At 44.6% G+C, this 72,089-nt stretch overlaps 2 protein-coding genes and 2 long non-coding RNA genes across 11 annotated transcripts; 3 read left to right on the top strand and 1 right to left on the bottom strand.

The window, feature by feature from the left end:
• The first annotated feature begins 22,819 nt into the window (after positions 1 to 22,819).
• Positions 22,820 to 27,527, top strand: LOC136477228 (uncharacterized). 7 transcript variants are annotated; one of them, XR_010763952.1, is made up of 4 exons: positions 22,820 to 25,323; positions 25,893 to 25,948; positions 26,246 to 26,332; positions 27,394 to 27,527. It is a non-coding gene; the product is annotated as an uncharacterized lncRNA (long non-coding RNA). The 7 variants fall into 7 exon arrangements; XR_010763951.1 differs by having other exon boundaries at positions 27,304 to 27,441; XR_010763950.1 differs by having other exon boundaries at positions 27,291 to 27,425.
• LOC136477226 (MYB-like transcription factor ODO1) lies at positions 27,219 to 28,704 on the bottom strand. 2 transcript variants are annotated; one of them, XM_066475329.1, is made up of 3 exons: positions 28,443 to 28,701; positions 28,208 to 28,337; positions 27,219 to 28,087 (listed from the first exon to the last, which is right to left on the bottom strand). In XM_066475329.1, the coding sequence occupies exons 1-3, from the start codon at positions 28,573 to 28,575 to the stop codon at positions 27,325 to 27,327; spliced, it is 1,026 nt and encodes a 341-aa protein (XP_066331426.1). In that variant the 5' UTR covers positions 28,576 to 28,701; the 3' UTR covers positions 27,219 to 27,324. The 2 variants fall into 2 exon arrangements, with proteins under 2 accessions (XP_066331426.1, XP_066331425.1); XM_066475328.1 differs by having other exon boundaries at positions 28,208 to 28,704.
• A 7,521-nt stretch (positions 28,705 to 36,225) lies between these two features.
• LOC136469814 (uncharacterized) lies at positions 36,226 to 36,960 on the top strand. Its single transcript, XM_066467868.1, has one exon. It carries the CDS (start codon positions 36,226 to 36,228, stop codon positions 36,958 to 36,960), a length of 735 nt encoding a protein of 244 aa, XP_066323965.1.
• Positions 36,961 to 40,448: 3,488 nt separating this feature from the next.
• On the top strand, positions 40,449 to 41,874 carry LOC136473408 (uncharacterized). The gene is made up of 3 exons (XR_010762608.1): positions 40,449 to 40,979; positions 41,590 to 41,665; positions 41,759 to 41,874. It is a non-coding gene; the product is annotated as an uncharacterized lncRNA (long non-coding RNA).
• The last annotated feature ends 30,215 nt before the right edge of the window (positions 41,875 to 72,089 follow it).

Genomic DNA, 72,089 nt, shown 5'->3' with positions numbered 1-72,089 from the left:
AAGGCGAAAGGCTAGAATTTATATAGAACTAGGATTTGTTAAAGGTTGGTCTTAAGTTGATCCTAGGTAGGTGAACGATAGTGAAGGATGGGTGTCAACTACCTAAACTAACTACTAAATACAATCTAACTAGAGATAGCTAGGTGGGAGAGCAAGCGATATATCTTTCTAGTAACTAAGGGTATACAAATAACTAGGAGAAATGCGATAGTACTTCAGGGCACAGCCCGCCTACCAACTAGGAGAGTTAAATAGACAAGGTCTGCCATGAGCCATAAAATTTAATAACTAGACCTATCGTGGTGGAATATAGAGGATGGACAAGGCTTTCACCACTTGCCACCTACCACAATATATCTAGAGGCCTAGCCATATCCACAAGTAATCTATAGCCTAAGCACCACGCTTAATCTATAAACTTACTACTTCGATCCAAGCTCCAATGAAATGAGATCAAAGCATCCTAACTTGATAGTGGAACCGGTACTAACGAAAGACTACTAATAATAAGATAACCTATGCTACTAATGTCAAACAATAAGCACCTAAGCTCACTAATGACGAACACTAATGACTAAGTACTTAAAGTAAAGCAAGCAATACTAGAATAAAGTACTAAAATAAATACTAAATAAAGTAATGCAGAAATGAAAGAATTACAAAGAAGCTATACTAGACCTAGAAGACTCTTCCAGACTCTGAGAAGCTCTGCTCTTGCTCTACTCCACTACTAGACTACTACTCTATAGCTAATGCTAAGCTAGAAAGCTAAGAGAAGCTAGGAGAGCTTGGAAATGAATGGGGCACTTTTCCACCGAGCTCCACACCCTCTATTTATAGTGTAGAGTGAGGGGAGGGGTATATAGTTGTAGGCAGCTGGGAGGTCAGGTGGCCATAGGGGGGCAGGCGGGCGGACGGCTAGGGGCGTAGCCCAGCCCTTAGATGCACCTGCCTTTGCATCCAAGGGCGCTGGTTGCTCCTCCAAGGCGGTTGTGAAGACATCACGTGGTGAAACTTGGTCGATAAATCGATTGGTGAAGCACCAAGTCTATGACAATGGGCCCATGGATCCATGGCCTCTACATCATGACCATCGGTTGAAACCAACTTAGATCAACGCTTCCTATTGGCTGTGGAAGAGCTCCCACAGATCGGTGATGTGGCAACGTGCCAAGTTGGCACCAGGTGGGGCTGGGCGATGCCTAGGTGGTGTTGGGTGGTGCTGGCCTATGGGCCCAGGTGGCCCTGCCACGTCCACTTGCTTTCCTTGGTCCATGTTTGTCACCATTTTGGCCAAAATTTGCCATATTTCCTGCATATAGATAATTCTAGAAGCACAAGTGGAACTAGGTGAAATTTAAACATAATTCTTCACATGTGATGATGATTTACCTCACTTTACCATGCTTTTGGGTGGAATGTTGATGGTCAAAATAGGTGTTAGTGACCGTCAACAACTACACAATCCTGTTTAGCAAGTTTTTGTGAACATTACTCGTTTATTTCTTGTTTGGAACCTCGTAGGGTGGAAGGTGCACTTGATGATCCGGATTGGATGATAGCCATGCAAGAGGAGTTGAACAACTTCACTAGGAATGAAATATGGTCCTTGGTGGAAAGGCCCAAACAAAATGCTGATTGGAACCAAATGGGTATTCCGCAATAAGCAAGATGAGCATGGACGTGCTGACAAGTGTAACACCCTAAATATTGCATTATTTTGAAATAGGTGAATTTGATTTAATTATGCATTTTGTGAGCATTTAAATTTAGAAAATGATAACTTATTTAAAATTTAAAATCAAATATAAGGTCTACAACCTCCCAGTGCGCCTTCCACCTGGACTCTGCTTTCGTCGCCGCCTGACTCCGACTCTACGCTGCCACGCCTCCTCCCTTGCCGTGCCTCCCAAGTCTCCTGGCCATAAATACCAAGCCGCACCACGCCACCTCTCCCCATCCCATTCTAAGCTACAGCCGCCTTCACCGAGATGTCGCACCATGCAAACCAGAATGGAAGAGAACAAACGTCGACATATGGAAGAGAAGAAGAGAAAGCGTGACCTTCAACACCAGTTAAGAAACACTCGTCTCCATTTTGCTACACAACCACAATGTCAGTCACACCCTATGAATCTGCTGGGAGTCCAATCTTCAACATACCTAGGACAAGTAGGCATTGATGACATAGGAATGAGATATCTGATAACTATAGATGGTTTTATGGAGTCTTAGGAAATCCCAATGATATACTAAGCATGACAAGAAAGTTTGGATTGAAGAAAGTTAATGATGTGATAGGAACCTACTCAAGGATGTGAGAGAAAAACTCAGAGTTTTCAATGATGAGATTTGATTAGAGGTTCAAGGAAGGTTTAACCAAGATCATCAAGATATTGACTAATGCTACAGGAGAAGGTTTTAAGTTCATTTGGATCAAGAAACCTCAGCTAAATATATGAAGGAGTTAAAAAAGGTTGAAGTAAAACCTATGTATTAGCTTTACTAGATTAGGACAAGAGCTTTATATCTACTATGATGCACTCTGTCAAGGTTGGGATGTGTCTTTATACAAGAAGAAAAAGTAGTAGCTTGTTCATTAAGTCAACTAAGGAAGTGTGAGTTGGACTACCCAACATTTTATGTGGGGTTATCCATTGTAAAGCATGGAAGTACTATCTTCTTGGATGTAAAAGTGATATCTAGGTGGGTCATAAGAATCTAAGGACATTTTCACTAAGATGGTTTTGAGCTTGTGACATCATTGTTGGATTGAAGCAATCAAGGTTTTATGACTTGCAAAAGTGCAATCACTTGGAGAAGCAAAGTCATGGCCGATGCCCTTAGCAAAGAAGAGTTATGCTAAGAAGATTCGGATGACACCATGGACTTAGAATTGTGCTTGAGAGTTGAGCAGCTTAACCTGAGCATATATAGTCATTAAAGTTTTAAAGTTGGTGGCAAAGCCTACTTTGGACCAAGAAAGTGAAAAGGCTCTGTTGGAAGGTGAACATATGAAGAAAGAGGTCTAATAATTATGGACTTAAAAGGAAAGGTGGCCTAGTGATTGGAGTTACCTGAGTATTGTTTGGAGTATCTGTTAGAATCTTGGAATCAGTTTGGCAAGGTACTTGGAGTAAGGTTAACAGGTATGCAAAGTAAAGTGGGATCCTTATCAAGACGATGGAACTACATGAGGAAGTAAAGAAGAATCCCAAGATAGAGTGTCCCTATCTCCTAGTCGACGTCTTCCGATTCTCGAGGACGAGATTCATTTTAATGGGGTAGAATTGTAACACCCAAAAAATTGCATTATTTTGAAATAAGTGAATTTGATTTAATTATGCATTTTGTGAGCATTTAAATTTAGAAAAATGATAACTTCTTTAAAATTTAAAATCAAATATAAGGTCTACATACATGAATGTGCATACATGCTGCTACATATTCTTTTTGATGCTTTGGTTTGATCAAAATTTGCAAAAAGGATTTAAGTTTGAATTTAAATTGAATTTGAAAATGTGTTAAGAAAATAGAAAAGGAATTTTATTTTCTTCTTCTCCCTTTCTCAGCTTTTGGCCCGAGTAGCCCACTTCTCCTCTGTGGCCCACCTGCTCTCTCCCCTCACCGGCCCAACGTGCGCCCTGCTCCCCCACTTGGCCTTTCCTCTCCGCCGTAGGCTGTTCTCGCCCCTCTATCTAGTAGGCCAGCCCAGTTCCTGCCGCAGCAGCCCAGCAGGCCGGCCTAGCATAGCCGCGCCATTCTTCTCTCCTCCCGCCTTATCTAGCTACCACCCCGGCCCCATCTATTAGTGGGGTCTTAAACCTCTTGCGTGTCTTCCACCCGGACTCTGCTCCGCCACTGCCCGACTCCGACTCCGCACTGCCCACGCCTCCTCCCTTGCCGTGCCTCCCAAGTCTCCTGGCATAAATACTGAGCCGCGCCACGCAACATCTCCCCATCCCATTCTAAGCTGTAGCCGCCTCGCCGAGACACCGCACCATGCAAACCCTAGCACCGCCGCCATCACCGCCTGCTTTGTCGTGCACCATGCCGCCCTCCATTGCTCCGTACCACGGTAAGCTACCTAGCCGTGATCTCTGTTCCCTCCTCTATCTCCTGGTATCCTCGGCTCCTGAATCCATAGCCTATAGGCACTTCTCCAAGAGCTCCGACGAGCTTTCCAATCTTCGGCCATGGCACCGCTGCTGTCTGCGTCGCCGTCGACAGTCGTTCCCTCCTGATCAAATCTGTGCCATCCAAGTTAGATCCAACGGCCATGATCGCACCGTACTGGTTCGCCCCATAGTTTTGCAAAAGAGCCCCTGACCTTTTCTAGTATAGAACCCATAGTCCATAGCATATTTCCAGAATACGTCTTTTTCTTTGGAAAGAGTAGTTTCCTTCTGTTAGATTCAAAATACGTTTTCATCTATTCACAGTTTTGCCACTAGCCTTGTTTAGGCCATAACTTCTCCATTTTAACTCTGATTTGATCCGTTTAAGTTGCGTTAGATTCATAATTGTGTAATCTACATGTTTATCTTACTATTAAACATGTTTTCAACTTTTGAAATTCAAGGTTAGATTTAATCTATTATTTTATTAAAGGAAATCTTGTTTAATTCATAACTTTTTTCGTTATAGCTCTGATTAGAGTGCTTTTCACGTCTGTGTTCATAGTAACATGTAGAACATCTTTAAAACCTTTGTACTTGCTATTTATTATGTTTGCTCCATGTATGATTGCATGGATGCTTGTGTGGTGTTCTATGATCATGTCCAGTTGGTGAGCTATACATGGTGAATCCAGAAGCAATTCATTGAGGGTTTGGACTAGAAGAATGATCTAAGTTTAAGGCAAGTATAGCATGGGATCTTCCTTGTTGTCCTATACACCTTTAAACATTTAATTCATATGTATGTGTCTACCTTGGCAGCCATAGTAATTTTCCTAGCTATTTGATATCTTGCATTCCTTGATTCCTATGGGTTTATGCATTGGGCAGTATGATGCTAGTGTTCAACCAAAGCCATGATCTTGTAACTTGACTAATGGATTATGCAATAAACACTAAAAGTTGCTTTTTAGCAACATGGAACAAGGGGGCTAGAGCATTGGGCTATTTTATGGTGCTCTAGATTCCTCTCCCTAAGGACTTATTTATAAGCGAACATCCGGGACTTATAGTACAACTATAAGGGCTACATGGCTCTAACTTTAGCTCAGTATGGAGACCTTTTCTAGCTTGTTAGAGGTTACCTTTATGGAGTAAGAATGGCTTGATGAATCAGGTATAGGATAGCCTCTACTCTTATGTGTATAGCCATGATGGAATTGTGCCATTCGACAAGGGGGTTTCCTATATCTATTTGCCGAGTGAATCTAATGACCCTAACTTGTTGGACGAACCTTTGAAAGCCTTCATAGTGAACCCTGCCAACCTTCCTTGGTAGTGGGTCAAGAGGTTGGCCACCTTGGGCGAAAGGGTAAATCACAACTCACAGTGAAAGTGTACAACCTCTATAGAGTGTAAAACTGGTATATCAGCCGTGCTCACAGTCACGAGTGACCTTGGACCCTTACGGAATAGATGATGAACACTGATGATTAAGATGCTCACTAAAGATTACTATTTATGCTATTTATTATTCATGTTTACTTGATCATGTGTTTATGTGGGCTTGTGGATAAACTTGTTGCCACCTAATTGCTAAAACATGACTCATTAAAAGCTAATTGCAGTTAAACCAGTGTCAACCTTTTGAGCCTCGTGAACCCCATGTTATATTTGTTGAGTACGACATGTACTTACGCTTGCTTTATTTTTTTAAATCTTTGGAAAATCCTAGATGGGTACCAGATTGCTAGAGTTTGGAGGAATTAGGCTTGTGATCAACCAGTTAGTTGTCCCTATGGAATTGGAGTCTTCACCCAAAGATCAGAGTTATCTTTCCGCTATTTGTCGTTGAAGGTTATATCCTTTATACTAAGTACAGTATATATTGAGCATTATCTTTTGATATTACCCTTATTTGTAGCTATATGTGAGATTTGACTTCCTAGGCTCACATATGGTGTGTATCTAGTTTTATTCTTAAAACCAGGTGCTACAACAAGAAACAAGGCACGGTTGGTGGCTCAAGGGTTCCCTCAAATTGAAGGCTTGGATTTTGGAGAAACTTATGCACCGGTGGCAAGGCTAGAATCAATTTATATTCTACTTGCCTGTGCCGCTCATCATGATTTCAAGCTATATCAAATGGATGCGATGAGTGCATTTCTCAACGGCCCACTATCCAAGTTGGTGTATGTAGAGCAACCACCGGGCTTTGAAGACCCCAAGTTTCCCAACCACGTCTACAAGCTCGACAAGGCACTCTATGGGCTCAAACAAGCCCCTAGAGCTTGGTATGATTGTTTGAAGGATTTCCTACTTAAACAAGGATTTGAGATAGGAAAAGTCGATGCTATTTTAATTACTTACAAAGTCAATAATGATATCTTCGTTTGCCAAATATATGTTGATGACATAATATTTGGTAGTACTAATATAATTTTTGTGAGGAGTTTTAGTAGGATCATGATGAATAGGTTCAAGATGTCCATGATGGGAGAGTTGAAGTTCTCTCTTGGATTTCAAATCAAGCAACTCAAGGATGGCACGTTCATAAGTCAAACCAAGTACACCAATGACATGTTGAAGAAATTTGACATGGACAAACCAAAGCCCATCAAAACACCTATGCCAACTATTGATGGCCGTTAACTCCAATTATAAACATTCAACATAACCTACATATATACTTAATTTCATCACCAAACATAGTTATAGTGTTTGATTCTAACAAGTTCCACGAGTTTTGGTGCTCTCACTTGTCTCGCAGGATATTTAATTTTTCATAGAACAAAATTATCTCAAATGGTGAATTGGAGTGCACCATTGTGAATAGCTCATTCGAGCTGATCAAAACGGATATATTATTTGCTATATTTGGAGCTCGGAATGAAAAGATATAAATTTCACAAATAAAAGAAAAACTCTACATCATGAGCTTTGGGGTTAATTGGGTCCAATTCAGAATTTGGCCCATAAAGGCCATGTGCATTTTAATGAGATATGGTAGAAAGTTTAGTACCAATGAGGATAACTAAGAGGGGGAGTGATGATGACATCACTACTTCATCGCATACAAGTTGTGGGGGTATTAACCCCTATACCCTTACGGCTAAGCTTGGACCGACCCGGATCGATGGGTCCAGTCCACCAAAAGACGACGTGCGGCCCAGCCAACCTGATCGGAGTCCCGCACAAGGAGTCAAGGCAGATTTGGCGATCAAGCAAGATCCTGGTCGGTTAGAATAGGAATCCTTATCCGGCCACATATGGCAATTGTAACTGGCTAGGATTAGTTTCCAGATCTGTAACCCTGCCCCCCAGACTATATAAGGCGGGCAGGGGATCCCTCTAAAAAACATCTCTCATTGACATACAGCAATACAAATCAGACGCAGGACGTAGGTATTACGCCTTCTGGGCGGCCGAACCTGGATAAAACCTTGTGTCTGTCTTGCGTCACCGTCTTGTTTGTGGCTTGCGCATCTGTCTGCCGACAATCTACTACCTTGGGCATACCCCTAGGTAGATTGCCGACCATATTTCGTCGACACAAGCCAAGTAGAGGAGGAGGTCCAGCATGGGTGTCCAATTCATCTTTTTCATGGTGGAAGCCCAGTCCAACTCAAGTTTGAGTCCGGTTCGGGCTCTAGGACTAGTCTGCCTTAAACTGGTCACCTAGGACGCATCTAGACTCTGTTTTCGACGATCCATATATGGTTGGAAAGCTAATTTGATAAGGAAGCCAATCCAAGTGGTTTCACATCAAAAGACCTTCGGAATAAATAGGAATCGTCAAAATAAGTCAGCATCCAGAATCTAGCAGGGTGCTGCGACACCATCTTTTGGTCTGTTGGACCGTGTAACGTGTTTGGGCCCATTAGGGGGCGCGTCTAGGGGGGTGATGCCCAAGACTCTATAAATAGCAGCCGTCGCTCTCCTTAGGGTTTGGGTTTTGTTTAGTTCTTGATTTCCTCGTGAAACAGACATCGTTTTGCTGCAACTGTCGCCGCCAAGGCCGCTTGCTGTGAACCAGGGCCCCAGTTCTTGATCTTGTTCGCCTGTTGTGATTAGTCCTTTCGAATAAAGACTTGAACTCCTTCTTGATTTCATAAGCCTCATATTTATTTGCAATTTTAGATTGCGTTCATCCCGTTCTTTCTTGTGTTCTCGATTCGCTTGTAGGAAAGCCTTCTCGGTGAGGTCAATCGAGTTCGCGTGGTTGATAACCAACAAAGCAGTGGTGTAACGGTTGTGGGGGTCCAAATCAATCTTGGTTCGAAGCCTAGATCGTGAACATCGAGTCTCCACCAATCGACGCTAGTAAAACTATTGAGGAATATTATCAGGAGCTTTTAATTGGTCTAGCACGTAGTAACATACAAGAGGATGATATGGATAAGTATTCTAGATTTTTTGGAGGTTTACGTCATGAAATACAGGATGTTCTTGACTATAAAGAATGGAGTAGATTTTCCCAATTATATCATTATGCTATTAAAGCTGAAAGGGAAGTACAGGGACGACAACCTAGGCGATCCACGACTCCATCCGCGACTCCATCCATTCCTTCACGTCCAACCAAGGTGAGTAAATTTTCTAATGTGCAGACACCACCCGCGCCTGTAAAGAAGAATTCTCCTATCACACCTTCTTCTAGTGGATCTGCTACACCTTCCTCTAGCAGCTCTTCTAAAGTTGTGTGCCACCGCTGCAAGGGCATGGGACATATTACTAAAGAATGCCCTAGCAAATGCGCATATATTGCTACTGATGATGGTGGGTATGCTAGTGCTAGTGATGAAGAGAATGAATTTGCACTTGCAATTGATCTTTATGCAAATAAATTTGTGGATAGTGCTGAAGATCCTGATGAGGTAATTGATAGTGTGGCATGCACTGCAGACTACAAACCAATCCTTGTTCAGCATGTTTTGAGTACACAAGTTGAGCCAGTAGACAAGCTACAATGCCATAATTTGTTTCAAATGTTCTTCATTGTCAATAATTTTTGTGTTCGTGCTATAATTGATGGAGGGAGCAGCAATAACTTGGTAAGTTCTGAGCTTGTCAAGACTCTTGGTTTATCTACACCTGCTCTTCCACATTCATACCATGTTCAGTGGTTCAATAATAGTGGTAAGGCAAAGGTAACACAATTTGCTCGTGTGCAATTTTCTATCGGGTCATACCATGATTATGCTGATTTTGATGTCGTGCCTATGCAAGCTTGTCCACTTTTGTTAGGCCACCCTTGGCAATATGATAATAATGTTGTACATCATGGTAGGCAAAATATATATACTTTTATGTTTAAAGGAAAGACCATTGCTTTACTTCCTTTACCACCTACTGAAATTGTGCAATATGAAAAGGAACTTGCTGAAAAGAAAAAGAAAGGTCATGATAAAGACTTTAGCAAACCAACAAATGAACCATCAAGTAACATGAAAGAAGTTTTATTTGCTCTTAAATCTATTCTTGTTGATCATGATGAACCATGTTATGCTCTAACTTGTACATCGCCTATATGTCCACTTGGTCCTACTCCTAGTGCTATGCCTCTTATTGGTACTAACCTTTTACAGGAGAAGGAGGATGAATTCCCAATAGGGAAGCCACCATGGCAGCCGCCTTTGCGAAGGATGGGGCGCCAAGATGAATGTCTTCTTCTGAAACCATCGTTGCCGTCATCCAATGGAGGAGACGATCTACTTCAGTCGAGGACGACTTCAATTCAAGAAAGGGAGGATGAGGAGGACATCACTACTTCATCGCATACAAGCCAAGTAGAGGAGGAGGTCCAGCATGGGCGTCCAATTCATCTTTTTCATGGTGGAAGCCCAGTCCAACTCAAGTTCGAGTTCAGATCAGGCTCCAGGACTAGTCTACCTTAAACTGGTCACCTAGGATGCATCCGGACTCCGTTTTCGACGATCCATATATGGTTGGAAAGCTAATTTGATAAGGAAGCCAATCCAAGTGGTTTCACATCAAAAGACCTTCAAAATCAATGGGAATCGTCAAAATAACTCAGCATCCAGAATCTGTCAGGGTGCTGCAACACCGTCTTTTGGTCTGTTGGACCGTGTATCATGTTTGAGCCCATTAGGGGGTGCGTCCAGGGGGGTGATGCCCAAGACTCTATAAATAGCAGCCATCGCTCTCCTTAGGGTTTGGGTTTTGTTTAGCTCTTGATTTCCTCGTGAAATAGACATCGTTTTGCTGCAACTATCGCCGCCAAGGCCGCTTGCTGTGAACCAGGGCCCCAGTTCTTGATCTTGTTCACCTGTGGTGATTTGTCCTTTCGAATAAAGACTTGAACTCCTTGATTTCATAAGCCTCATATTTATTTGCAATTTCAGATTGCGTTCATCCTGTTCTTGCTTGTGTTCTCGATTCGCTTGCAGGAAAGCCTTCTCGGCGAGGTCAATCGTGTTCGCGTGGTTATCAACCAACGGAGCAGTGGTGTAATGGTTGTGGGGGTCCGAATCAATCTTGGTTCGAAGCCTAGATCATGAACGTCGAGTCTCCACCAATCGACGCTATCATACCTTTCGGAAGATCGGGCCTAGTTTACATCAGGGAGGGTGCCAGGCGCCCCCATATATAGCAGCCCCTACCCCTCTGCCTGGAGCCATCCTGAAACCCTAACTCATATACTCATCCCAATATCAGGGCATCAAGAGAAGATTAGTCCTTTATAGGATCTAGTCTTATAAATAAAAATATTGAGTTAGAGAGTGAGGGAAGAATTTGGAGGAAGTGTCGGCCTATCGGTGCTACCTCTACGGCTTGTACTTTGGTGGATCTAGGCTTCTCCAAGTCTATATCTGAGATACTTCTAGCAATCGATTTCTGTTTAAAGTAAGTTTTGTGCTCTTTTGTTCACGGGTTCACAGTTCTTTTGAGTGCTCTAGTCCTTGTTAGGCCTCTAGATTGGAGTAGTAATCGTTAGCATAAGCATGGTGCTTAGGCTATTGGCTACCTATGTTTGCTCCCTGCTTCTTGGTTGTGTGGTAGCAGTAGGAGGTGACAGCTCTGTCTATCCTTTATAGTCCACGCCGAATTCAGTAGGTTCTTAAATTAGTAGGACCATAGTCGCGTCGGTAGAGTTATTTATTAGTGGTACTTTACCGTCTAAACGGCGTCCCAAAGTGAACATTAGAATCATAAGCCTTGCTTTGCATAGAGTCATAACCATAGGAATCCTCTCTACTCATATCTTAAACCTTGATTGCTATCCCTGGACAAACTAGTGTTTTATACTATATACACATGTTTCCCTATGGATACGATACTCGATAATACTCTAGGTGAAAACTACTTCGATACCCGTGCGCTTGCAGATTTTGTCTCTGTGTGCCACCACAAGTGTCAACAAGTTTTCTGGCGCCATTGCCGAGAAAATGGTTGTTGTGATTTCATCAAACTAGGTTTGTCCTTGTATCTTTTATTTTATTTCTTTTTAAGTATGGATAATATCATGCCTATAAATCAATTTTCTACTCCCACGGGCGCACAACTAGAGCCCCCGGAATCATCAAAACCCATCCTTACACCTGGCTATGAGTTGCGTCCGAGTTTAATAAGTATGGTCCAAGAACAATCATTCTCAGGAGAAGGTGATGAAAACCTATATACTCACCTACGAGAGTTTGAGCAAACTTGTGCATGCTTGCATATTGTGGGCATGCCACATGAAACCTTAAAGTGGAAGCTATTTCCATTCTCTTTGACGGGAAGAGCTAAACACTGGTATACCCGCACCGTAGGGAGTGTACAAGGAGATTGGGAAGCCTTATGCTCTAGCTTTTGCTTATCTTTCTTTCCATCTCTAGAGTGGTTAGCCTTCGAAGAGAGGTCTATTTTTCAAACAGAAAGAAAAAGAATCTCTTGCTATGGCATGGGCACATTGTAATGACTTAGTCAACTCTGGCCCTGACATTGCCATTCAAGATCATATGCTTTGACAACACTTTTATATGGGTCTTAGTGGGGAGACCACAAAGTTTCTTGATTCAGCTTCTAGAGGTGCCTTCTTACATTGCTCTGCTAGTGAAGGGAGAAAAATTCTTAGAAAAATCCTAGAAAATACCCCATACACCAGCGTTCATGATGATGGCCCAAAAGACGTAGTTGAGGAAACTCCTAAGGAAGAACCTATGATAGTTGAGCCTAAGCCTTTAGCTACTCCACTTGAAGCCTCAACTGTCCTCCAAGTTCCTGAACCACTGAAGAGCGAAGAAATTCCCCCTTTGGAAAATATGATTGAATTCAAGGATGAGCTTTTCTCCTATTTTGGAAACACCTCAAATTAGTATGCAATAAAGAAATCATTGTTACCATCAGCACCTAACCAGCATCTTCATGACCAAACCAAAGAGAAGTTCCTTAAAAAGATAGTGAAGGAGTTGATAACAATCTTAAGCAATGAGTGGTTGGAAGAAATCAAGCTTTCTCCAGAAGTCATTCGTTTAGATTCTCCATCTACCTCCATTTGTTGTCAGATTTATAAAACCTCCTTCAATGCTCTTTATAATCCGATTGTAAGAGTAAATATTATGTCTAAATTTTTTGCACATACCCTTCCTGGAAATATGCACTTAACTCCAACAACCAAACTCTTAAAAAGTCTCTCAAGGAAAATCCTTCCTAATGAAGGAATTTTTCACCTCATCCCTATCAAAGTAGACAAAACCAAGGTGTATCTTAGTTTTTATGTTTTTGATATTTAGGAGTTCGATCTTTTGATAGGGCATCCAATAGAGAGACTTCTCTATGAAGGAAGAAAGGGGAGTATAAATATAAGTCTCGAGAAAAGCATAAACCTTTCTATTCCCATCACTTGCTCAAAACATGTTAAGACAGAGTTGAGCCCCGAGGAAGATCCAATGGAAGAGATTATGGCAGCATCTCTCCTGGAAGCCTCCAACAAAGATCTCGAAGAGGACACCCAGGATTTCATCCAAGACGAAGAAGAACTAAAAGATCCTTTCCCTTTGGATGAAACTCAAGAGCTACCAAAAACCCCCATTGTGCTCAAACCGCTTTCTTTAGGTTTGAAATACGCTTTTCTAAATAACGATAAGGAGTCCCCTATGATTATTAGCGATAAACTCTCTGAGGATGAGACCCTCTGGCTCCTTACTATTTTAGAAAAGCATCACTCTGCTTTTGGTTACTCGCTCGAAGACCTCATGGGAATTAGTCCTGCCCTTTGCACCCATCGCATTCCCATAGATCTAGCATATCCACCTTCTAGGGAGCCCCAATGTAGGCTTAATAATGCGATGAGAGAAGTTGTGAAGAAATAGGTTTTAAAGCTTCTGCATACAAGGATAATCTATCTCGTGCCTTATAGTGAGTGGGTAAGCCCGGTACTAGTTGTACCAAAGAAAGAGGGCATGACTATGGTAAAAATGAAAAAGATGAATTAAACCCACAACAAATAGTCATAGGATGGCGGATGTGCATTGATTACCAAAAACTTAACAAGGCAACAAAGAAAGATAACTTTCCATCACCCTTCATCGATGAGATGTTGGAACGGCTTGCAAAGCATTCTTTCTTTTATTTCCTTGATGGGTATTATGGCTATCATCAAATCCTGATTCATCCTGATGACCAAAGCATAACTACTTTTACTTGTCCCTATGGAACATATGCTTATCGTAGGATGTCTTTTGGATTATGCAACGCTCTAGCTTCGTTCCAAAGGTGCATGATGTCTATATTTTCTGATATGACAGAACAAATCATGGAAGTTTTTATGGATGATTTTTGTATTTATGGAAAAACTTTCAATGATTGCTCAGAAAATTTAGACAAAATTTTGCAAAGATGTGAGGAAAAGCACTTAGTCCTTAATTGGGAAAAATGCCATTTCATGGTTAGAGAAGGCATAGTGCTTGGACACTTGGGGTCTAAACATGGGATTGTGGTAGATCATGCAAAGATAGAAGTAATAGAACAGCTACCTCCTCCTACAAATGTCAAAGGGGTACAAAGTTTCCTTGGTCATGCGGGGTTCTATCGTCGTTTTATAAAAGATTTTTCTCATATTGCTAGACCCCTTACAAGTTTGTTAGCCAAGGATACTCCCTTTGAGTTTGATGATGAGTGTTTAAATGCCTTTCAAATCCTTAAGAAAGCACTCATCTCTGCACCAATCATTCAACCCCCTGATTGGTCGCTGCCTTTTGAAATCATGTGTAATGCTAGTGATTATGCTGTGGGGGTAGTTTTGGGTCAAACGAAAGATAGAAAGCATAATGCAATTTCTTATGCTAGTAAAACTCTATCAGGACCTGAACTTAATTATGCAACAACTGAAAAAGAGCTCCTAGCTATTGTTTTTTCTATTGATAAGTTTAGATCTTACTTAGTAAGAGCAAAGGTTATTGTTTATACTGATCATGCTGCTCTTAAATATCTCCTTACTAAGAAAGATGCTAAGCCTTGGCTTATAAGATGTATCCTTTTGCTTCAAGAATTTGATTTAGAAATTAAAGATAAAAAAGGAATAGAAAATTCTGTAGCAGATCACTTGTCAAGAATGCAGTTTGAGAATCCACAGGAGTTGCCCATCAATGATTTTCTACCGGATGACAATGCTCCTAAAGGTCACAGGCTCCAACCCCTGGTATGTAAATATTGTTAATTTTATGGTTGTAGGTTATGTACCACCAGGGGAGAATAAGCGGAAGCTCATCCATGAAAGTCGCCTCCACCTATGGGATGAGTCGTACCTCTTCCGAGTTTACTCTGATGGACTGCTCAGGAGGTGTGTTCCGGCTGAGGAAGCAACCAAGATCATTAAAAGATGCCACTCATCACTGTATGGAGGACATTATGGGGTATTCCGTACTAATGCTAAGATCTAGCAAAGTGGATTCTTCTGGCCAACCATGTATGATGACACCAAAGAATTCATATGGAGGTGCATCCCGTGTCAGAAACATGGGAATATCAATGCAAGAGATGCCGTGACACTCACCACCAACCTCCAGTTAGAACTCTTTAATGTCTGGGGAATTGACTACATGGGATCATTTCCAAAATCCTAGCAGTGTGAATACATCTTGGTAGCAGTCGACTATGTCTCAAAGTGGGTTGAAGCTATACCATGTCGAGCTGCAGATTCCAATAATGCCAAGAGGATGTTTCCTGAGACCATCTTTCCATGCTTCGGAGTTCCACGCATGGTAATAAGCGACAGAGGTCCTCACTTCATTGATAGAAACTTCCGATGCTTCTTATCTGATCATGGGGTCTGTCATAACATCGTGACACCATATCATCCTCAAACTAGCAGATAAGCAGAAACGTCAAACAAGCAAATCAAGAATGTAGTTCTTTTTTTTAAAGAACGAGGCCGCTAAGGTCAAGGGACCTGATCCAGAACATTGAATCCAACCATCCGCATTCGCAAGAAAGAGAAAGAACTCGGTTCAAAGAATCGCTTCGGTCTAAAAATGAACATTCTGTAGAAGACCGTTAATGAGATGGGGACAACATGGAAAGATAAGTTACACGAAGCATTATGGGCTTATAGAATAGCTTACAAAACACCTCTTGGAATGTCACCATACCAACTTGTCTATGGAAAGACATGTCACCTACCTGTCAAGTTGGAATTCAAAGCACATTGGGCCATAAAAAGGTGGAGCATGAACTTTGAAGCAGCTAGAAAGAAAAGAAAGATGCAACTCTCTGAGCTAGAGGAATGGTGAGAAAAGGCATATCATAATGCAAAACTCTACAAGGAGAGGACAAAGAGGTGGCTTGACAAAAGATTGAAAAAGAAGGAATTTAAACCAGGTGACAAGGTGTTGCTTTTCAACTCTAGAGTGAAGTTGTTTGGACATGGGAAACTACGAAGCAAATGGGAAGGACCTTACAGGGTAATTAGCACATCATCTCATGGAGCAGTCACACTTCAAAATGATGAATGTACGCTTTTCAAGGTAAATGGTCAGTGTTTAAAAGTTTCCCATGACACATAATTGTCATAAGAACAATTGGATATAATTAACTTCATAGAATTTAAATAAATTTTTTAATTCAGCTCTTCTTCTTTACTCTATGAAAAACCCTTAAAAACATGTTTACCTGCTAAAGTATTGCTAGGATCCTCCTAGTCTTTTGTTGGTGCTTGCCTCCACATGTTGTTTATGCAAGGTAACAAAATTCAAGTGTGGGGGAGGCAAACCTCCCAAGCAGAGCATAGCATCAACAAATGATGAAGGAACCATGGCAACAACTAGCTTACGGGAGAGGCACCCCTGTGTATCTAGCTAAGTATTTCTCTTCTTTTGTTATATTATATTTGGTTTGCTTTATAAAAAAACTAAAAACAAAATAAATAGTTATAGTTATTTATATTAATAATGTGTAAAGTGTGTCTAGTTTACTTTAAGAGCTAAATAAATAATAAGGACTCTGATGATAATCTCCTAAAATGGAAATGATGAATAGTTGCTCTGTTATAATTCCTTTGAAGTACCTAGTTTTTAGTCTTGAATTCTTCCAAGTTTTGGATAAGATTGTTTTGATATAAGGATTTACTCTGAACTTGAAACTCGTGGGTAGTATATGCTTGATCTAAGTTTAGGTAATTGATGGATATGATATGAGAAGGTCTGAGCTACTGTTTATCTTGTTCCAAGTGACACTAAAGTTCTAGAGATTTATCTTTTGAAAAACACAAAAAATGATACATGATGAGTTCCCATATGACAAAGCTTGAATTCCCACCAGATCCATACATGTTATTTAAGCTAGGAAAAACTTCCACATATATGCTGCTTGTATTGCATTGAGTTTTGTCAAGCTTTGTTGACCCTTATGAAAGGTTTGTCATGCTCTTAAAATCAAGATCACATACACACCACCCACACATGCACTACTCCTACACTAGGGGTAGGCGCAAAAACATGCCATTCCATTTAGATCCACCCAAAAATGTTCTACTCCTACACTAGGGGTGAACACAAAAACATGCTTGTTAGGTTTTCCATCCACCAAATCAATGCTTCAAGTTCTTGTAAGCTATCTCTCAAAGTTTTATTGCAAAAAAGAGACATGGGGCTATGCAAAAGTTATTCATAAAAAAAGAGTTGAAAAAATGGACAAGTGCCTGAGATATTGAAAACAATGGGTACTTAGATGCTCGCCTGAAAAGAAAAAAAAGAGATGAATAAGATAGCCTCTGTTCTCTTGCAAAAATGTTTCCAAGTCTGAAAAGAGAGATAAGTTTTCAAGGAGCAAAGTAGAATTAGGTTAGCCACCAAATATATCTACCATACATCCACACACATGCACATATTGATTTGATTGTATGACTCAACTCTCTTTGGATCCAAGGTTTGACTTTACAATATATACGATGCAAATATGCCCTAGCTTTGTCCCTACCTATGAACTCCACATAAGCCTTAGTGGTAGGAAGAGAAAAATGCATCACATCTTTATTGCCTTGGTGAGGATCCACAAATATCACATATATTGAGAGACTTGATAGTGTCATACAATGGAATCTCTGAGTTTTATTTTAAACACTTATAAAACCTTCGGAACAATGGTGAAAACAAAGAACTTGAGACATAGTGCTTGATTTGATCGTTCTATCTTTCAATTGCTCAAGACCCAAGTGAAGGCTAAGAAGCCCCATGGTTGAAGGTAATCTAGGTAAGTTTGAAAGTCATATCAGTTTACTCTAATCCATAGTAGAATTTTTGATTGAACGCATAAGTACTTTTGAGGCGTGAAAACATAGTAGCAACTCCTAATCCATTACTGAGTTTAGCTTTGCTTAGGCACTGACAAAGGTTAAGCTTGGGGAGCTTGTTGATGGTCGTTAACTCCAATAATAAACCGTCAACATAACCTACATATATACTTAATTCCATCACCAAACATAGTTATAGGGTTTGATTCTAACAAGTTCCATGAGTTTTGGTGCTCTCACTTGTCTTGTAGGATATTTAATTTTTATAGAACAAAATTATCTCAAATGGTGAATTGGAGTGCACCATTGCGAAGAGCTCGTCGAGCTGATCGAACCGATATATTATTTGCTATATTTGAAGTTCAGAATGAAAAGATATAAATTTCACAAATAAAAGAAAAACTCCACATCATGAGCTACGGGATTATTTGGGCCCAATTCAGAATTTGGTCCATAAAGGCCATGTGCATTTTAATGAGATATGGTAGAAAGTTTAGTACCAATGAGGCTAACTAAGAGGGAGAGGGTGTCAGGCGCCCCATATATAGCAGCCCCTACCCCCTCCCTGGAACCATCCCGAAACCCTAACTCATATCCTCATCCTAGGATCAAGGCATCAAGAGAAGATTAGTCCTTTATAGGATCTAGTCTTGTAAATAAAAATACTAAGTTAGAGAGTGAGGAAAAAGTTTGGTGGAAGTGTCGGCTTGTCGGTGCTACCTCTACGTCTTGTACTTTAGCGGATCTAGGCTTCTCCAAGTCTTCATCTGAGATACTTCTGGCAATTGATTTCTATTTAAAGTAAGTTTTGTGCTCTTTTGTTCACGGGTTCATAGTTCTTTTGAGTGCTCTAGTCCTTGTTAGGCCTCTGGATTAGAGTAGTAATCGTTAGCATAAGTGTGGTGCTTAGGCTATTGGCTACCTATGTTTGCTCCCTGCTTCTTTGTTGTGTGGTAGCAGCGGGAGGTGATAGCCCCGTCTATCCTTTATAGTCCACGCTGAATTGACCAGGTTCTTAAATTAGTAGGACCATAGTCGTGTCGGTAGAGTTATTTATTAGTGGTACTTTACCATCTAAGCAACGTCCCGAAGTAAACATTAGAATCATAAGCCTTGCTTTGCAAAGGGTCATAACCATAGAAATCCTCTCTAGTCATATCTTAAACCTTGATTGCTAACCCTAGACAAACTAGTGTTTAGACGACATACACATGATACTCGATAATACTCTAGGTGAAAACTACTTCAATACCTGTGCGCTTGAGGATTTTGTCTTTGTGCACCATCACAGGTGTCAACACCAACCAATGGACATCTTGATCTTGATGAAGGTGGAAAGGTTGTCAATCAAAAGGTATATCGCTCCATGATTGGATCTTTGCTTTATCTTTGTGTATCTAGGCTCGATATTATGCCCAGCATGTGCATGTGTGCAAGATTTCAAGCTAATCCGAAAGAATGTCACTTAGTAGACGTTAAGAGATTTTTTCGGTATTTAGTGCACACTCCTAATCTTGGCTTATGGTATCTTAAGGGCTCCACTTTCGAATTACTTGGCTATTCCGATTCAGACTATGCTGGTTGCAAAGTAAATCGAAAGAGTACTACCAAGACTTACCAATTCATTGGTCAGTCTTTGGTGTCTTAGAGCTCTAAGAAGCAAAATTTTGTTGCTTTGTCCACCGTTGAAGCCGATGTGGTGGCCGGTGCTTGTTGTGCCCAACTACTTTGGATGAAGCAAACTCTCAAAGACTTTGGTTGTGAGCTAACTAAGATTCTCCTTTTGTGTGACAACGAGAGTGTCATTAAGTTGGCAAACAACCCTATAAACCACTCTCACACAAAAGCACATAGACATCTGGCATCACTTTTTGAGAGACCACGAAGCCAAAGGAGATATCGTAGTTCATCATGTGAGCACTGAAAAAAAACTAGCCGATATCTTCACAAAGCCCCTAGATGAGTCAATATTTTGTGCTTTGAGGAGTGAGCTAAATATCATTGATTCTAGTAACATGGCTTGATGTCTTGCACATACCTTGTTTGATCTAGCTAGGAGAAAAGATTTGCAAAATTATTCTATGATGCTTTCAAAATCTATTTTATAGTTTTCATGTGTGACTATTGCCTTGTAATGTTTGACTGAAATCTAGTCACACCTAAAAATTCTAGTGTCGATCTTATTTTTGCCCCACATGATGTGGTGAGTTCAAGCTAGGTAGTTTTCAAGTTTCCTACTGTCGTAAGTCCCAGTGTCTGTCTGGAAGTTCGAAGCATGGGCCTGAAACTACCAACGTAGATCTGAGTCAGCCCCTTTGACTGCATTTTGACCACACTGCTTTGACCCTAGGGTTAATATCCTTTCACTGTGGCCCAACCTAGTCATTTCTTTTTCACCCTCTCCCACCCTGCCCGACCCCATCGCCACCGCTCCATGCTTCCCCGCTCATGCCCAGCAGTCGCCGCCCTCCCTTGCACCCTTGTCGGGACCTCCAGCCGTCGGCACCTCCGCCCGGTGCTCCGACCCGCCTTCAGCCAGCTGGGAGCTCCAGCATTGCCCTCCTTCCGCCCCTACCTGCTGCCTCATCGCCCAAGTTCCTTGTCGACAACTTCTTCATGGATTGAAGGTCACATGGTGTTGTGGAGGCCAGTGGATCCGTTCATGGAGGCTACTCTTGCCATGGATTGTGTCGTCTTCTCCCTCCCTCTCCTTCTCTCAAGGTACAACCTTGTTTTGAAACCCTAACTTCCAATGTACCTTGGTTCTTGCCTTTTTTCATCTTCCCTCTCTCCTTCTCTACCTTCCTTGTGTGGATGTATGTCTAGATCTAGAGCCCCATGAATGGGTTAACCACTTGGTGCGTCAGAATTCCCGGCGTCCACCGAGAGTCCCAACAGCCGAAAGTCCCTGCTCCTGTCAGAACTCCTGACTCCTTGGTTGTCAATCCATCCATGTTTCTCCACCTCTAGATGTTCATTCCCTTTTCCTTTCCTTGATTCATAGTTCTTCTTTGTTTTTTCATCACAGCCATGGCCATCGGTAGTGACGAAAGCCCTCCCTGCCACCATGAGAAGCGCTCCAAGAAGAACCAAGACCCCACCGACACCTCCAAGCCATCAGGATGTACCAAGGCAATGTGGTCTCATGATGCTGGTGGTGCTCATGGCCATGGCAGGGCTGCTCGTGCTCGTGGCGATCAAGTTCCGGCGGACCTCCTCTGTCGGTGGGTGCTCAACAATGGGAGTGGGTCCCTAGCATTGGCAACATACGCACAATGGATCCAGCAGAAGAAGCTCTTGAGTGAGAAGGACGCACCATTGCATCAGGTGTGTGTACTCGTACACCACCCCAGGGTCCTACTCATTTTGGTGAAGACCATTTGGTTCCTTTCCAAGACGACCCTCCCGCCATTCTGAAGCCTCAGCGCACCAACTCTCATGGCGATGGCTACACACCTCATTTGCATGTGTATTACAGTCACAAGGTGGAACATCTTAGGGTGCAACGTGCCAGACATCTTTATGAGGAAGAGCCCAAGGACTTGAGGATATAGTATCATTTCTGGCATCCATTCCACTTTGATTTCTATGACTTCTTGGTCTATCGTCGGTATTCCACCTCCAAGAAGAATGAGCCTCCAGTCCTTGAGATGAAGTACAATGACACATTGACACTTGGTGGCTTTCCTTAGCCGGAGTTTCAGTAGTTGGTTTGTGATTTGCGCCAGATGGGGCTTGATAAGTTGATGAATTTCTGCAAACCATGGAACAATGAGATCATCTATTAGTTTTATGCTTCCTACCACCTTGACATTCACAACCATTCTATCCATTGGACCACCAAGGGCAAGCACTACAAGGTTGATGCAGCCACCTTCTCTTATCTTAAAAAAGCAATATAGATGAACAAAAATTACCTGGCACGTTAATTTACAAGGCCTGATCTTTAACTCAAAAGATGCATACACAAAGCATCCAAACAAGATCTCTACGAGATCCAAAATCCTAGATTGTCCCTCTCGAATACAAATTTTCTCTCTAATTTTTTTCTCTTATTGAATTGCAACCACGGAGCTCTACTTTTTGTTCTTAAATGGCATCACCTTCACCTCTATTTATTCTATTTATAGGCCAAGACAACTTCACAGAATTTTTGTACAATACCAGCTGTATTACATCAACCTCATCACGACATCCTTTGTACATCACAATCCTAGTACAAAATCTTTTGTACATCAACATCTATAGTACAAAATCTTCTTACATCAACATCTGTAGTACGAAATTTTGTGTACATTATATCTCCAATACGATCCTTCGAACATTGTCATTCGTGGCATGAAATTTTTCATGCATCTGCATCCGTATAGTATGGAACTTTTTGTACATAACATTTGCAGTCATCTTCCATTTTAGCACGCGACACCGAGTCACAAATTAACTCGCGCATTAGCAGGTCCTCGTATTCACCATTCTCTAGCCTGAACATCTCTTTTGACATTTTTGACCAACAGGACCTCAGTTCCTCCCTAAACACATAGTCCCAAAAATTTGTTCTCTCTTGGAACTAATTTTAGTCTATCATAGACCACGTTCCACCTCGAGCAAAGACTGACATGAACAACTAACCATGTACATATGGGCACAAGTCCATGACTTTGACTCGGCATTAGTCCATGCAACACCACTCCTGCGAGTGTGTTGCATCTACTATCATTAAGCCAGTTTGTATTGGCCACCAGGAACCGCGTCCACGTCACTCGAATTGTTCCCAGCCGTTCGATCCGCCATCGTGTGGCTGAGATTGGTTGGATCCGCTTCGATTCGAAGCTGCTTCTTGTGTTTCCCCTCTCTTCCAACGCCTTCTCCTCTGATTTTACTTGGCTTCTCTGGCTTCACATAAGAATCCGGATAAACAAATATATACTCAGCTTCCAGCTGCTTCTTCCCCACATCTGTCCTTCCCGACGCTTCTCCTCTCCTTCCCGACTCTTTTGCTCCCCGCACCGTGCCCAACACCGCACCCGTCTCTGCCCTCGTGAGGCCGTCGGCCCTTCCTCGCTGGCGCACCCATCTCAACCCTCACGAGGCCGAGCTCCGGAGCGCCGTCCTCGCTGCACCCCGGTGAGGTCGCTGTCGCCGAGCACCGCGCCGGCCTCTCCGGTGCGTCGACGACCCGACCTAGGGTTTTGGCCCTTCCTCGCCGGCCGCGCCGACTGGTCAGCTCGTCGGGCGAGGTCCTCCCGCTCGATCTCATGGCTCCTCCCCAAATCCTTCCTCCCTCCATCTTCCCCTTTGCACAGGTCATTGGTCGCCGCTACAGCCTGCGTTCCCTCCCGGCAATGGCAAACTCGCACAGCCCCCAGGCGCGCACTAATCAGTAGATTCCTCCATTCATGATTTATTTGTTGTCTAATCTTTACTGATTTTTTTTGCCATGCCACCTCCAGGGAGAGGATCCATGTTGTATTCCATCCATTCTTGTTTTGATATTTGCCATGAGTATGGAAGAGCTGCTGAAATTTGTTGCTGCCATTTTTCACTTTTTGTCAAATTACTTTTAGTATGGAGTATTCCATTCAAGTTTTTTAGAATTTTGCTGTAAAATTCGCACTTCCATATTTAGATTTTGAACAATATTGTGTGGTGGTTCTGCTACGTGTTCTGTGTATAATAAAGTAGTATGACATAATTTAGCTAAAGTTCTATAACATTTTTTCCTCTTTACCACCTATTTACAATGGTTGATACATTCAATATTTGTTTTCTTCCTCACAGGGATATTATGGTGATAAATGCACAGTTATGCGCTGATGGTGGGTGCTAGGTTTAATGCTCTGACGATAGTGTGGTTATGGACCAGCAAAACAGGTTACGCACCAGCAAAACACTCTACCAGCTGCATCTTAGTTCTACGTGCCTCTTAATTCATGTACACCCTTATATATAGTGTTTTCATCTTCATACTGGTACCTAGAGGTCCAAAATATCTGAGGCTAGATAAATTTCTATTTAGGTGCCATATATTCTACTCTCTTTGTTTTATGTTCGTAGTTGCATGTCCAAAATATCTGACCTCTTTGTTTTATGTTCGTAGTTGCATGTCCAAAATATCCTCTAATTGTTATAGCACCCAGCGCAAGATGTTTTGGTTCAATATGTTGTTTCCCATCTTCTACTAATGTTTCCAAGAATTTTGAGGCCACACACAGTTTAGATGAATTCATCTATTGCATACGTAGAGATTTCCTTTGAAACTTGACTATGCTGCTCAAAGAAGTGTATTTTTCTACCCTTGTTTTTTGGGTGTAGATTTACTCTAAATCAGGTTTGTGTGGTTGGTTCCATGACATATCAACGCTCATAATATTAACCTGGTACAACTCACACCGCTCTTTATGGTTCTATTGTTCTACAAGACTACCTCTACCATTTGTACATTATCATCACTCTGACAATGTTTACTTCGTGTTGCATAAGTTAAAATGGTTTCATGGGTTTGTTCTTGTTGAATAAGTTAAATTGATTTTCGTGAACACAGTCCTTTTGCATGGGCTAAACCTAAAATTAATATTAGTACTATTACCACACCGCGCGTTGTTGCCCCTTGTCGTAGTTTTGGGAAGAATCAGCCGGTGCTCACAATGTGCTAACTGTGCAAACGAGATGTGCTCCTTCAGTTTACTGCAAGTAATGGTACGATCCCTGGTTGGAAATTTTTTATAATGTTTAGTTTTTTTTTTTGCTTTTTCTTTGTTCACCAAATAAATTAATTATGTAATAAAATCATCTACTTACATGATGCTGTTGTGAACGAAAAACTAGATCATCAAGCAGTTGACTCCCATCTCGAGAATCAGCTCAAAAATATATGTGCTTCACTGGTTTCGGTACCTACAGTCTGTGTAGTAGACGAAGCAGGGAAAAATATATTCACATTGCTTCTTTTCTGATATTTTCTTGGGTATCACATTTCTGTTTGGTTCAATTTATTTGGTTCTGTTAATTCCTTAGCTTCAGACATCGATGCTTTTCTCAAGTTCTCTCACACCATGCAATTTCTTTACATCGTGGGTTCAAAATTAGATGTGACTAGCAAGACAAAAAAAACACTTAATTGCCACCTCATAGATATGTTATTGCTTGAATAATAGGTTACAGCATTAGTTTTTACATGACTCGCTTGTTTGCCGAAGTAGGTCACAAAAAAACCTATGTGGATTACAATCAGCTTGAATTTGTTTCCTACTTAGACTGCTAGCATGGTAGCTTGCAATCCTAGACTACAATTTTATTTTCAGTGCTCACTATTTCTGAAATTGCCTTGCTGGTTTGTCAATGTAGGTGCTTTGTGTTTGAGAACAAATAATATGTACACGTGGATGGCGAGCAACGCAACAAAAAAAAATGGTGATGAGGATTACAAACAGCTTGAATTAAGAGTTACCCTTCCTTTCATTCTAGAGAGATTAGGTAAGTGCTAATGTCACCTATTTGCTTTTGTTTGTATTTTGTGAGCTAGGAGCTAAAACAAAAAAATTTCTGCCAAGGGTGATTCCTCTGAATTTGAAATATCAGCTGATTACTATGCCATCTTGAGCTTGGCATATGATTGCTAAATCTTTATAAACAATGGTCCAGTGGTCTAGCTCAAATTCATCCAACAGAGAATACAGAGAATATTGCACACTCTTTTATTTGTCCAAGTCTGAGACTTTATCTGTAATGCTCAATCTAGATTTCTACTCAGTTTATAGGTTTGTTAATCATGCCACTTTGTTTCATGCTTCTATCGTAAAATAAAATAAAATAAAATAAAATGGTTCATGTCCTTATTCATGTTACTGTTGCTGAGCCCAGTGACTGTGATGTATAAATATAGCATCAATTTCATTGATTCGAACACAATAAACATACCTCTTGCCGCAGCTATGTTTATGTTGTCCTTGCTTCCTCCTACCTTCCTATTCTAAAAATCTTTGCCAGAGTTATTTTCTTAGTTCCTAAACTGATGCTCCAATTTGTGTGCACATTTTCTACAGGTTTTAGTATGCCACGAGGGTTTTAACTCAGCTTCATAACATTGAAATGATTTCAGGTATGTTACGGTTGTCATGTTGTTAGTAGTGTGGAAGTTCTTAATCACCAGTGTTAGCTTACAGTGCTTTGTGTGGCCTTGAGGTTTTAAGACGTTGTTCTAAAATTTGTATTGTAAATTCGTTATTACCACACATCGAAAGTGCCATGATTTCAAAAGTATGCATAGTAGATGTGTCCTGCACCATATAAAAAAAGCTCTAAGCTTTCGGTTTTTATGCATGACATATCTACATTAAACTCCTAATATTGTTTCCATGCAAAGATTAAACATGTTTTTTACCTACGCCTTAATCAGGTGATTTGCCGGCGCACGCGAGGGCGCGCGTAATGGACTAGTTAATCTCAAAGCTAGCACAATCCCAGCACCCGCATTTGAACAAATGTAATTATGCTTATCACTTTGCAATGTCAGTTTTATTACAAACCAATTCTTTATCATACATGATATTACACTTTGCCCCATACTCATCTTCAATCAAACACATCCTTGGGGCCAAGATAACAATGTCATCTGCAAGTGACTAACTCAGTGCGACTATGTACGCTACAAAACACACGTTAATCACAAGCACTTGTTTCATCGATCACTAAAATCCCAAGACCGAAAATGGGGACCTAAATCCGTTTATAGGGATAAATAAATAAACAAGACTTCAACGCAGCCACACAGGTGGACAGGTTCCACCGCATAAATAACTTAATTTACCCTTGAATGATATGCGCATTCTTGATTCCTATATGTGCCAAAAGATCGAGGTACAATTCTTGCATGACCTCCTTTCTTATTACCTCCAAGCCAACAATAGATTTTCTGTTTGTGTTCTACTCGTACAAAGGCCGGAACTTTATCTGAACATGTTTCTTCAATGCTGAAATGAAGCTGTACTACTAGATTTTGTCTGTACAGTGTACACACTAGGCACTGCACCGGTGGGACCAGAAAGCAGTTGCAGTTAACAGAATGAACAACCGTCCTGTACTGTCTAATTTGCTAGTTCAGTGCAGTGAGAAGGTGGAAATCTCATTTATTAGAGGGGTTATTAAGGGTATGTTTGGTTAGGCTTTTGGCTTTGGCTTTTAACCCCAAAAGTCAAAAGCCCAACCAAATGGGCTGTTTTTTAGGTTGTTTTTTTCAGAAGCAGCTGCTTTTTCGTAGTACATTTTTAAAAGCTAGTTGGACCCTGTTTTTGGCTTTCGGCTTTCGGCTTTCGGCTTTTCGAAATTGGTGGAATAAAAAACTCTTTCATAGTTGTTTCAAGAGAGATAAAGATAGAAAGTATATTTTATACTTGTTTAACCAAACAGCTTTCAGCTTTTGTACAGCTCACGGTCCACAACAGCTTTTTTCCACAGGCACAAACGCACCCTAAGTCATTAATAGCCATTGAATAGCTGAATCTTGTTCCCTGGCTCCGGGTCAAACGCAACGCCGCTCCTCTGCAGCTGGTACGCATATTCCTCGTACACCGGCAGCGATGGCGACAGCGGCGGCTGCGCCAAGGAGTCGTCCCACGACGCGACCATGTCGGCTAGCCCCATCTGGAACATGTTCTCCGGGACCGGGAACTCCATGTACATGAGCGGGAACAGCTCCTCCTCGTCGCGGCTCCAGGAATACGACGACGCCGAGGCTGCAGAGTAGGACGTCGTGGGCGTCGAGACGGCGGCAGCAGCGGGCAGTGAGAAAGTCGTCGTCGACGTCGGCAATGGCGGTGTCTGCAGGTCGCCGCTTAGTGGCACCATGATCTCGTCCGGGTGCATCATGGGTACCTCGTCGGTGCAGAAGCCTGGAGAGTTGCTAAGGAGCGTCTCGTCATCGTCGCCTGCTAGTTCCTCCTGGCTAGCTGTCGTCGCCGCCGGTTGTGGCGTCACCGGTGCTGCGGCTGTCTTCTCCTGCTCTGGAGGCTTCAGTAACGGAGATGGCGGCGATGGCTGCGCTTCCGGCGAGCCAGCGGTGGTAGCGGTGGGCGGTGGGCTCTGCAGCTGCTGCGGATCAGGGGACAACGACGGGCAGAGGGGCTTGTGGGTGAGCGGGTCGATCCCCATCTTCTTGAGCTTCTTCTTGATGTGGGTGTTCCAGTGGTTCTTGATCTCGTTGTCCGTTCGCCCTGGCAAGTGCGACGCAATCTTGGACCACCTAACAAATTTTTTTTTAAGTTTATTATTTACAAGAAGAAACTGAGTTTATTTTCATTTTCATTTTTAGCTTTAGGAGAAAAAGGAAAGAAGTACTCATATCTCGGTATATGGCACACACCTGTTGCCGAGCTGAGCATGCAGGTCGATGACGAGTTTCTCCTCGGCGTCGGAGAGCAGGCCCCTCTTGAGGTCCGGCCGCAGGTAGTTAGTCCACCGCAGCCGGCAGCTCTTCCCGCACCGCAGCAGCCCTGCACGCAGTATTTGGAAGCGCAACAAGTTCCTCTCATCATCACAAAAACTGAAGTGCGAAGCATGCAGGGACAGGGAGCGATGGAGCATGCAGTTGCACGCACCGGCGAGCTTGGGTACGGCGCGCCAGCAGCACTGGCCGTTGCCGAGGATGAAGCTGACGAGCTTCTGGTCCTCCTCCGCCGTCCACGGGCCCTTCTTCAGCCCCACCTTGTCGCAGCACGGCTGCCGACCCATGGTAGATTGCTAGAGGCGATGGACCAGGAGGGTAGCTGTAACGATGGACGACGGGACCGGTAATGGCGGCACGAGCCCTGTCGGATGATCGCGAGCTAGCTCTGCGATGTGTGTAGGTAGACGACTAAGGATGCAGGTGCAGTGCCCACCTGCCTTTATAAGGGAGGATATATAAGAGATGGAGCTCACTGTACCGCATGCGTGATCGATCACAAAGCAAGGGACGTCGTCGTGCTGCTGCCTGCTAGCTGCTTGCGTGCGTGTGACGTCGAATCCATGAGCCAGCCTTTCCTCGCCCGCTACATAGGAGTGTACGTGTCACGGCCGTCGTACGTGAAGCTGAGCGGCGGGCCCGGGCGGCTGTCGGCACCGTTGGTTGGGCCTACCACGTGGCGCCCTGAGGCGGGCCCGGCCGCCTGATCGATAAGCTTCTGCTCATGGGTCCCTTTTGCTTGCGTTGCAATCGCAAGTGCTGCACTGCAAAGCCTCCCTCGATCTGTGCTGCTGCTGGCTTCTTACTTTTCCTTTTCCTTTCGTGATTGACCTCAGAATTATCTTGGGCTCAATCTTCCACGGGTCTTGTTCTTCTCCTTGTCTGATTGTGTTTTATTTACGCGGCTGTGGTTAACTTAGCCTCTGGCCCTCTACAGAATTGTCCAACGGACCATCGTCACTAGCTAAGACGGTCGCCAACAAGAAACTTACATGGACATCCAAATCTAAAATAGATAATAAGAGACTTAAAATTAGCCTCTAATAAAGTACCTATACGGAAGACCTATTTTGAGTTGCTTGAGAGGCAAAACCCAAATATGGACATCCTCTCTCTTGAAAACCTATTTACATAAAGGATTCTCTTTTGGATCTTGTTGTTGGAGAAGATACCAAATAGATATTGAACATTTTGCCTGTAGCGTTACCAAAAAACGAATAGATCTTATATTTTAGGTGTTGTTGTTGAAAATAGCTTAATTAGCTATCCTATCCTCTAGACGTTCAGTTCAGAAATGATGCCGCGTAGTACGTGATATTTTCTTGCGTTCCCAGTGATTCGCCGTCTTGAAATGCTATGGGCCGTTCGCTTTGATGAAAAAACAAGTCAAAATACTGTTTCAGCTAATTTGTTATATGAAAAAAAGCTAAAAAGATGGATTATAAGCGAAACCGAAACACTGTTACGATGAAACTGCGATGAAATGTCAGTCAAGGATTCTGGAGCCTTGCAGCCGCTGTCTGATGCTAGCCTTGCAGCCGCTGTCAGCTGCTGGCCGGACTTAGGCGGGCATGGCTCCAGAAAGTGCCTGGTGGGGTTTGTTTGTTTTAGTTGACCGTGGATCTAGCTGATTCACCAACCAACAGTTACAATCAGGCATGCATATTTCCCCTTTCTTTCAGATCGGGCACGCAGTAGGAACACGCGCTGAAACTGTACTTCGTTTCTTTTACTTGACCCGTCGTCGATTTAACCGATTCACCAATCGGCAGTTACGCCAGGGAACCGGCCTATTGCATGCATGTTGACCAATTTGTTCTAATGTGTTCTTCGAAATGTTGAGGTGAGCAAAGGTAGATTAGTAAGAAATGGCAGCAAGCTGACGACAGGGATCAGTAAGAATTGAGTGGTAAAGAAAACAAAACCAGCAGTTTGTTTGGTTTAGTTGAACGTGGATTTAGCTGATTCACCGACCAACAGTCACAATCCACGACTAGAATATTAAATTTCTCTAGGGTTTTTTTTAGTGTTTTTGCATTCAAATTTTAGTATAAATTTTTTCTACAAAATACTTGCTAGTGAGATTTTCAAATGCTATGAGTAGTGGTAGTATTGATACTTAAAAACGGACTATACAACGGAGGAGAGGAGATCTTGCATTGCATCCGACGAGGTCATTGACATGTGCAGGGCTCGCGCTCGCCATCGCAGAAAGGCTCTCTTTTTGCCTCGGCCGGCTCCCTGCGGATGCATCCAGTCGCGCCGGACGCGTGTGATCGGGGAGGGCCGGACGCGTGTGATCGGGGAGGGCGTTAGTGCCCATGTAAATGTCATGGATTCGTGGCCTCTTGTTCTTCATTCAGTGCCTGTCGACGGCCACCTACCGACTATAGTAGGAAAAGGAAAGCGTTTCGTTTCTAGCTGACGGACGGTGATGCGTTTGTTTGTGTTGGTGGCGTGTCAGCGAGCGAGCCAAGAGGTGCGCTTCACTCCAGCTCATGGTCATGGCAACGATCAGGGGGCTGGATTGGACGAATCCGATGCTGCCACCAGTTCGGTCGGCGGCCAGTTTTTGGTTCTTCAATTTTTCTCGGAGTGGTTTCAGTCAGTAATTGGCATCGAAATTTTACACCCAGGTGATCAGGGAGGGAAAAACCTGTTTCTCAGTTTCACACCCACCCAGGGCTAGGATCCACTCAGACGAGGTCTGAACATTGAGGACTCTAAGGCCCTGTTTGCTTACGGCCTTATAAAATTCCTGTCACATCGAATATCTGGATATATGTATAGAGTATTAAATATAGACTAATTATAAAACTAATTGTACAACATACGACTAATTTGCGAGACAAATCTTTTAAGCCTAATTAGTCCATGATTTGACAACGTGATGCTACAGTAAACATATGCTAATAACAGATTAATTAGGATTAAAAAATCGTCTCACAAATTAGCCTCCATCTATGTAATTGGTTTTGTAATTAATCTATATTTAATACTCCTTATTAGTATCTAAATATTTAATGTAACATGAATTTTAGAAGCGCCTAAAGAACCATACACCCCCTAAAGCTTATGCTCTCTCCATCAGTAAAAGTTATATTCCGGAATTGGTTTCACCACGTTAATCAGAGGTTTCCCTCGTGAAATTGACGGGTGGAAGTGGAACCTTAGCGAACAATGGGAAATCGAGAGCTGACAAGATAACTTTTGCATTGTTTCTTCCTTTTTCTCACTTCAGATGCTGCTTTGCTCACATGGAGGAAGACAGTGTATACATGGCAGTACAAACGTAACTGATTGTTGCATCCACCTTAAGATGCGAGAGAAACTCAGAGTTTTAATGAGGTTTGAATAGAGGTTCAAGGGAGGTTTAACCGACATCATCAAGATATTGATAATGCTACTAGAGAAGATTTTGAGTTCGGATCAAGAGACCTCAGCTAAGTGTTTGAAGGAGTCCAAGAAGAGGTTGAAGTAAAACATATATGTTAGCTTTATCAGATTAGGACAAGAGCTTTATATCTACAATGATGCACCTTGTCAAGGTGTGGTATATGCTCTTATATAACGAGAAAAGTAGTGGCTTGTTCATTAAGTCAACTAAGGAAGCATGAGCCAAACTACCTAACATGTTATCTGGAGTTATCCATTGTGAAGCATGGAGGTACTATCTACTTGGGCATAAAAGTGACGTCTAGGAGGATCACAAGAATCTATAGGACATCTTCACTAAGTTGGTCTTGAGCTTGTGTTATCCTTATTGGAATGAAATTGATTATGACTTAGAAAAGTGCTATCACTTCGAGGAGCAAAGTCATGGCCGATAACCTTAGCAACGGAGAATTGTGCTAAGAAGGTTCATGTGACACCAAGGACTACGAATTGTATCCAAGTTCGAGCAACTTAACTGGAATCCTTAATATTTTGAAGATTGGTGGTAAATTCTCTTTCTGGCCAAGAGATTCGCCAGGCTCCGTTAGAAAGTGAACATACGACGAAAGAGGTCTAATAAGTAAGGACTAAAAAGAAAAAAAAATGGCCTAGTGATTGAAGATACCTAGGCATGGTTTGGAGAATCTATCAAAATTTTGAATTAGTAGAGCAAGTTACTTTGGGTAAGGTCAACAGGTACGCAGAGTAAGGCAGAATCCTTATCAAGAAGATGGAACTACTCGATGAAGTAAAGAAGAATCCAAAGGCGAAGAATCTATATCTCTTTGATCATCATCGTCCGAATCTCGAGGACGAGATTCATTTTAAGGGGGTAGAATTATAACATCCTAAATTTTGCTTCTTTGGAAATAGAGCTAAATTGATTTAATTTTGTATTTTTGTGCTCATAAAACATAGAAAAATAAAAAAATTCATTAATTTAAAATTCATTATAAGGAGTAGCAACATGGATGTGCATACATGCCGGTGCATTTGATTTATTGCAATGAGTGGTTGAATCCAAAATTCAAAATGAATTCAAAATGCTTTTAAAAATGAATTTGAAAATGGCTTTGAAATAAAAGAAAAGAAAATTAGAAAATAAAAAAATAAAAGTTGTAAAATTATTTTTGGAAAACTTACCAAAATTTGCTCATTTTTATTTGAATTGAAAAGTATATTTGAAACCCTATTCAAAATTGATTTGGTTCATATTTGAACGTGGATTTGAAATAGGAAAGGAAAATAGAAAGGGAATTCTTTATTTTTCCCTATCCCTATCCGGCATTTGGCCTGCTCCCGCCACTCCCTCGTCGCGGCCCATCTCCTTCTCTCTCCCCGCGTAGCCCAACTTCACCCCGTCGACCGCAGCCCACTCCCTCTTTTTCACAGCCCAGCTCGCGCTCCGGCCCAAGCCGCGCAGGCCTGCTCCATCCTAAGGCCCAGCTCCCCTCCAGGCCACCCGCATGGAGCGCCTCCCTCGCTCCCCCTCGCTGACATCTTGGCCCCGCCCTCTTGCCTCGCTGACTAGTGGGACCCATCTGTCGGACGTCTCCCACCTTGTGTTGTCTCCTTTCTCCTGTCCACGACGGACTCTGCAGCCGCTGTCGAGGAAGTCCATCGCTGCCACGTCTTCGTGTCGTGTCGTGCACTGCATGCCACGTCTTTGCGTCGTGCCGTGCACCCCGCGCTGCCCGACATCGTAGCCTCACCACCAACCGCAAGAAAGTCTCATGGTGAGTTCGCTATGCTCCCCTCATTCTCCTGGTGTTTTTCTCACTTCGACCTGTGGTCTCTAAGACCGTTTTCACACTCACTGACGAGCTCTGCGTCGCCAGCCATGGAAACTACCGCGCCGGAGTCACTGTGCTGGTCGGAGAGATCCTCCCAACCCTCGGTAACCGTCCATCTTTGATCCAACAGCCCAGATTAGAAGATACCCTTTCGCAGGCAATTTTGCTAAAGAGCCCCTCAGTTTTATCTAAATAGAACCCGCACCGTGGCGTACTCCCAGAATATGTTTTCTTATTCTGGAAGCGTAGTTTCTTTCAAGTAGATTCAAAATACGTTTTCATCTATTTACAGTTTTGCCACTAGTTTTCTTTAGGCCATAACTTCTTCGTTTTAACTCCGTTTTGATCCATTCAAGTTGCGTTAGATTCGTAATTGAGTAATCTACATGTTCATCCTACTGTTAAATATATTTTTAACTTTTAAAATTTGAGGTTAGATTTAATATATTATTTTATTAAAGTAAATCTTGTTTAATTCATAACTTTTTTGTTATAACCCCGATTAGAGTGTTTTTCGTGCCTGTGTGTTCGTAGCAACGTATAGAACATCTTTAAAATATTTTTACTTGTTGTTTCATCTATTTGGTGTACTGTTCTAATTTAGATCTATTATTTGCTTCGTGTATGATTGCATTGGTGTTTGTGTGGTGCTTTATAATCATGTCCAGTCGGTGAGCTTTACATGTTGATCAAGAAAGAGTTCCATTGAAGGTTTAGACTAGAAGAAGGATATGAGTTTAAGGCAAGTATATCATGGGATCTTCCTTGTTGTCATATACATCTTTAATCATTTAATTCATACTGCATATGTCTACCTTGACTACCACTAAAAATTTCCTAGTACTTTGTTACCTTGTACCTTCTTACCTATGGGGTATTGCATTGGGCAGTATGATGCTAGTGCTCAAACTAAAGCCATGATCTTATAACTTGACTAATGGAATATGCAGTAAATATTAAAAGATGCTTTTTAGCAACATGGAATAAGGGGCTAGAACATTGGGCTGTTTTTATGGTACTCTAGATTCATCTTCCTAAGAACTTATCTGTAAACGAACATTCGGGACTTACAGTACAACTATGAGGGTTACATGGCTCTAGCTTTAGCTCAGTATGAGGATCTTTTCTAGTTTGTTAGAGGTTACCTTTATGGCGTAAGAATGGCTTGACGAATCGGGTATAGGACAGCCTCTACTCTTATGTGTATAGGTTGTGTGTCATTGTGCCATTCGATGGGGGTCCTATATCTGTTTGCCGAGTGAATCTAATGATTCTAACTTGTTAGATGAACCTTTCAAAGGCTTTATAGTGAACTCTGCCAACCTTCCTTGGTAGTGGGTCAAGAGGCTGATCGCCTCGGGCGAAAGGGTAAATCATGACTCACAGTGAAAATGTACAACCTCTGTAGAGTGTAAAATTGGTATATCAGCTGTGCTCACGGTCATGAGCAGCCTTAGACCCTTACGAAATAGATGATGAACCCTGATGATACTGATAATAAAGATGCTCACTAATGATTATTGTTTATACTATTCATTATTCATGTTTACCTGATCATGTGTTTATATAGGCTTATGATAAACTTGTTGCTACTCAATTGCTAAAATCATGACTCATTAAAAGCTAATCGCAGTTGAATCAGTGTTAGCCTTTTGAGCCTCATAAACCTCATGTTATATTTGTTGAGCACGACATGTACTTACACTTGCTTTATTTTTTAAATCTTTGGATAAAAATCCCGAATGGGTACCAGATTGCTAGAGTTTGGAGGAATTAGGCTTGTGATCAACCAGTCAGCTGTCCTTGTGGAATTGGAGTCTTCACCCGAAGATCGGAGCTGTCTTTTCGCTGTTTGTTGTCTAAGGTTATACCTTTTATACTAAGTATGTTATATATTGAGCATTCGTTTTTTTATATTACCCTTATTTGTAGCTATATGTAAGATTTGACTTTCTGGACTCACATATGGTGTGTATGTGGTTTTGTTCTTAAAACCGGGTGCTAAAGTGAGATTTCCGAGTGCTATGACTAATGATAGTATTACTACTTAAAAATACCAGAAGAATTTCACCATTTTAATACTGGTCTGGCATATTTCCCCTTTCTTCCGGATTGGGCACGCAGCAAGAAGTAAGAACACGCTGAAACTGTACTTCGTTTCTTTTAATTGACCGTCGACTTTAACCGATCCACCAACCGACAGTTTACGTACAGTCAAGATTTCAACTCCAAGAAACAGGTTGAATGAATGAGCGGCTGCTTTTTTTCCTTCTTCCCTCGTTATTAATTATGTTCAGATGAACGAAGATCAATTCGTGCTTAAATTTCGACTTGCAAGTCAAATTAGTGTACAGTGGTCCACTTAATTTACCACCTCCTCCTTATTGAATACAAATAAAAAATTGCTGAAGACATCATCTGGTTGGTCATGTCAACGAACAAGTATAGGCTAGCTAGGATAGCTCTCATCCGTTCATATTTGTAAACGGCCGGCCACTCTCCACCTCTCCTTCTCTGTAGAATCTGCATGTATTCATTTCTTCTCTGTAGGATCTACATGTATTCATTCGTGGCTAGCCAGAGCTATGCTCCTGTACTTAAACCCCAAATGAGTGAAATACAAGCTGCGGTCATTCTTCCCAAATTGCTTTCTTACATGGTATCAGTTGACCATTGATCCTCTTTCTCATCTTCTGCTGCTTTCCGGCCATGGCGAGCCCCGACGGTTCCATCTCCTCCAACCCGTTCGCTGCGGCCGGCGATCCTGCTCCTCCCACAGCCACCACACTTGTTCTCATCAATATCCACAGCCACGTCCCTATAACTCTTGCCACCGACGATGGCAACTTCCATCAGTGGCGCTCCTTTGAGCTCACCATCAAGAAGTTCGGGCTGCTGAGTCACATCAATGGCACGGTGGACGCCGCCGCCATGACTGATGACCCCGAGTGGCTGCAGATCGATGCCTGCATCGTGTCGTGGCTCTATTCCACGGTGTCCAAGGACATCTGGACTGACGTCTTCAAACCGCGCAACACCGCTTACGCCGCGTGGTCTGCCATCACCGGGCAATTCCTAGACAACAGCCTTCAACGCGCCGTCTACGCACAGCAAGAGTTCCATAGCCTCTTCCAGGGCGACATGTCCATTGGCGAGTACTGCGGCCGCCTCAAGCGGCTCGCCGACACCCTCTACAACTGCGGCGCCGCTGTCTCCGACCTGGCTCTCGTCATCAACACGTTGCGCGGGCTGAACAACAAGTTTAGTCATGCGATTGCTGTGCTCTCCACCATGACGCCGCCGCCGACGTTCCTCAACGCCAACATCATCACCGACAAATGGATCTTCAAGAACAAACTTCACCCGGATGGAACTCTAGAACGGCGCAAGGCTCGGTGGGTCGTCCGTGGGTTCTCCCAACGCCCAGGGGTCGATTTTCACTAGACCTTCTCACCGGTGGTGAAGCCCTCCACCATTCGCATGGTCCTCCACCTCGCCGCCACACGACAGTGGCCAGTGCACCAACTCGACGTCAAGAACGCGTTCCTACACGGCGACTTGGCTGAGAAGGTGTACTGCCATCAACCGGCTGGGTTCGTCGACGAGCTGCATCCGGATCACGTCTGCCTCCATGTTAAGTCTCTATACGGACTTAAACAGGCACCGCGGGCATGGTTCCAGCGTCTGGGCAACCACCTCCGATCCATCGGATTTGCTTCGACAGGATCCGACACATCGTTGTTCGTCTACAAGCAAAGAGATGACATGGCCTACCTCCTGGTCTACGTGGATGACATCATCTTGACTGCGTCATCGCCGTCGGCGCTTCGACACATAGTCCAACAACTCTGTCGAGAGTTCACCATCAAGGACCTTGGCGACCTGCGCTTCTTCCTTGGTGTTCAGGTTCGTCGAGACGCCACTGGTTTCTCCCTCTCACAGGCTCAGTACACGGAGGACATCTTGGAGCGAGCAGGCATGACCAACTGCAAGCCCGCCTCCACTCCAGTCGATGTCAAGCAGAAGTTGTCCGCTGCTGCTGGGGAACCAGCAGCTGACGGCACGTTCTACCGAAGCATCACAGGCGCATTGGCGTACTTGACTCTTACGCGCCCGGACATAGCCTATGCAGTCAATCAAGCTTGCCTGTACATGCACTCTCCTCGTGCTGCTCACTGGAACCTCGTCAAGAGAATTCTCAGGTATCTTTGTGGCTCTATCAGCGACGGCATCTTCATCTCCGCTTCGCCGTCGAACAACCTCACAGCCTACTCCGATGCCGACTGGGCCGGATGTCCGGACACCAGACGGTCGACGTCGGGCTACTGCGTCTTCCTTGGGGACTCGCTTGTCTCATGGTCATGAAAGAGACAACCGACCGTCTCCCGGTCAAGTGTGGAAGCTGAGTACAGGGCGGTGGCTAATGCCGCTGCAGAATGTTGCTGGCTATGGAATTTACTTCACGAGCTTCATGTTGACGTTAGGAAGGCCACTGTCATCTACTGTGACAACATATCAGCTGTATATTTATCTCAAAACCTAGTCCATCATCGACGAACGAAGCAAGTTGAACTGGACATTCACTTTGTCAGGGAGAAGGTAGCACTTGGTCAATTCAGAGTTCTGCAGATTCCAACTCGGCATCAACTAGCTGACATAATGACCAAGGGATTGCCAACACCTCTGTTTACAGAGTTTAAGTCCAGTTTATGCATTCGGACAACCGATGCTCAAACTGCGAGGGGTGTCAACGAACAAGTATAGGCTAGCTAGGATAGCTCTCATCCGTTCATATTTGTAAATGGCCAGCTACTCTCCACCTCTCCTTCTCCGTAGGATCTGCATGTATTCATTCCTTCTCTGTAGGATCTGCATGTATTCATTCGTGGCTGGCCAGAGCTGTGCTCCTATACTTATACCCCAAATGAGTGAAATACAAGCTGCGGTCATTCTTCCCGAATTGCTTTCTTACAGGTCAAAATAAGCATGTCTTAGTCATCACTCTAGCTACCAGCATGATTAGCCACTCTTCTTTACACAACTAATCAAAGCATCTGAGACTTGACCCAATCCATGCCGTCAGTGCACCACCGTGTTTCGGTGCCGCTGCGAGGCCCAATCCTCGACTGCACCAGAATCAAAAGCTCTCGAAAACCAACGGTGATCGTCACGCTTTATTTCTCTACTGTCATCCACTAACCCTTCATCAAATCATTCCTCAATCAATTTGGATGTCACGACTCACGAGCCTTTTGACATGGGATGTGAAAGCATCAGGGCCCAGCTGGATTAGGAGTGGCCAGGTGGCAGACGACGCTTGCGCTTACATGCACACAAAGGAAGCGATCAGATCGCCACACCCACACATGAGTGACATGATGATGGCGAGAGATGGTTGGGGGTGGGGTGGCCCAAAGATTGTGTTCTCCCAATCAACATGACCATACAACGGAGGAGAGGAGATCTTGCATTGCATCCGGAGAGGTCATTGACATGTGCAGGGCTCGCGCTCGCCATCGCAAAAAGGCTCTCTTTTTGCCTCGGCCGGCTACCTGCGGATGCATCCAGTGGCGCCGGACGAGTGTGATCGGGGAGGGCGTTAGTGCCCATGTAAATGTCATGGATTCGTGGCCTCTTGTTCTTCATTCAGTGCCTGTCGACGGCCACCGACCGACTATAGTAGGAAATGGAAAGCGTTTCGTTTCTAGCTGACGGACGGTGCTGCGTTTGTTTCTGTTGGTGGTGTGTCAGCGAGCGAGCCAAGAGGTGCGCTTCACTCCAGCTCATGGTCATGGCAAAGATCAGGGGGCTGGATTGGACGGAACAGCCCAGCAGGCAGCAGCATACTGCCTTGCCTTAGAACTCACTAGTGACTACGTAGTGAAACCAAGATGTGTCAGCGTTTTTGGCGGACGAATCCGATGCTGCCACCTGTTCGGTCGGCGGCCAGTTTTTGGTTCTTGAATTTTTCTCGGAGTGGTTTCAGTCAGTAATTGGCATCGAAATTTTACACCCAGGAGATCAGGGAGGGAAAAACCTGTTTCTCAGTTTCACACCCACCCAGGGCTAGGATCCACTCAGACGAGGTCTGAACATTGAGGGCGCTAAAGCTTATGCTCTCTCCATCAGTAAAAGTTATATTCCGGAATCGGTTTCACCGCGTTAATCAGAGGTTTCCCTCGTGAAATTGACGGGTGGAAGTGGAACCTTAGCGAACAATGGGAAATCGAGAGCTGACAAGATAACTTTTGCATTGTTTCTTCCTTTTTCTCACTTCAGATGCTGCTTTGCTCACATGGAGGAAGATAGTGTATACATGGCAGTACAAACGTAACTGATTGTTGAATCCTGGGATCACGAAGCACCCGGGAGCAAAAACTAGTCCATGTTGTACTGTACAATTCTGCTATCAATCAGCATCAAGAAAAATATGAGAGCAGTGTATGACCAGATGGAATCTGAACACAAAAGTTTTCAAATGACTGCAGAACGCATTCATTTTTTATTATTACTAGTTAGCATGCACGTGCTGCACGCACGTGTCTAAAAGATATTTGTTGTTTTTATTTGCCATTTTCTAGCTTGTTTGCCCTTATCATCTTATCATATTATTTCCATGTTTTTTAAAAAACCAACATTTTTTTGTTTTTATTTGTATTGAATTTTTTATGTTTTTTAAACTTTTATAATTTATAATTGGTCGCTAATTTTTATATTGTACGTTGTTGGGGCATTAGAGTAGAATTTCATATCATTCAGGTAAGGTATTATTAGACACACTAATCATGTTTTTTTCCTTATTAATGATTTTTTATTCTGTTTTTTTACCAACTTTGTATTTGTATATATTTTATTTTCTAATTCTAATTGGACCAAAAGCCCATTAGACCCTGGTAGCAGCGAGCAAGTGGCAAGCGCCCATAATTGTTTCTGTCAGCATCTAATTTTTCTACGGCGGCGCATCCCAATTCACTGTCTTCTCCATTTCTCTCCACCTCCTCTCCTCCATTTCTGCCATTACTCCACCTTGCTGTGCAGAGCACCACCGCCGAGGCTGGCCACGCGTCCCAGTTCTCGCCGCCGGTGAAGAAGGTGAGCCGAGCAAAGCTCCTTCGCGGGGTCTGGCCGCATCGCCCATATGACTGGCCGCCATAGCCGGTGAATCTGCCCGTAGGTTGCCGGGCAGGGCTGCGCCGGGTCTAACCGTGTCGCCCAAGGCTGTCCGCCGGAGATGGTGGATCCGCCTGCAGGACGCCGGGGCAGGTCTGGCCGCGCTGCCTGCTGGCCGCCGGTACAGGGCCGCGCTGTCAGGCAGGTTGCCGTTGCTGGTTGCGCCGTCCGAAGGCCGCCAGGGCATGCTCTCCTTCTCGTCTGTGAGGCGACAAGGGCGCCTTCAGCTCCTACTCGGCGAGTCCAGTGGTTGCTCCAGCAGCTCGCGTCTCCTTGCCGCGTTCTATTTCGTAGTAAGTTCAGTTAATTTCATTTAAATGTCAATTTCCTCCCTTTAATCTCCTTTTATTAGCAATAATATGCCTACCATATTCAGTTTTTGTATTTGATCACTAATCTAGTCAAACTGAAAGCGAAGTTATGCGGTGAGAATTAGTAGATTATAGAGATACATAGAACATGTATATGTAGGTATGGATAGGGATGTCTTATAGAATCAGAACCTAGCACCACGACCACTTTTTGATATATCTGTGTTGGATAGAGGGTAAATAGAGTAAAACTTTGTAGCTAATAATGTCATGTATCCCAAGCATGTATTGCAAAACTTATCTCTTAACATCTGTGGTTCCTGTGGCCACGTGTGGCACCCACGTGTCTAGAAGATATTTGTTGTTTTTATTTGCCATTTTCTAGCTTGTTTGCCCATATCATCTTATCATATTATTTCCATATTTTTTTAAAAACCAACATTTTTTATTATTTTTATTTGTATTGGATTTTTCATGTTTTTTAAACTTTTATAATTTATAATTCATCGTTAATTTTTATATTGGCCAGCTCCTACACATGCAACACCTGCCTTTCAAGCTGTATAAACTGAACTCAATTTTTTTCTTGCAGGGAAGTTAATGATTTTGCATGTTTCCTTGTTCCTCGGGTTCACGTGGTGAACCTCTACTACCCTTATGCTAAGCATGTAGGGATTCCTAATTCTTTTTGGTAATCAGATTCAACTAACTTCATTGGAGAAGGTTCTCAAAACCGAGTCTAATGGATATGATGTTAATAGGAAAAATGTTATTATTTGAGGAGTCCTTTCTGTAATGGCCATCTCTGCAGAGTACTTGCCACCTATGTACATTGGTGGCAAGGCTGACCCATTTGTGGCCCTGTACTTAAAGAGGTGAGAAAAAAAAGAAGACGAGGGTTATTATCTTTCCCAATCTCAGAGTTATGTACGTCCATATATTTTTTTCAAGGCTCTCATAATTCAGTATTATTGCAGGTTGTGATAGGCGCGCTAAATCCAATATGGAACAAGACATTTGATTGATTATACAAGATGCACTACATGATTTGCTCATGGTGGAATTATGTGACCACGATACATTTGGAAAGGTGTGCATTCTATCTGTTACATATTGTTTGTTCATTTGAAATCTAAAACTCCCTACCTTGATTCTTTGCGGCTTAGGACGTTACTTCCAATTTGTCCTTGTGTTATTCTTTATAAGGTTTTTTTTCCATTTCGTTGGCTTGACCAGATAAACATTCTGGTTTAACAAGTCAGAGAAAAACTGTGCGAGAGGCTAACCGAGTGGCACAGCTAGGTTTTTGGTTGTTGTATGCAAGATTCGCTTATTTCACAATTTCAATCGTACCTAAACACAATAATATATTATTATAAATAGTTGAATACTTTATTAACATTAGACCAATAAGTTTAATAATAATCTTGCAGTAACCAAATATGTAATCAAACCTGTGTTGTTTGCAATTAGCATGCTTGATTAGGATGACGTTGTTCGTTAACATCGACCTTAGCCCTTAACTTTGCATGATAATTATGGTGATATTCCCAAATTTTAGCCCGTCTTTCTGCATGTGTCTTTATCATTACACTACACACCAGTATGTTCTGTTTCATATTTCAGTGTGTTTTGCCTCAAATATATAACATTTAATAGTACTGCAGTAATATTTCAAATTTGTAATCAAACCTGTGTTGTTTGCTATCATCATGTTTGGATTAGGATGATGTTCTTCATTAGCACTGGCCTTAGCCCTTAACTTTGCACGATAGTTACGTTGATATTCCTGATTTCTAGCCCATCTTTCTGCCTCTTTATCATTAGACTGCACACCAGTATGTTCTGTTTCACATTGCAATTAATTCTATTACACATTTATAACATGTAATAGTATTGTAGTAACATAATTAACATAAGTTTAAATCAAACCTGATTGCTTCGCTATTATCATGCTAGGATCAGGGTGTTCTTTTTGTTACCAACAGCCTTAGCCCATAACCGTGCACGATAGTTACGCTGATATCCTCGGCTTCTAGCCCATCTTTCACCATCTTTATCACAAGTCATTACATAATTAGCTTGTGCTTCACGTTTCCTTTTACATCCTATTGAATTTCTATTCTTCAAGCTGACTTCATCCTCTAACAAATATACGAAAATGTTATTTGATTTTGAAATAAAAAATCCACATAGACTGATTTTTAAAAAACAAATAACAAATCACCTTGAACATTGCCGTCTTGTCTTGTGGTCAGATTACCATCTTGTCTTGTGGTAGAAGCCATAACAAGATTTAGGTTGTCTTGTTTATATTAATATGGAGCACTACAAACAAGGAATTTTAAAGCAATGGTGAAACAAAAAATTAAAGATAAATGCATTTAAGCAATTCAGGTTTAGTTGCAACTTGCAAGTCGAAAAAGAGTAGATTAATCTTTAGAAACATGTAGTTGTAAGAGAGTTCAAAATAATTTGCAACTTGCAAGTCAGAAAAGAGTAGATTATTACTTTTTAGAAACATGTAGTTGAAAGAGAGTTCAAATTAATTTTAATAAACACGCAACACAGATTATATTCGCTGCTCCAGTGGATCTATCCTCAAGACCCAACGTTGATTCTCTTCTCGCTCGACGATGCTACCGAGAGCACAGAGCGAGAGAGTCTCGACGGAGGGATCTCGGCCATGATGGATGTCCTGAACTAGGCCAGGGGTGTCCAGCATGACGTAATCGTTCCTACTAGCTGGGTATCCGCTTGATCTTCCCTCTCGCTTTCTTTTTCCTTCATGTATTTTTGCGTTTTTGACACTGGTCTTCTTTTTAGTCCCTCATTGCTTGTAGCCAAGAGAAATCACGGTTCCTCCACGAGCAGAAGGTGGAATGGGACTGCCTCACCGAGGATGCCCGACTATGTAGAGATGTGAGTGCCTAGCTTGTTGTCGCCCAACAGCGGAAAGCCAAGGCACGTCGGGACGTGGAGGAGGTCCATGGGATGTTCTAGGATCTGTCGGCGAGGGTACAGTAGGATGAGGAGGCAGCCGCTAGGGTCCGAAAGGAGCAGGACGAGCTGCTCCAGAAGGATGCCGAGGCCTACTAGCGGGCCATCGACCTCCTAGCTGAGCTAGAGAGGGAGCGGTATCTCAAGCTGGAAGCCGAGGAGAGGTCCGTGGCCCTGCAACAGAAGACGAATCTAGATGCCGAGCTGTTTGCCCGGCTACGTAGGGAGTGAGATGAGCTACGCTAGACTGCAGAAAGACTCCGTTCGGAGCGCAGTATGGCCCGCGAGGAGCGTGACCTAGCCGTTGAAGAGCACGGTGAGGCGCGTCAGGGGGTTAGCTCCCTCTAGATAGATCTTGGAGCCACGGTGGCCTGAAGGCTGGAGGTCGAGAGCATCTCTACCGGGCTGGGCACGGAGCTTGCCAAGGTTGAGGGATTCTTTAGGCCGAGAGTGATGAGCCTGATCTCATGTGCGCTGCCGTCGGGGTGGTTTTCAATGACCTAGGGGTGGCGCAGCTGGAGGAAACCAGCTCACTTGCAGCCCGTGCCGTAGATATTACAGCACGGGTGCACTAGCTTGAGGAGAACGCCTTTCACGCCGGGATCACCCAAGCCTTTGCTGTTACCCGCTCTCATTATGATCAAGAAATTAACTTGGACGTAATGAGCCTCAGCTTTGCGCCTGGCTACGAAGCCTCTAAGCTGGATGAGATCGAGAAGGCGGTGACTCCTATTGCGCGGAACCTGGCGGATAGGATGAAAGACATAGTTCTCCCCTAAGGAGGTAGTTAGTCGAATGAGTTTGATAAATATTTATCTGTAATATGTGGACAAGTGTTGGTAACTTTGTGTCCGAAAACAGATTTGTAATTTTGTTTTGCAATTTTGTTTCGTTTGTTTGATCTTACTTTCTTCCCTTTTGCATTCGAGAAAAAAGGTTTATGCAATCCGACCCTTTCGTTCGTTAAGACCATAGGACCCGAGGTGTAAAGGGGGAAATTTCGATTATGCTGGTGAGCAAAGTTACCATAGCCGTCGGGACGTGGGTTTTTTGCAGTCTTACCAGGCATGCTCGTTTATCTGTTCCCACAAACCTTACCGCTAACCTTAATGCGAGGAAGAGGCTTGACGCAACGACTATTTAAAAAAAAGAAGGTATTTATACCTTTATCAGCCCCCGAGTCAGATCCGACCCTTGCGGTTGCTGCGGCTAGATGTTACTAGAGACCAAAGCGAGGGTAGCGAACTTGCTCTTGTATTCACACGTACCCCTTACTTAGGATTTTAACGATCGTTCCGTGACCGTGTGTTTGGTCTCATTGCTGGACCGGCCTTCCCCAAGCCCCCACACGTGGCGAGGATTCAGTAAGGGTCGGCTCATTTTGTGACTATCGCTCCGTTCATAGTTTTCGCAACTGGAGGGGTTGAGCCAACGTCGCCTGCCTCGACGGCTCGAGGGAAGCACATGATGAGCTCGCTAACGGGGATGTTCGAACAGAATCCGGTCCCGTCGCTCATGACAGGGTCGACAAAGCCCTCGGGTGGCATTCCATTGTTCCGTAACCCGCCTTCCAACAGATTCCCCCTCAATGGGGATTCTATGGGCTCGACTAGAGGCTGGATTGAACTAGAAGGTTGAGATGACCCTATCTGCCTTTATGCGGGTTAGGCAAAGGCCGTTGAGGCTCATCAGCGTTTTCTCCCCTAGCTCTTGTTCGATGCGAGGAGGCCTCAGGCCCTTCATGGGCTAGCCTTTGAACCTTGGTCTCCTGATCTAGGATCAGGTGGCTCGAGCCTCCAAACCCGTTAGGGTCTGATAGGGGTCGACCGTGTTTTACGCGTCACCCCATCCGCAGTTTCTGCAACCGAAGGGGCTGAGCTGACGATACTTGTCTCGATGGCTCGAGTGTCACGCAAAATGAGCTCGCTAACGGGCATGTTTGTGTGGAATCTAGGCCCGTCATTTCACTAATGAGGTCAGTAGAGCCCTCATGTGGCATTCCACTACTTCTTAACCCGCCTGCTGGCAAATGCCTGAGCCGTTCGATAGGCTTAGGTGGCCCATTGGCCTCTCCTCGATAGAGAGTTTGTGGTTTTGGCTCGAGGTTAGAATCGAACGAGAAAGGTCGAGGTGTCCTTGTTCACTTCTGAGCGGGGTCGGGCAAGGCCGCTGGGGCTCATTTCGGTTTTTCTCCCCTTGCTCTGTTTGATGCGAGGTGGCCTCGAGCACTTCGTGGACCGGCCTTTGAACCTTGGTCAGTTGCCGCACATATCGAATGAGGTGACTACCCCTTCGTGACGCAACACGAAGCGTTGAGATGCAGTGATTGCATATGCAACGTCTGGATGTATGGGTTTAATGTACGATTTAATCGAAACAAAAGCAGGGGTCGGTGATGTTACCTTGGTGGTATGAGCGATGAGAAGCTCTTACCGGACATATCCATGCGGGGTTCGGGTCCAACGTTTGCGATGGGGCCGGAGTGACCTGCACGAGCATCACAATTTTCCGTTTCTGTCTCTCGGTGGCAATCTGAGCCGTTCGATCGATTTAGGTGACCTAACAGCTTCTCCTAAAAGGAGATTCTATAGGAGGACCCCTCTGAACCCTTCTCAAGAAGGCGGATGCTAAAGCTTGGGGTGCGGAGAACTGTGAATTTGATTATGCTGGTGAACAAAAACACTGTAGCTGCTGGGGCATAGGGTCTAGCGGTTCATCCAGTTCTACTCAAAGTTTTACACGCGCACACCATGCCTCTGGTTTTAAACATAAGGAGGGGTCAGGCGAAGAGGATGTCTAAACAAGTAGATACTCTCGGCAGCCCCCGAGCGATGTTCATGCCCCTGCCGTTGCTTGGGTCGGAGGCTCAGTAGTGAAATTAACACGCAAAGTAAGTAAATAAAGGTGCTTATCTTTCGGTAGTCATTCATTTGGCATTTACCTAGGCTGTTCGATCAACCCAGTTGGCCCATTGGGCCCCCTTGATGGGGGTTCCTACGTCGGGTCCTTCCAGGTCCTATGTGGGGAAGCGGAGAGTCGCCTTCAAGCGGGTGCGCCTTATTTCTCGTGCTCAGCGCGCGGTAGTGGTGGGCCATGCCCAGGCCATGTCTTGTTTGACCAAGCGCTGTCTCATCGAGCAGGGTGCGTCCCGTTGGTCAAGGCGCGTCCCCTCGAATTCCCATCAACATCGAATTCCTATCTGCATTGAATAGGGGAAGGGAGAGGGTTTTTTGTCCTAACCTTTCGCCTTTCTCCAACCGCTGTGTCTTGTCCTTAAATAGGGGGGAGAGGAGTTCTCGTCCCATTCCTCTGCCTATTCCTGAGCTGTCGCTTCTCCTCCTTCCTTTTCACTGAGCGTGTTCGCATGTCACGGCGGTTCCTAAGTGAGAGAGGGTAATGCGAGGGAGAGGAGAACTCACAGATCCGTTCATGAATCTGAAGCTCGATGTCGAGCTAGAGGTCATCCAACGTAGATGTAATGGTGCTGGCCGCCTTCGTCGAGAAGGGGCTGCTTCCGCCGAAGGAGGAGGCGTACTAGAGGGTGCCGAGCGTCATCGGCTTTGTCGTCGTTCGCGAGGCCTTCGCCGGGATAGACCAGTACGGGGACCTCCTTCGGCGAATCTTCTTCGGACAAGCCTTGTTGGTGGGGAAGTCGCACATGACTACATCGATGGGGGGTTTCGCCCTTATAGCCGCTCAGATTGGCCAGTTCATGAAGTTTGATGAGATGTCAGAGACATCCATCAGTCACAGCGGCCTTTCTTCAGCGGGGAGAGCCCCCAGTCTAGGTGTTGTTGTCAGGGTTGCGGCTGATAACGATCGTGTAGCCCCTAGACGCCCTGGCGAAGGTGCCACGGCTACCGGCGTGGTGCTTGACGTTTGTTGGTGTTTTGAACAAACACTGGCAAGTAAATTTATAATTGTTGTGTGTTAGGCCCAGATGGTGCACTAAAGGACATAAGGTTTATACTAGTTCGGGCTGAATGTCCCTACATCCAGTCTACTGCTGCTCGTGTTATTAGTACCAAAAAAGGTTCATAGTAGGGGGTACAAACGGTCGAGAGAGGGACAGGTCCCAAGTCTCTGATGGAATGGTCGAAAGGACGCCAAGAGTTCGGTTGCTGCTTGGTTGTGTGTTGTTGAATTGATCCATCAAAAGTTGGTCCCTTTAGCAGGGTGCCCTGCCCTCCCTTTTATAAACCAAGGGGGGAGAAGTGGTTATAGATGGGAGAAAGAGGAAAAAACCAAAGGCAGAGAAAGTCCTTCAAGGGCACCAGGTCTTCCTTTTCCCTTAAGCCTGCCCTGCAGACACGGCAGACCACACTAGGGATAGCATGTTCTGCCAAGCCTGATAGGGCCAGGCTCTGACTTTGTTTTAGCAAGTGGTCATGTCCTATCGTCCCCCGGCGGACGGTGCTGTGTGTCAGGGCACCGAGCCAGGACTCTGTAGGAGTAGAAGAGGAAATGACTATACACATATCACTGTAGATGATGTGAGTTCTTCCTTGGATTGTAGCGGTCATCGTATGCCTGTGTTAGTATCCGCGCCCGAGGGCTGATTGTGGCGCCTACAACACTATTTGAGCACTATTAGGTCGGAAAGGGCTTAAAGCGCTCGTCCCATCGTATCCTGACGGTACCTTCCTGCAGGCGTGCAGGGCATGGTCCTTGGTACTACAGTTGACTTGAATGTCCTATCATACCCTATTCTTGTTAGCACGAAGGAGTAGGGTGCAATCATCGGACGAGACAAAGCCAGCCCACAGTCATCGGGCGAGGTGGAGCCCACCCTCGGACATCGGGTGGGTGGAACCAGCCCTCGAACGTCGAACAAGGTGGAGCCGGCCCTCAGTTGTCGGGCGAGGCAGAGCCTGTCCTCAGACGTCGAGCGAGGCAAGGCCCGCCCTTGGACGTCGGGCGAGGCGGAGTCTAGCCCTCAGGGGTCGAGCGAGGCAAAACCAATATTTTGTTGTTCGGGCAAGAAGCGTAGTAGCATTCTTGTCTGACCAGAAGCATCATGTAGCACCAGGTTTTAAGAACAAAACCAGATACACACCATATGTGAGCCCAGGAGGTCAAATCTCACATATAGCTACAAATAAATGTAATATCAAAAGACAATGCTTAAATACATAGCGTATTAGTATAAAGATTATAACCTCAGAGTATAGATGGCGGAAAGACGACTCTGATCTTTAGGTAAAGACTCCAAATACACAGGGACAACTGACTGGTTGATCACAAGCCGAATTCCTCCAAACTAGCAATCTGGTACCCATCCGGGATTTTTATCCAAATAATTGAAAAATAAAGCAAGCGTAAGTACATGTCGTACTCAACAAATATAACATGGGGTTCATGAGGCTCAAAAGGCTGACACTGGTTCACTGCGATTAGCTTTTAATGAGTCATGATTTTAGTAATTGAGTAGCAACAAGTTTATCACAAGCCCATATAAACCCATGATCAGGTAAACATGAATAATGAATAGCATAAACAATTAACCGTTAGTGAGCATCTTCATCATCCATATCATTAGTGTTCATCATCTATTCCATAAGGGTTCTAAGGCCGCTCGTGACCATGAGCACGGCTAATATACCAGTTTTACACTCTGCAGAGGTTGTACACTTTCACTGTGAGTCGTGATTTACCCTTTCGCCGGAGGTCGCGAGCCTCTTGACCCACTACCAAGAAAGGTCGACAGGGTTCACTATGAAGCCTTTCAAAGGTTCATCTAACAAGTTAGGGCCGCTAAGGTTTCCCCATCAATAAGCATGAACCCCCCCTCCAAGGAGTGACTAACAATATACCAAGAAACCAAAGTGCATTCTCTTGGCAGGCCAAGATCATACAAACTAGAGCCCCTCTTGCGCTATAAAGGTAACCTCTAACAAGCTAGAAAAGATCCTCATACTGAGCTAAAGTCAGAGCCATATAGCCCTCACAGCTGTACTGTAAGTCCCGGATGATCACTTACAGATAAGTGCTTAGGGAGGGGAATCTATAGCACCATAAAACAGTCCAATGCTCTAGCCCCCTTGTCCCATGTTGCTAAAAAGCATCTTTTAGTGTTTATTGCATATACCATTAGTCAAGTTACAAGATCATGGTTGTAGTTGAGCACTAGCATCATACTACCCAATGCAATACACCATATGCAACAAGGTACAAGTACAAATTACTAGGAAATCCTTAGTGGCTGTCAAGGTAGACACATGCAGTATGAATTAAATGATTAAAAGTGTATAGGACAACAAGGATGATCCCATGCTATACTTGCCTTAAAACACTGATCCTTCGGTAAGCTTTAATCTTCAATGTTCTTCTTCTTCTTCTTCTTGATCACCATGTATACCTCACCGACTGGACGTAATCATAAAGCACCACACAAGCATCCATACAATCATACATGATGCAAACAATAGATCTAAATCAGAACAATACACCAAACATAAAATCAAGATGAAAAGTTTGTAAAACGAATCTACGTCTCGCTACGAACACAAAGACACGAGAAGCACGCTAATCGGAGCTACGGTTGAAAAGATACAACTACCGAAAGATCTACTCATAAAACTATTAGCTTCATGTGTTTTAATTATATAAAAACATATATATGATATTGTATAGAGATTATAATTTAAGTCAAATTTAGATTTGATTTATAAAACTAAAGTGAAACAAATCATATTCTATTTATAAAATCTAGTTGCATAATTATTAATCAAGATATGATTTAAACATGAAATTCCAGAAAGAGTAATATGGTAACCACTATTACTAACGTGTAGATCTCGTCGATATGAATCTAACGCAACTTGAATGGATCTAAAACAGATCTAAAGTGCAAAAGATATGAAATAAACAAGATTTCCTTTATTAAAATAATTGATTAAATCTAACCTCGAATTTTAGAAGTTGAAAACCTACTTAACAGTAGTATGAACATGTAGATTATGAAATTATGAACCTAACGCAATTTGAACGGGTCAAATCGGAGTTAAAACGGAGAAGGTATGGCTAAAGCAAAATCAGTGGCAATTCTGTAAATAGCTGAAAACGTACTTTTGAAGTGAACCGACTAAAATACGCTTTTAAAAGAAGAAGACGAAGTCTGGGAAAACATTTTGGATGGCGGTCTTACCTAGGGGTACCTCGGCGGCGTAGGAGGAGCAAGACGGCAACGGCAACGGCAACGGCAACGGCGACGGCGACGGCGATGGCGAGAGAAGGATGAGAAAAATATAATTTACTACACGAGGGATTTCTCAAACTAGGGGCTCCTCATATGGTAGTTTTTGTGTGCTTTGCCCAAGGGGTTGGTTGATATATATAGGAAGAAAAACTCCCCACATCCACGTTAACTAGCGATATGGTACTAATTGATGTTTCTCCCTCCACATTTACTAATGGGCCTAAATAATCATTAAAGTCCATTAGTAAATAAATGCATGGGCCTTTAGGATTTATTAGGATTATTGCACATGGGCTTTGAGCGTTGGGAAAAATGAGAGATTTATTATTTTCGGAATTAATTAATTTCATGGATAAAATAATTCTAGAAAAGTCCAAAATTAATATTTAAGCCACGAGAAATACTCCGAGACCTCCGAAAATTTGGGAAAAATTCTCAGAGACAATTTGGAACATGATGAACCCAAATAAAGTATTTGAGGCTCATAAAAATATTGTTGGGAACTTAGAACATAAAGATTAAGGTGAAGGAGGTAGGAATTAAATTCCAGAAAGAAGCTAGTAAATTCCTAGAGATAGATATTCGTCTCCTAAACTTATAAAACACACACATTTTGCACATAGAAACACGAGGTGCAACCGGCATGAATGCAACAAACACATTTCTACCTTATGATAAATTTTAAATTAATGAAATTTTTTTATTTTCCTATGTTTTCATGTGCACAAAAATTCACAAATAAGTCATTTTAACTCTATTTTCAAAAGTGGCAAATTTTGGGGTGTTACAATTCTACCCCCTTAAGATGAATCTCGTCCTCGAGATTCGAAAGATAGTGATAAAAGAGATATGGATACTCTGCATTTATTTGATCCTCATTTTTCCAAGTTACATCCTTCATTAAGAGCCATTCTAAGATCCTGGTTGGCTAATCTACATAAACATGATCGCCTCTCGTATTGAGATCATCCAATGGTGTTTGCTCCTTTACACTGACATCTAAAAACTCACAATCCACTTTACTATCTTCACAGGATGCACCTTCTAATAGGTCATTTTCGTATTCCTCAGGTGTAGGCTGAATACCCTCATACTCAATTCTTTCTCCTGACGGTGTGGTTAAAAGCATCGAACGTTGGGCATACTTAATCACTCCTTTACAAGCAGATAACCATCTATTTCCAAGGATAACATCAATGTCCATTAATTCCAAGACTATAAGGTTTGCCTCGAAGTTCTTCCCTTTTATGTTAAGACTAACTTTTGGGCATAAGCGGGTTGCCTTCTTTTTTCCTCCTAGAGAGTTAACTATTAGGGGTTTCCTCATCGAAAGCATAGTCATCTTATGCTCTTCCACATATTCCCTAGAGATAAATGAATGTGAAGCACTGGGGTCAAATAACACCATAGCAGTGTCTGAGCTTACTGCAATCAAACCATAAACAACCTCCTTAGCTCCATGAGTGGTAATAAGATCCACATTGTTCAACCAGCCTTGAATATAGTTTCGCTTTAACTTATTGCTTTGCACCTGCTCCTTATGGACGTTCTGTTCTGACTCCTGCTGCTGTTGATTCTGGCTTTGATTACTCTCGTCAAACTTTTTAAAACAATCGTTCTTATAGTGTTCAATCTGACCACAATCATAACCTTTCCTACTAGTAGAAATATTTGTCATTATCAAGGTGATAGTGGGAGATGACAGACATGGCTCTTGAGAACTAAAATGCTACACTTCATTATTAGGTTGATGATACTGATCTTGATCATTACTTTCAAGCAGATTCATAGGGTGTGACTGATATTCTGGTTGCGTAGCGAAATGGAGACGAGTATTCCTTAACTGGCGTTGAAGGTCACGCTTTCTCTTCTTCTCTTCCATCTCTCGACGCTTGTTCTCAATTACAATTGCTCTGTCCACCAATGTTTGATAGTCGGCATACACCACGGTCATCAACTGTAGTTGCAAACCATCATTCAATCCTTTCAAGAAGCATTTTTGCTTTTTAGCATCACTATCCACCTCTTTTGGAGCATAACGTGACAATTGAGTGAATCAGTTATGATACTCACACACTGACATAGATCCTTGCTTCAAATTGAGGAACTCTTCTTGCTTAAGTTCTACCTCACCTAACGGGATATGGTAGGACCTGAAATTATCCTTGAATTCCTGCTAGGTGATCGTAGGAGCATTGTTGGGACACCCATACTCAAATGACTCCCACCAATCTTGGGCAGTTCCTTGCAGTTGACCGGAAGCATAAAGCACCTTTTCATGGTCATCACACTAAGCTATATCCAATTGTCGCTCCACAGCTCTAAGCCAGTCATCAGCTTCTAATGGTTTGCTTGTATGAGAGAATATCGGTGGATGTCCCTTCATAAACTCACTACGCTTATCAATAGGTGGCGCTTGATGTGGGTTATTTAACACATTTTGAGCAATAGTCTGTAATAACTGAGTCTGCATTATCAAAGCTTGCTCTATAGATGGGAAATTGGATGGCGGTGGATTAGAATTGGCAGAATTCCTTCTAGCATCTTGTGAAGCACTTCTCATGGTAGCAACCATCTGTTTTCAACATGTATGAATTATAACTCAGTCATTCATAACATCCTTAATTGTAGCTTCAAAAGATGACAAGACAGGATTGATGGCAATTGAGACAAGAGAACACCAAACCCCAAAGATAACTAATACTTCCAAACAAAACGCTAGAATGTAAGAAACTTTATCTTATAAATCCTTCAACTTGGCTACCCCCCTTAAGAAAAGGTCAACTAGGGGACACCAAAAAGGTAGCTTGCATCTTCTTCTAGATGAGCTAATTAGTACCAAGACATTCTGACATCCCAGTGATACTCTTGTAAATGGGCAAGAACAAGAAATCTGAAATTCCTCGCGAGCAGAAAAACAGCGGCACAGTAAAACAGCTATAACTCCCATTCTGTTGATCCAATGAAGTTGTAGCTTTTACCATTGGAAAGCTTACCAAATGCTCCACAACTTCCTTATAGAACTCTTTTCCAAATTCTATAGTTAACTTGGTCAAAAATAGTGCGCAACAGAAACTACTCTAGATTCCAAACAGCACAGATGCATCGCCTTGTGATTTTCGTATCTCCATAACCAAAATAGCTATCAGGCTGATTCTTACGCTTAGAGAAAGATACTAATGTCTACTGTTGTCCAGAATTTTTTCATAATTTTTGGGTCATCCAAAATCAGAGATATAAACCGAAGAGTGCAGACTGCTCTGAAAAGACAGGATAAGGAAAATAGAAGAAAATCAAAACCCGACTATTTATTTCATTGATCCTTATACCTTAGGCCTATAAACTAAATGAAATTATGGGGACACCCAACAAGATCATTGCAATCATTACAAAAATCCAAAACAATCATAAGCATAATGACAGTTCAACAAAGCAATAATGATGCACAATTCAATCATTGACTCAACTTGTGATACTATCGTCCTCATTGAACTCATTGTACTAGGGGTAACAATCTTAAGACTTATCTTCAGATTATGCAAGAAGGTGATGAGAAATAGTTCTAAAAGCATATCAAACCAAGGAATAAAGATGAGAACAAAGACTTTAAAATAAGCATCAAGGAGGAGATAAATATCAAGGATATATATATAGTAGAGAAGAAAATATCAAGATTTATAGAACAAGGATTTTATAGCAATTTCAAAACCTTAAGACAGCCAATTTCTAACTAGGCTTATGTCCTACAGTCAGCATTGCTCTGATACCATTTTATAGCACCCGGTTTTAAGAACAAAACCAGATACACACCATATGTGAGCCTAGGAGGTCAAATCTCACATATAGCTATAGATAAAGGTAATATCAAAAGATAATGCTTAAATACATAATGTATTAGTATAAAGATTATAACCTCAGAGTATAGATGGCGGAAAGACGACTTCGATCTTTAGGTGAAGACTCTAAATACACAGGGACAACTGACTGGTTGATCACAAGCCTAATTCCTCCAAACTCTAGCAATCTGGTACCCATCTAGGATTTTTATCCAAATAATTGAAAAATAAAGCAAGCATAAGTACATGTCATACTCAACAAATATAACATGGGGTTCATGAGGCTCAAAAGGATGACACTGGTTCACTGCGATTAGCTATTAATGAGTCATGATTTTAGCAATTGAGTAGCAACAAGTTTATCACAAGCCCATATAAACCCATGATCAGGTAAACATGAATAATGAATAGCATAAACAATTAACCATTAGTGAGCATCTTCATCATCCATATCATTAGTGTTCATCATCTATTCCATAAGGGTTCAAAGGCCGCTCATGACCGTGAGCACAGCTGATATACCAGTTTTACACTCTGCAGAGGTTGTACACTTTCACTGTGAGTCGTGATTTACCCTTTCGCCCGAGGTCGCGAGCCTCTTGACCCACTACCAAGGAAGGTCAACAGGGTTCACTATGAAGCCTTTCAAAGGTTCGTCTAACAAGTTAGGGCCGCTAAGGTTTCCCATCAATAAGCATGAACCCCCCTCCAAGGAGTGACTAACAATATACCAAGAAACCAAAGTGCATTCTCTTGGCAGGCCAAGATCATAGAAACCGGAGCCCCTCTTGCGCTATAAAGATAACCTTTAACAAGCTAGAAAAGGTCCTCATACTGAGCTAAAGCCAGAGCCATATAGCCCTCACAGCTGTACTGTAAGTCCCGGATGATCACTTATAGATAACTCCTTAGGGAGAGGAATCTATAGCACCATAAAACAGTCCAATGCTCTAGCCCCCTTGTCCCATGTTGCTAAAAAGCATCTTTTAGTGTTTATTGCATATACCATTAGTCAAGTTACAAGATCATGGTTGTAGTTGAGCACTAGCATCATACTACCCAATGCAATACACCATAGGCAACAAGGTACAAGTACAAATTATTAGGAAATCCTTAGTGGCTGTCAAGGTAGACACATGCAGTATGAATTAAATGATTAAAGGTGTATAGGACAACAAGGATGATCCCATGCTATACTTGCCTTAAAACAATGATCCTTCGGTAAGCTTTAATCTTCAATGTTCTTCTTCTTCTTCTTCTTGATCACCATGTATACCTCACCGACTGGACGTAATCATAAAGCACCACACAAGCATCCATACAATCATACATGATGCAAACAATAGATCTAAATCAGAACAATACACCAAACATAAAATCAAGATGAAAAGTTTGTAAAATGAATCTACGTCTCGCTACGAACACAAAGACGCGAGAAGCACACTAATCGGAGCTACGGTTGAAAAAATACAACTACCGAAAGATCTACTCATAAAACTATTAGCTTCATGTGTTTTACTTATATAAAAACATATATATGATATTGTATAGAGATTATAATTTAAGTCAAATTTAGATTTGATTTATAAAACTAAAGTGAAACAAATCATATTCTATTTATGAAATCCAGTTGCATAATTATTAATCAAGATATGATTTAAACATGAAATTTCAGAAATAGTAATACGGTAACCACTGTTACTAACGCGTAGATCTCGTCGATATGAATCTAACGCAACTTGAATGGGTCAAAACGGATCTAAAACGCAAAAGATATGAAATAAACAAGATTTCCTTTATTAAAATAATTGATTAAATCTAACCTCGAATTTTAGAAGTTGAAAACCTACTTAACAGTAGTATAAACATGTAGATTATGAAATTACGAACCTAACACAATTTGAACAGATCAAATCGGAGTTAAAACTGAGAAGTTATGGCTAAAGCAAAATCAGTGGCAATTCTGTAAATAGCTGAAAATGTACTTTTAAAGTGAACCGACTAAAATACGCTTTTAAAAGAAGAAGACGAAGTTTGGGAAAACATTTTGGATGGCGGTCTTACCTAGGGGTACCTCGGCGGCGTAGGAGGAGCAAGACGGCAACGGCGACGGCGATGGCGAGAGAAGGATGAGAAAAATATAATTTACTACACGAGGGATTTTCCAAACTAGGGGCTCCCCATATGATAGTTTTGGTGTGCTTTACCCAAGGGGTTGGTTGATATATATAGGAAGAAAAACTCCCCACATCCACGTCAACTAGCGATATGGTACTAATTGATGTTACCCCCTCCACATTTACTAATGGGCCTAAATAATCATTAAAGTCCATTAGTAAATAAATACACGGGCCTTTAGGATTTATTAGGATTATTGCACATGGGTTTTGAGCGTTGGGAAAATGAGAGATTTATTATTTTTGGAATTAATTAATTTCATGGATAAAATAATTCTAGAAAAGTCCAAAATTAATATTTAAGCCACGAGAAATACTCCGAGACCTCCGAAAATTTGGGAAAAATTCTCAGAGACAATTTGGAACATGATGAACCCAAATAAAGTATTTGGAGCTCATAAAAATATTGTTGGGAACTTGGAACATAAAGATTAAGGTGAAGGAGGCAGGAATTAAATTCCAGAAAGAAGCTGGAAAATTCCTAGAGATAGATATTCGTCTCCTAAACTTATAAAACACACACATTTTGCACATAGAAACACGAGGTGCGACCAGCATGAATGCAACAAACACGTTTCTACCTTATGATAAATTTTAAATTAATGAAATTTTTTATTTTCCTATGTTTTCATGTGCACAAAATTTCACAAATAAGTCATTTTAACTCTATTTTCAAAAGTGGCAAATTTTAGGGTGTTACACATAAACGCTCGATGGTTATTAGTTCCACCTTATTGGGTACCCCGGTTTTAGGTCCCTGACAGTAGCCCCCGAGCCCTCGGGTGATTCAGATAGAATTGCCTTGGGAGTATTTTGATTTACAAGAGGGTGCGCTCGCCCCCGAGCCCTTGGGTGATTTGGATAGAATCGCCCGGGGGGTAATTTCAGACCCTTCACGGGTAAGGCTGTCAGATTCGGTTTTTGTCATCTAGATAGTTTTAAGGGAACCCTGGTATCTTGTTTGCGAGGATTTCGTCTAGGGTCACCCTGGCTGGGACTCGATTGTGGATCGAGGCTCCCCTAATGCTCGTGTACCTGAGTCATGGTCGCTCGTGGGCCCATCCCTCGTAGGGACGACCATCAAGAGTGTTGGCCGGCCCTTGGACTCCTTGGCCTAGGCAGGCCGGAGAAGAAGCTTTTTGACTCATATCCCCTCTGTGGGAAAAGAGTTCGGTCCGCTCAGGAAGGCGAACCATCCGGTGCGATTCAGGTGGGAAAGGATAGGGATCGTGGGCGCATATCCCGTGACATGATGCGGCGGTGTGTCATGGTAGGCTCAGAGATCGAGGCAGACGGTTGCCCTTCTCGCATCCATCGCCCCTATAAAACCATGGGGTTCACCCCTAGGGTTCCATACTTCACCTCCTACCCTTCGCATCTACAGCCTGCGCCACCAATCGCCCGAGCCTCCTGCACCCGTATTGCTGCCATCATCTAGCTCGCATCTGCATCGTAGCAGCCGTCGAGCTCGCGTCCACCTGCTTTCTCGTCATTTCAATGGAGCCATGGTGCAGATCCCACATTCCCCCTCAGCGTCTGGAGGGCCTCGTCCACCGTGGCCTCCTTCACCCGTTGTCCGTCGTCGAGGAGTGGAGGTTGTCTGGTGATGAGGACAAGCCGTCATCGCCCGAAGGGTATGCCATGTCCTTTGCTCTCTTCCACGAGTGGGGATTTGCCGTACCTGCTCATAAGTTCCTTCGGGGGCTGCTGGAGTACTACCAGGTGGAGCTGCAGCACCTTAATCCCAATGGGATCCAGCATATTGCGGTGTCCGTCGCCCTGTGTGAGGGATTCCAGGGATTAGTCCCCACTTTGATCTGTGGAGGTATTTCTTTGTTGTCAACCTGTTGAAGAAGCGGGAAGCAGGAGCTGAGCGTGTCGATGGGATGTACCAGCTCGGAGCGCAGCACGGTCCGCGAGGAGCACGACCGGCCATCCGAGAGCACGACGAGGCGTATTAGGTGGTCAACTCCCTCCGAGCGGATCTTGGAGTTGTGGTGACCCAAAGGTTGGAGGCCGAGAGCATCTCTGTCGGGCTAGGTAAGGAGCTCACCAAAGTGCGGGGGATTCTTCAGGCCGAGAGTGATGAGCACGATCTTCTACACACCACCATCGAGGTGGTCTTTGATGACCTAGGGGTGGCATAGCCGAAGGAAACCAGCTCTCTTGTGGCTCGTGCCGCGGGTATCATGGCATAGGTGGGCTAGCTCAAGGAGGACGCCTTTCACATCGGGATCACCTAAGCCTTCACTGTTGCCCGCTCTCATTATGATCGGTAGATCAACTTGGAGATAATGAGCCTTAGCTTCGTGCCTGGCTATGAAGACTCCGAGCTAGATGAGATTGAGAAGGTGGTGACTCCCATTGCGCGGAACCCGGTGAACAGGCTGAAAGACATGGTTCTCCCTTCGAGGAAGTAGTTAGTTGAATAAGTTTGATAAACATATACCTATAATATGTGGACAAGTGTCGGTACTTTCATGTCCAAAAACATATTCGTGATTTCATTTTGCAATTTTGTTTCGTTCGTTTGAGCTTACTTTTTCCCCTTTTGCATTCGAAAAGAGGTTTATGCGATCTGATCTTTTCATTCGTTAAGATTGTAGGACCCGAGGTGTTTAGGAGAAAATTTTGATTGTGCTGGTGAGCAAAATTACCGTAGCTGTCTACGCATGGGCTTTTGTAGTCTTACCTATCTGTTTCTTCGAACCTTGCCGCCAGTTTTGACACGAGGAAAAGGTTTGATGTAATGATCATTTTGAAAAAAGAAAGGAGGTATTCGTACCTTTATCAGCCCCTGAGTGAGATCTGACCCATTGCGGTCGCTGGGGCCAGATGTTACTTGAGACCGGAGCGAGGGTAGCGAACTTACTCTTACATTCGTGTGCACCCCTTACTTAGGATTTTGGCGATCGCTGTGTGACCGTGCGTTTGGTCTCATTGCTGGCCTAACCTTCCCCAAGCCCCCGCAAGCGGTGGGGGTTTGGTCAAGGGTCGGCTTGTTTGGTGATTGTCGCCCTATCCATGGTTTCCACAACTAGAGGGGTTAAGACAACGTCGCTTGCCTCGACGGCTCGAGTGACGTGCTTTATGAGCTCGCTAACGGGGATGTTTGGATGGAATCTGATCCCATTGCTTTGCGACAGGGTCGGCAAAGCCCCCGGATGGCGTTCTGTTGCTCCTTGGCCCGCCTTCCAATAGATTCTCCCTCAATGGGGATTCTATGGGCTCGGCTAGAGGCTAGATTGAACTAGAAGGTTGAGATGACCCTATCTGCCTCACTGCGGGTTGGGCAAAGGCCGTTAAGGCTCATCTGTGTTTTTTCCCCTAGCTCTGGTTTGACGTGAGGCGACCTCGGACCCTTCGTGGGTCAGCCTTCGAACCTCGGTCTCTCGATCTTGGATCGAGCAGCTCGAGCCCCCAAGCCCATTAGGGTCTGATAGGGGTCGGTCGTGTTTCGTGCATCACCCCATCCTTAGTTTCCTCCACCGGAGGGGCTGAGTTGACGACACTTGCCTCGACGGCTCAAGTGTCGCACTCAATGAGCTCGCTAATGGTTATGTTCATGTGGAATCTGGGTCCATCATTCGTTGACGAGGCCGGCAGAGCCCTCATGTGGCATTCCACTACTTCTTAACCCGCCTCTTGGTAGATGCCCAAGCCATTCGGTAGGCTCAGGTGGCCCGTTGGCCTCTCCTCGATAGAGATTCTATGGGTTTGGCTCGGGGTTAGAATCGAACAAGAAAGGTCAAGATGTCCCTATCCGCTTTTGAGTGGGGTCGAGCAAGGCTACTGGGGCTCATCATGGGTTTTCTCCCCTAGCTCTGTTTGACACTAGGTGGCCTCAAGCCCTTTTTGCGAGCCGGCCTTCGAAGCTCGGTCAGTTGCCGATCATATCGAATGAGGCAGGCGCCGCTTCATGGCGTGACACGAAGTGTTGAGATGCGAAGATCGCATATGCAATGTTTGGATGATGGGATTAATGTGCGATTTAATTGAAATGAAAGCAGGGGTCGGTAATGTTACCTCAGTGGTACGAGTGATGAGAAGCTCTTACCGGACATGTCCATGCGGGTTTTGAGTTCGGCGTTTGTGATGGGGCTGGCGTGACCTGCACGAGCGTCGTGATTTTTTGTTTCCGTCTCTCGATGGCGATTCGAGCTATTCGATTGACTTTTAAGTGACCTGACAGCTTCTCCTTGAAGGAGTTTCTGTAGGCGGACCCCTCTAAACCCCTCTTGAGAAGGCGGATACAGGAGCTCGGAGTACGGAGAACTATGAATTCGATTATGCTGGTGAACGAAAACACCATAGTCACCGGGGCATTGGGTCTAGCGGTTCATCCAGTTCTTACTCAAAGTTCTACACCCGCACCCCACATCTTAGGTTTTTTAAACGTAAGGAGGGGTCAAGCAATGAGGATGTCTAAACAAGTAGACACCCTTGGTAGCCCCCGAGCAATGTCCGTGCCCCTGCCGTTGCCGGGGCTAGACGCTTGGTAATGAAATTAACGCGCAAAGTAAGTGAACAGAGGTGCTTATCTTTCAGCGGTCGTTCGTTCATCATTTTACCTAGGCTATCCGATCGACCCAGGAGGCCCGTTGGGCCCCCCTAGGCGGGGGTTCCATCATTAGGTCATTCCATGGTCCAGCCTGGGGAAGCACAACGTCATCTACATGCGGGTGCGCCTTGATTCTCGTGCCCAACACGCGGTAGTGGTGGGGCATGCCCAAGCAATGTCCTGTTTAACCAGGCGATGTCTCGTCGACCAGAGCACATCCCATCGGTCCAGGGGTGTCCCCTCAGATTCCCGGCAGTATTGATTTCCCATCTGTATTGAATAGGGGATGGAAAAGAGTTTTTTGTCCCAACCTTTTGCCTTTCCTCAGTTGTTGCGCCTCTTCCTTAAATAGGGAGGGGGAGGGGAGTTCTCGTCCCACTCCTTCGCCTGCTTATGAGCCGCTGCCTCTTTTTCCTTTCCACCAAATGTGTTTGTGCATCATGGCAGTTCCTAGATGAGAGATGGTAATGCTAGGGAGAGGAAAACTCATGGATCCACTCGTGAATCCAAAGCGTGATGTCGAGCTAGAGGTTATCCAACGTGGATGAGATGGCATCGGCCGCCTTTACCAAGAAGGGGCCGCCTCCGCTAGAGGAGGTGGACTAGAGGGTGCTGAGCGTCGTTGGCTTTGTCGTCATTCATGGCGGCCGTTCTTCGACAGGAAATGCCCCCCGCATAGACGCTGCTGTCAGGGTTGCGGCTGATGACAATGGCGTAGTCCCTGGACGCTCTGACGGAGGTGCCATTATTAGGGTTGCGGCTGATGACAATGGCATAGTCCCTGGATGCCCCGATGGAGGCACCACAGTCACCGACGTGGTGCTCGACATTGCAAATGATGGCGCCCTCGAGTATCCTGTGGAGTGGTAGGACGTCGCTGATGGAGAGCGTGGCACAGCGACTATAGTAGTACTCATAGTAGGGCTGGTCAGAAACTGTAACTGTAATCGAATAAGTTTGTGGGGGAGCCCTCGAGTGAACGGCCTTCTATATTGATGAATACATCAGTCCTTTTCATGATGAAATTACTTTGTAAGCGACGAATTTGTGAAAAAAATGAATGAGTTTTCTACTTTCGCTACGGCAAACAGCTTTTTGGCCTTTCTCCCTCTTTTTGTAAAAGAGATTTTGGTGCCTTCCGACCCTTCTTAGTTAAGGTCGCAAAAAAACTTAGCGTGCGAGAGCACCAACTCTGATCACGCTGATGAGTAAGGAGGCCATAGCCGCGGGGGCATGGGTTTCCCACGGTCCTACCAGTTATACTCAGATTTTGTTCCTGAAATCCTAGCTTTTAGGACTTACCATGAGAAAAAGGGGGAAACATAGAGAATGTTTTACAAAGATAACACAGAGAGTGTTTACAAGATAAACGTACTTATATCAGCCCCCGAGTGAGGTCTGACCCCTCGCTCTTTGCAGGGGTCAGAAGTCACTAAAGATTGGGGATTTTTTGAGACAAAACTGATAAGAAAGAGTATGTGTTTATTTAAGGGTAAAAACGACATAGCTGCTCAAAGTTCTAGGCATTGGTGAAGACCTCACCGTCGACGGTTTTTAATTTGTAGGTGCTTGGCCGAAGTATATCCGCAATGACGTAGGGCCCCTCCCAAGGCGGGGAGAGCTTGTGATGATCCTTGTTGCATTGTACAAGGCGGAGAACTAGGTCCCCGACATTGAAGGCTCGGTCCCACACCCATTGGCTATGGTACCGACGCAGCGCCTGCTGGTACTTGGCCGAATGGAGGAGGGCAATGTCGCGGGGTTCATCTAGCTGATCCATGGTGTCTTTGTGGGAAGCCTCGGCTCCCTATTCGTTGTATGCTCTGATTCTTGGTGCTCCATAGTCTAGGTCCGTTGGGAGAATGGCCTCGGAACCGTACACCATGAAGAAAGGTGTGTAGCCGGTGGCCTAGCTGGGAGTTGTCCTTAGGCTCCAGAGCACCGCAGGGAGCTTGGCGACCTAGCGTGCGCCGAACTTGTTCAACCGGTTGAAGATCCTAGGCTTGAGGCCTTGTTGGAGCATGCCGTTTGCGCGCTCGACCTACCCGTTCATTCGGGGGTGTGCGACGGCAGCCCAATCGACTCGGATGTGTTGTTCATCGTAGAATCGAATGAATTTCTTGCCGATGAACTGCGTGCCGTTGTCTGTGATAATGGAGTTTGGTACTCCAAAGCGATGGATGATGTCGAGAAAGAACAGCATAGCCTGCTCAAATTTGATTGCAGAGATTGACCGAGCTTCGATCCATTTTATAAACTTGTCTATGGTGACAAGCAGGTGGGTGTAGCCCCCGGGCACCTTTTTGAGAGGCTCAACCAGATCGAGCCTCCAGACCGTGAAGGGCAACGTGATGGGGATAATCAAGAGTGCCTGGGCCAGGAGGTGAGTTTGTCGAGCGTAGTACTAGCATCCTTTGCAGGTGCGTATGATTTGCTCGGCGTCGGCTACTGCTGTGGGTCAGTAAAAGCCCTATCGGAATACGTTCCCAACCAGGGTCCTAGGCACGGCGTGGTGACCGCAGACCCCACCGTGGATGTCGCCCAGCAGAAGCTTCCCCTATTCATCGGGGATACAGAGCTACAAGATCCTGGTGTGGCTCCATTTATAGAGTTCACCTCCTACAAGAACGAAGGACTTGGCACGACGTGCGAGCCGTCGAGCTTCCATCTTATCTGTCGGCAATGCGTCATGGAGGAGGTAGTCAAGGTAGAGTGTTCTCTAGTCATCCAGAGGATCAAGCTCTGTCGCTAGATCCTCTTCAAGCTCCATGACACTGGGGCCGGGCGGAGCTGTCGGTTGGTTAGCCCCCGGGGCTAGATTAGATGGGCCATCATCGGCCTGCACTGACCCTTCATAGCACACCGAAGGTTTGTGTTGGTCACTAGCGAAGATGCCCGTCGGCACCGGTTCCCAACCGGATGCTGCTTTTGCAAGTGCGTCGGCCGCCTCGTTGAGGCGCCTTGGGATGTCATTGAGTTCGAGGCCATTGAATCTGTCCTCCAACCATCGGACCTCTTGGCAGTACGCAGCCATCTTGGTGTCGTGGCAGCTCGACTCCTTCATGACCTAGTTGACGATCAGCTGGGAGTCGCCCCGAATGTCGAGGCATCGGATGCACAACTCGATGGCAATTCGTAGACCATTGATGAGCGCTTCATACTCGGCCACATTATTTGATGAGAGGAAATGGAGACAAACCATGTACCTCATGCGGACCCCAAGGGGTGATACGAAGACCAGCCCCACACTGGCGCCCTTCTTCATTAGCAACCCATCGAAGTACATCGTCCAGTACTCTTGATCGACGACCGCTGGTGGTGTCTGGACCTCGGTCCATTCCGTGATGAAGTCAACCAACACCTAGGACTTGATCGCCGTTCGGTAGGCATATGTGATGCCTTGATCCATCAGCTCGAGTGCCCACTTCGCAGTTCTTCCCGTGCCGTCCTGGCTCTGGACAACCTCATCGAGGGGGAACAATATCACGACCGTCACAGGATGTGACTCAAAGTAGTGATGTAGCTTCCTCTTGGTGATGATGACGGTGTATAGGAGCTTCTAGATCTAGGAGTAGCGGGTCTTGGAGTCGGATTGTACCTCGCTGATGAAGTACACAGGGCGCTGCACCTGGAGCGTGTGCCCCTTTTCCTCCCGCTCCACCATTAGGGCGGCGCTAACTACTTGCGTGGTGGCCGCTATGTATAGCAGGAGGGGTTCTCCGCTGCTTGGAGGAACTAGGATTGGAGGCCTTGTTAGAAGCAGTTTGACCATGTCAAGTGCCTCCCGGACCTTGGACGTCCACTCAAAGTGGTCGGCATTCTTCAAGAGTCGATAAAGGGGGAGACCTCGTTCACCAAGGTGTGAGATGAATCGGCTGAGGGCGACGAGGCACCCCGTGATTCGTTGAACCCCCTTTATGTTCTGAATTGGGCCCATCCTCGTGATGGCCGAAATCTTCTCTGGGTTGGCCTCGATGCCGCGCTCAAAGACGATGAAGCTGAGCAGCATGCCCCTCAGGACCCTGAAAACACATTTTTCGAGGTTGAGTTTGATGCCATTTGCTCAGAGTTTCGTAAAGGTTTGCTCAAGATCAGCGATGAGGTGATCAGCCCATTTGGACTTAACTATGATGTCGTCGATGTAGGCCGCAACGGTCCACCCGATGAGGTCCCCAAAGCATCTAAGCATACAGCGTTAGTACGTAGCTCTAGTGTTTTTTAGACCAAATGGCATTGAGACATAGTAGTACGATCTGAACGGGTGATGAAAGATGGCACGAGCTGGTCAGATTCTTTCATCGCGATTTGATGGTAGCCGTAGTACGCATCAAGGAAGTAGAGGGTTTCACACCCCGAGGTAGAGTCAACTATATGGTCTATGCACGGTAAAGGAAATGGATCCTTTGGGCATGCTTTGTTGAGACCCATATCATCAACACACATCCTCCATTTGTCGCTCTTCTTTTGTACAAGAACAGGATTAGCTAACCACTCTGAGTGGTGTACTTCCCTGATGAATCCGGTGGCCGATAGTTTTGTTATCTCTTCACCGATGGCCCTGTGCTTTTCCTCGTCGAAGCGATGCAGGCGTTGCTTCACCGGCTTGGAGCCTAGATGGATTTTCAAGGTATGCTCGGCGACCTCCCTCGGAATACATAGCATATCTGAGGGTTTCCATGCAAAGATGTCTTTATTATCGCGGAGGAAGTCGATGAGCGTGCTTTCCTATTCGGAGGAGAGTGTGGCACCAATGCATACCGTTTTGCCCTCGGAGCTGCTGGGATCCACGAGGACTTTTTTAGAGCCCTCGGCTGACTCAAATGACCCGGTTGACTTCTTCACATCGGGCGCTTCTTCGGCGACCTCCTTGAGGGCGGCGAGTTCCCCGGAGGCGACGATTGTTGTGGTGTGGCCGCAGCACTTGACCTCGCACTCGTAGGCCCACTGGAAGGAGGTGCCGACAGTGATGATGTCATGAGGGCCCAGCATCTTGAGCTTTAGGTTTGTGTAGTTGGGGATGGCCATGAACTTCGTGTAGCATGGTCATCCCAGGATCGCGTGGAAGGTTCTGGGGAACCCAACCACCTCAAAGGTGAGGGTTTCAGTCCTGTAATTGAACTGGTCCCCAAAGTTAATGGGCAGATCGATCTGCCCGAGTGGCATGGCCTGCTTCCTAGGCACGACACCGTGGAAAGGTGCTTAGATTGGGCGAAGGTGCATCCGATCGACGCCCATCACGTTGAGCGTCTTTGCATACATGATGTTGAGGCCGCTGCCTCCGTCCATCAGTACTTTGGTGAGGCACTTTGGTCCGATGATCGGGTCGACCACAAGCGGATATCTTCCTAGGTGTGGGACGACATCCGGATGGTTAGTCTGATCGAAGGTTATGGCAGACTCCGACCACTAGAGGAAGGGAGGTGTGGCCGGTTGGATCATGTAGACTTGGCAGCATGTGACCTTCTGACGGCGTTTGGAGTCATAGGCCGCCAATCCTCCGAAGATCATAAGGCAGTCGTCCGATGTTGGAAAGTCATCGTCCTTCTCCTCGACATCGTCTGCAGTGGGGGCAGGTTCCTTCCCCTGCTCTCCTTTGTTTGAGCTTTCGAACAAGAACTTCCGCATGAGGCTGTAGTCCTTGAGCGGATGCTTTTACGGGAAAGGCGTGGTTCGGGAATGGCCCCTCAAGCATTTTTTTTGAAGTCGTTCAGAGCGCCCTCTGTGGGCTTCTGACCACCCTTGCGGTCAGCAGCAGCTGCTACGAGGGAGTCCTCGCGCCATTACTTCTTATTCTTTCTTTTGGCAGAACGATTGGAAGTGCCTTCACCGACACCCTCGTCCCGCCTTGCCTTGCCCTCAAGGCGATCAAAGATCACTTCGACCGCCTCCTCTCCTGAGGCATGGCTGGTGGTGATGTCCAAGAGTTCCTTGGTGGTTCATGGGCCCTTGCGTCCTAGCTTATGAACCAAAGACTCGTAGGTCATCTCAGACAGGAAGGCTCCTATTATGTCGGCGTCGGCGACATTAGGGAGCTCGTTGCACTGCTAGGAGAAGCGTCGGATGTACCCATGGAGGGTCTCATCGGCCTTCTAATGGTAGTACTTGATGTCCCATGGGTTCCTAGGGCGTTTGTATGTGCCCTAGAAGTTTCCCACAAAGATCTCCTTCAGATCCGCCCAACTCTGCATTGCGTTGGACAGTAGGTGTTCCAACCACACCCGGGCCGAATCGGCCAAGAACAGTGGAAGGTTGCGGATAATGAAGTCATCATTATCCGCACCACCAGCTTGACAGGCAAGCCGATAGTCTTTAAGCCAAAGTCTGGGGTTTGTCTCTCTAGAGTATTTAGGGATATTGGTAGGTGGTCGATACCTTAGCGGGAATGCAGCATTGAGGATGTGTCGGCTAAAGGCCTGAGGCCCTAGTAGGCTAGGGCTTGGGCTTCGGTCCTCGCCGCTATCATAGCGTCCGCCGTGTCGAGGATGATAGCCGCGGTGGGCTCCTTCCCTTGGGTCGTTGTAGGTGCGTCTACGCACATCGATGGTGATGCGTGCGCCGTGGTTGTGGCCGAGTCGTTGATGCCCGACGCCTTGTGGTGCTTGGTGGACTGATGCATCCCTGGCGGGATGCATCGAGGGTGTATGGTGGCTAGTGTCGGGCTCACGTCGTCGAGACAACGAGCTTTCTGCCTGCTGCACTGCCACACGCTCAGGCAATGTGCGAATTTCACGGTGGGCTCAACGATCCTCGGGCATTGCGGCCTCTAGAAGGCCATGGAGCAAAGCCAACGCGGCGGCGATGTTTTGGCTTGCTCGAGTGAAGTGAGGAAGGGTTTCATTGTCGGCGATGATCCTTCAGTTCACGTCGTGGGCCATGGCGTGTGCGCACCCACCGTCTTCGCAGCGTTCGATCTCTCGATCGACCTCCACGTACTCCTGAACAAGCTATTGTCTGGCTTCGTCTATCTCCCGCTTTCGGGCTCTCAGCAGCTCCACCCCTACGTGAGGTGGGGCCACTGTCCCCCCTTTGGATCCATCACCGAGGTTGCCTTCCGGGGTAGTGTCATCCATGAAGATGATCTCGACATGTCCCTTGCTAGAGTTAGAGCTAGAGTCCGACCCTGGTCCCTCTGTGAGGAGGCCATGGACAGACTCAGTGATGCTTTCGATCATCCCCACGAACTTGTTGTTCGTGGGGGATGGGATCGTGCACTGTGCCACAAGGTGGCTAACGGTCGCCGTGGCATTGCGGAGACCGAACGGAAGCACCGTCGGGGTGCTCCGTGCGAAGTGTTTCGGAGAGGGGGTGAGGCGGCGCGGGTCCTCCATAGATGGCTAGGGTCTAGGGGAGACACCGGGCTAGCACTCAAACCTCCCGTAGTTGAAGCTGATGGAGGGGAGAGACTGGATGGCAGCATGGGCCAACATCAACTCTCCTCCCACCATGACGATGAAGTCCAAGTCACCGAAACGTACGCGTGCACCCAGGACCTAGTTGATTGCGTGGCTAGCCATCTGAGGCTCGATTTGGAACGCGCAAAGGCCCCTAATTGGCGCGCCAACTATCGGTGTTTTGAACAAACACCGGCAAGTAAATTTATAATTGTTGCACATTAGGCCCGGATGGTGCACTAAAGGACACAAGGTTTATACTGGTTCGGGCTAAATGTCCCTACATCCAGTCTGCTACTGCTCATGTTATTAGTACCGAAAAAAGTTCATAGTAGGGGTACAAACGGTCAAGAGAGGGACAGGTCCCAAGTCTCTGATGGAATGATCGAAAGGATACCAAGAGCTCGGTTGCTGCTTGGCTGTGTGTTGTGTTGAATTGATCTGTCAAAAGTTGGTCCCTTTAGCGGGGTGCCCTGCCCTCCCTTTTATAGACCAAGGGGGGAGCAGGGGTTACAGATGGAAGAAAGAGGAAAAAAACCAAAGACAGAGAAAGTCCTTCGAGGGCGCTGGGTCTTCCTTTTCCCTTGAGCCTGCCCTGCTGACATGGTAGACCACGACAGGGATAGCATGTTCCGCTGATCCTGATAGGGCCAGGCTCTGACTCCGTTTCAGCGAGTGGTCATGTCCCATCCTCCCCCGACGGACGGTGCGGCGCGGTGCGTCAGGGCACCGAGCCATGACTCTACGGGGAGTAGACGGGGAAATGACTATATGCTTGTCACTATAGATGATGTGAGTTATTCCTTGGATTATAGAGGTTGTCGTATGCCTGTGTTAGTTTTCACGCCCGAGGGCCGATTGCGGCGCCTAGAACACTGTGGGATAAAAGTCGGTGCCTACAACACTATTCGAGCACTGTTAGGTTGAAAAGGGCTTAAAGCGTCCGTCCCATCACATCCTAACAGTACCTTCCTACAGGCGTGCAGGGCATGGTCCTTGGTACTGTGGTTGACTCGAATGTCCTGTCGTACCCTGTGCTTATCAACATGAAGGAGCAGGGTGCAATCATCGGATGAGGCGGAGCCAGCCCCTAGTCGTCGGGTGAGGCGGAGCCCACCCTTGGATGTCGGGCGGGACAGAACCAGCCCTCGGACGTTGGATGAGGCAGAGCCAGCCCTCAGTCGTCGGGCGAGGTGGAGCCTGCCCTCAGCCATCGGATGAGGTGGAGCCCACCCTCAGACGTCGGGCGGGGCAGAGCCTGTCCTCAAACGTCGAGCGAGTCGAGGCCTGCCCTCGGATGTCGGGCAAGGTGGAGTCTAGCCCTCAGGGGTCGGGCGAGGTGGAACCAATCTTCCGTCATTCGGGTAAGAAGCATAGTAACGTTCTTGTCTGACCGGAAGCGTCAACGCTCAATGGTTATTAGTTTCACCTCATTGGGTACCCCGGTATTAGGTCCCCGACAACATTGCAGACGACGGCGCCCTCGAGGATCCCATGGAGTGGTAGGACGTCGCCGATGGAGAGCATGGTAATGGAGACGAGGATCCCGATCTTCCATCAGGTGATGGTAACTATCGTTGTGGCGGAGAATGACACACCGATCTGGCTTCAGATCGAAAGATCGAACCCTGCAATCTTAGCACCACAGCTCCTCTAGTTATCAACCAAGTCACGAACCAGGTTGACCTCGCCAAAAAGGTTAATCCTTGCCTACGCAACGAAGAACACAAGCAAAAACAAGAAAGAACACAACCAAATTGCAGATGAAAGATTATCTCACGAAGTTGGGGTCTCACAAACCGATAAACGGCGAAACTGTTCTTGACAGAATAATCTAAGCAAAACCCAAAACCTAATGACGGCGGCGGCGTATGATTATAAAGGTCCTAGGGTCATCGCCTACCCTAAATGCGCCCCCTAATGGGTCCAAACACGATACACGGTCCAACGGACCAAAAGAAGGTGTCACAGCACCCTGGCAGATTCTGGACGCTGACTTATTTCGACGATTCCTGTTGATTCTGAAGAAATTTTGATGTGAAACCACTTGGATTAGCTTCCTTATCAAAATATCTTTCCATCGATATATGGATCATCAAAAACAGAGTCCGGATGCGTCCTAGGTGACCAAATTAAGGCAGACTGGTCCTGGATTCCGAGGCAGACTCGAACTTGAGTTGCTTTGGGCCTCCACTTCAGGGACTCGAACCGAATTAGCCTCGGGCCTCCTTCTTGACTTGGACACCCTTGCTGGCCTTCTTCCCCTCTATCCCATGTGTCAAACATGGTCATATGCATGGGTGTCATGTCCTCATCATCCTCCCCTTCTTGATGAAAAGATGTCCTCGGCGTCGATTGTGCTTGAAACTGATCCTACACAACATAAAGAAGAACGGGGTTGCGAGGACAAAGAAAACTGAAATAATTGTGAGAAGGAACGTGACCATGTTTCCAAGTTTCTAGCATGTCATCTCGCATAAAATTTTCAGCAAGCATGTAGACTCCATGATCCGAATGCACACGATGTATGTCAACACTATCCTGCAAAAGATTAGAACTAACCAAAGACAATACAGGAATAGATGGTCGAGCAGACATAGGTAGCAACCAACAATGCTCCCCTTCTTGGAAGTGAACTTGATTCTTTAAGGAACACGAGAAAATATTTATATTATTATGGCTGCCCTCTAAACGATCATAATCTTGTACAATAAAAGGAGAATTCATATCATTACGAATGTATACTCGATGTATCATATATTATCCCTTGTTGTTATATCTGCCAATAACATGATATGTGTGTTTAGAAAACCAAAGCAAATCAGCATATTTAAAAAGGCTCTCTTCTAAACAATCTAGGTTACACAAAACATCAAATTCAATGTAACCCAAAGTATGTAAAGAAGACAACAATTTAAACTCATTAGTT

Source organism: Miscanthus floridulus, chromosome 8 (genome assembly GCF_019320115.1).
Source record: "Miscanthus floridulus cultivar M001 chromosome 8, ASM1932011v1, whole genome shotgun sequence".
NCBI lineage: Eukaryota > Viridiplantae > Streptophyta > Magnoliopsida > Poales > Poaceae > Miscanthus > Miscanthus floridulus.
This window is presented reverse-complemented; position numbering and strand designations above follow the sequence as displayed.

Bases quoted from the DNA above. Each gene is read 5' to 3' on its own strand.
- LOC136477226 (XM_066475328.1), bottom strand. From the start codon at position 28,575: ATGGGTCGGCAGCCGTGCTGCGACAAGGTGGGGCTGAAGAAGGGCCCG. The intron at 28,088-28,207 runs GTGTGTGCCATA...AAAATTTGTTAG, and splicing joins CATGCTCAGCTCGGCAACAG to GTGGTCCAAGATTGCGTCGC.
- LOC136469814 (XM_066467868.1), top strand. From the start codon at position 36,226: ATGGCGAGCCCCGACGGTTCCATCTCCTCCAACCCGTTCGCTGCGGCC.